General features: G+C 30.6%; 7 protein-coding genes across 13 annotated transcripts; 2 read left to right on the top strand and 5 right to left on the bottom strand.

The window, feature by feature from the left end:
* Window positions 1-4,071: 4,071 nt before the first annotated feature.
* On the bottom strand, window positions 4,072-14,927 carry whd (carnitine O-palmitoyltransferase whd). 2 transcript variants are annotated; one of them, XM_066734603.1, is made up of 16 exons: window positions 14,402-14,927; window positions 9,920-10,140; window positions 8,910-9,071; window positions 8,694-8,830; window positions 8,326-8,602; window positions 7,860-8,183; window positions 7,587-7,786; window positions 7,311-7,515; window positions 7,129-7,236; window positions 7,028-7,053; window positions 6,772-6,837; window positions 6,206-6,320; window positions 5,840-6,109; window positions 5,611-5,760; window positions 5,329-5,538; window positions 4,072-5,256 (listed from the first exon to the last, which is right to left on the bottom strand). In XM_066734603.1, exons 3-16 carry the CDS (start codon window positions 9,048-9,050, stop codon window positions 5,155-5,157), a joined length of 2,331 nt encoding a protein of 776 aa, XP_066590700.1. In that variant the 5' UTR covers window positions 9,051-9,071; window positions 9,920-10,140; window positions 14,402-14,927; the 3' UTR covers window positions 4,072-5,154. The 2 variants fall into 2 exon arrangements, with proteins under 2 accessions (XP_066590700.1, XP_066590701.1); XM_066734604.1 differs by lacking the exon at window positions 6,772-6,837 and adding an exon at window positions 6,552-6,614.
* A 4,007-nt stretch (window positions 14,928-18,934) lies between these two features.
* Window positions 18,935-21,883, top strand: LOC136777978 (uncharacterized). 4 transcript variants are annotated; one of them, XM_066734559.1, is made up of 9 exons: window positions 18,935-19,288; window positions 19,574-19,804; window positions 20,057-20,223; window positions 20,309-20,540; window positions 20,615-20,763; window positions 20,839-21,073; window positions 21,134-21,279; window positions 21,357-21,429; window positions 21,494-21,883. In XM_066734559.1, exons 2-9 carry the CDS (start codon window positions 19,590-19,592, stop codon window positions 21,786-21,788), a joined length of 1,512 nt encoding a protein of 503 aa, XP_066590656.1. In that variant the 5' UTR covers window positions 18,935-19,288; window positions 19,574-19,589; the 3' UTR covers window positions 21,789-21,883. The 4 variants fall into 4 exon arrangements, with proteins under 4 accessions (XP_066590656.1, XP_066590658.1, XP_066590657.1 ...); XM_066734561.1 differs by having other exon boundaries at window positions 18,935-19,292; window positions 21,503-21,883; XM_066734560.1 differs by having other exon boundaries at window positions 18,935-19,292; window positions 21,497-21,883.
* A 168-nt stretch (window positions 21,884-22,051) lies between these two features.
* LOC136778029 (putative nuclease HARBI1) lies at window positions 22,052-23,791 on the bottom strand. The gene is made up of 3 exons (XM_066734638.1): window positions 23,146-23,791; window positions 22,797-23,072; window positions 22,052-22,721 (listed from the first exon to the last, which is right to left on the bottom strand). The coding sequence occupies exons 1-3, from the start codon at window positions 23,233-23,235 to the stop codon at window positions 22,188-22,190; spliced, it is 900 nt and encodes a 299-aa protein (XP_066590735.1). The 5' UTR covers window positions 23,236-23,791; the 3' UTR covers window positions 22,052-22,187.
* A 454-nt stretch (window positions 23,792-24,245) lies between these two features.
* Window positions 24,246-27,593, top strand: LOC136777977 (endoplasmic reticulum lectin 1). Of its 2 annotated transcripts, XM_066734555.1 has the most exons (7): window positions 24,246-25,009; window positions 25,127-25,300; window positions 25,360-25,884; window positions 26,103-26,162; window positions 26,524-26,685; window positions 26,764-27,003; window positions 27,076-27,593. In XM_066734555.1, exons 1-7 carry the CDS (start codon window positions 24,884-24,886, stop codon window positions 27,322-27,324), a joined length of 1,536 nt encoding a protein of 511 aa, XP_066590652.1. In that variant the 5' UTR covers window positions 24,246-24,883; the 3' UTR covers window positions 27,325-27,593. The 2 variants fall into 2 exon arrangements, with proteins under 2 accessions (XP_066590652.1, XP_066590654.1); XM_066734557.1 differs by lacking the exon at window positions 26,103-26,162.
* A 140-nt stretch (window positions 27,594-27,733) lies between these two features.
* On the bottom strand, window positions 27,734-28,932 carry LOC136777979 (mitochondrial import receptor subunit TOM40 homolog 1-like). Its single transcript, XM_066734562.1, has one exon. The coding sequence runs from the start codon at window positions 28,746-28,748 to the stop codon at window positions 27,765-27,767; it is 984 nt and encodes a 327-aa protein (XP_066590659.1). The 5' UTR covers window positions 28,749-28,932; the 3' UTR covers window positions 27,734-27,764.
* Window positions 28,933-29,120: 188 nt separating this feature from the next.
* Window positions 29,121-31,305, bottom strand: IFT43 (intraflagellar transport 43). Of its 2 annotated transcripts, none has more exons than XM_066734619.1 (6): window positions 30,948-31,305; window positions 30,456-30,640; window positions 30,326-30,355; window positions 30,220-30,260; window positions 30,079-30,151; window positions 29,121-30,003 (listed from the first exon to the last, which is right to left on the bottom strand). In XM_066734619.1, exons 1-6 carry the CDS (start codon window positions 30,984-30,986, stop codon window positions 29,760-29,762), a joined length of 612 nt encoding a protein of 203 aa, XP_066590716.1. In that variant the 5' UTR covers window positions 30,987-31,305; the 3' UTR covers window positions 29,121-29,759. The 2 variants fall into 2 exon arrangements, with proteins under 2 accessions (XP_066590716.1, XP_066590715.1); XM_066734618.1 differs by having other exon boundaries at window positions 29,125-30,003; window positions 30,220-30,272; window positions 30,948-31,303.
* A 528-nt stretch (window positions 31,306-31,833) lies between these two features.
* Window positions 31,834-46,005, bottom strand: Chc (clathrin heavy chain). Its single transcript, XM_066734590.1, has 16 exons — window positions 45,658-46,005; window positions 45,489-45,589; window positions 43,253-43,460; window positions 41,866-42,824; window positions 41,327-41,761; window positions 40,646-41,099; window positions 40,174-40,493; window positions 39,467-39,732; window positions 39,149-39,383; window positions 37,160-37,542; window positions 36,479-36,776; window positions 35,923-36,363; window positions 34,598-35,160; window positions 33,837-34,059; window positions 33,685-33,760; window positions 31,834-33,587 (listed from the first exon to the last, which is right to left on the bottom strand). Exons 2-16 carry the CDS (start codon window positions 45,528-45,530, stop codon window positions 33,457-33,459), a joined length of 5,034 nt encoding a protein of 1,677 aa, XP_066590687.1. The 5' UTR covers window positions 45,531-45,589; window positions 45,658-46,005; the 3' UTR covers window positions 31,834-33,456.
* Window positions 46,006-51,443: the final 5,438 nt, after the last annotated feature.

Below are 51,443 nucleotides of genomic sequence, written 5' to 3'. Positions count from 1 at the left end.
ACTTTTGATTATTTCCACTTCAAGAACGCGGGACAGTGGTACAACGTTATTCTTCATCCGATTTGAGTTTTTTTAAGCTCGAGTGACTCGTTAGAATTGGCACCTTGTCATAAAGAAGCCCGTTTTTGCAATTTGCTTTGCATTTTACTTTTATTAAACAAATTGTTTATTAACTTGTACTGTCGGTAAAGCATGCGTGAGGGATCCCGTTAACGGGATCCCTCACGCCTTCTTTGTCGACAGTTAAAGTCAATAAACAATTAGTTTAATAAAATTCAAATGCGAAGCAAATTGAACAATCGGGCGTTTGTAGGACAATGTGCCAGTCCTAACGAGTCAAACGAACTTAAAAACACTCAAATTAGTTGAAAAATAACGCTGTACCATTGTGCCGCGTTCTTGAAGAGAGGTTACTTTTGGTTATATCCACTTCAAGAACGCGGGACAGTGGTACAGCGTTATTCTTCATTCGATTTGAATTTTTTTAATCTCGATTGACTCGTTAGAATTGGCACCTTGTCATAAAGAAGCCCGTTTTTGCAATTTGCTTCGCATTTGACTTTTATTAAACGAATTTTTTATTGACTTGTACTGTCGGTGAAGCTCGCGTGAGGGATCCCGTTAAGGAGCTCCTTAAATTAAATCTAGGGAATTTTAACTGTAGCAAAATGGAGTTTGTCCTTAGCTGTCAAATGGCGCGGTTAACCTTAATTTTTAATTGTAAACAAGAATAATATTTTCGGAAAACGATTGCGGAAAAGAAGAAAGGATTTTAGTAAATAACAGAGAAGAAAAAACATATCAGATGAGTATTAATTAATAACAAAACATGAAAATTATTGTAAATTTTTAAGGAAATATACTTTTTGATTATTTATTTATTTTTGTTACAGGTGAAATCCTGTTTCTGATGAGTTTCAATGAAGGAAAAAAGTACTTGTAGATCAATAAATGAAAAAGCATTAAATTATCAAGCATTTCTGTGTAGCCCAGTCATTTCAATAATTGAGACATAATGTTATAACAGTGAATGTGTAAGCGATTGATGTATATACAACCAAGTTTTATTGCAAATTAGTAAAGATGTACGATAATGTTTTGATTGCAACTTTTATAAATTAAAACTAGTTCAATTAACCTATTATTTATATTTCTTTCCTTAATCCAAACTCTATATACACATAGTACGTAATTACATATTCTCATATTAGTCATATATTCTTTAATTTACTAATAAAATTACCATAATTTTATATTTGTAGAGCATAACTGTTTGTTGCAATGATTTTTATCAAGAGACACGGTAGTGTCTCGACGGCAAGTACATATAAAAATAGATAATGACATGTCCATACCGCCGAGCACTACCGTTAACTTATACAGTAGGTTTGGCCGCCTCAATTTTCAAACCGATTTATTTCTGTGAATTATTTGATCAATGTAAGACAAATTGCAAAGGGTTTCTGCAAATGTCTTATTGATCCACCACATCTTTCCACATCTTGTATGACATCTATTTTCCTTGTTAATCCCTTTTTCAAGTTTTCAACATATACCAATATTTTTGTGCTATTTTTAAATACACTTGGATATGGCTATTCTATTAACTAACTGATTTTATAAATATTAAGATGATTGGTAAACCATTGTTCTGTTAAATTTGAAAAATGGACACTTGAATTATTGTGCTTATAATGTTAGGCACCTCTTCCATAGGATATCTTCTCTTTACATTTGAGAGGATGTTGTTCTCCAATACATTTAAATGTGCTGCTGAATGCTTCTTGTTTTTAGCTTCAAATAATTATCCAACTTCACATTTGGATATCCATCCTCAATATATGATACATATTTTGTTACTCCTATTTGTTTGTGAAATTCATTTGTTCTAAAATCTTAATTTATCTTTTTACTAGATATATATTATATCATTTTCAAAGAATTGATATGTCTTCCTATCAATCCTAACAACATCATAATAGATGTAATGAAATAAGTATTCTATATTCAAAATGGATATCTATGCGTGTAGTGGGAAAACTATTTGAAGCTGAAAACAAGGTGAACTCAGCAGTATACAAATACCTTTTAAAGAACTTTATTTTCACAAGTATTATGAGAACATATCTCGCAGAAAAGATGCCAAATTTTAATATCATCATTCAAATGTCCATTTTACAAATTAAACAAGATAATGGTTTAACAATCATTTCAACTATTACAAAAATAATTGCAGATCAGCAGTATTATTAGATCTGTGTGTATGTATAAATGATTAGAAAATTAATGTTATATGTTATAGACTAGAAGAAAATAGTGCAACGGAGCCAAATAAATGTCACACAAGATGTGGAAGGATGTGGTGGATCAATAAAACATTAGCAGAAACCCTATGCAACTTGTCTTACATTGATCGAATAATAAAAATCATTGCAACAAACAGTTATGCCCTACAAATATAAAATTGTAGTAATTTTGTTAGTAATTTAAAGAATATATGACTAATATGAGAATATGCAATTACGTACTATGTGTATATAGAATTTGGAATAAGGGAAGAAATATAAATAATAGGTTAATTGAACTAGTTTTAATTTATAAAAGTAGCAATCAAAACATTATCGTACATCATTACTAATTTGCAATAAAACTTGGTTGTATATACATCAATCGCTTACACATTCACAGTTATAACATTATGTCTCAATTATTGAAATGACTGGGCTACACAGAAATGCTTTATAATTTAATGCTTTTTCATTTATTGATCTATAAGTACTTTTTTCCATAATTGAAACTCATCAGGAACGGAATTTCACCTGTAACAAAAATAAAATAATCACAAAGTATATTTCCTTAAAAATTTACAATAATTTTTATGTTTTGATATTAATTAATACTCATCTGATATATTTTTCTTTCTCTGTTATTTACTAAAATCCTTTCTTCTTTTCCGCAAACGTTTTCCGAAAATATTATTCTTGTTTACGATTCGAAAATAAAGGTTAACCGCACCATTTGACAGCTGTCAGCTATGACACACACTGTATAAAAGTAATATACTATAGCAAATTATGCCTATATACCAATGCAGCCAACCATACGGCATAAAAAGTTGTAAGTAAAGGAATCTCATCCTCAAGGCAAGGAAGCCTCAGAAGGAAGCAAAATGCAATTAAAGTATACTAAAGTAATATTGAGCAGACTGTAGCATAAAACAATCAACCAATCACAATAAAAGAGTCATCGCTATTCCCATTGTGATTGGCTCATTCCTTGCCTAGTGAATAAGGCGTCCTTGAGCTCCTTTTAAGGACCGACTAGTGTAATTACACTACACTTGGCAACGCTGGTCGCTGACTGGCCCCCAGAGAGGCCAGAATAAATAAACAAACATGGCAGACCACACGTTTACAACACTGGCGGCGCTGGCGCCCGTAGTTAAAGAGAACGTCACCTTCTTAACCAACGTAAACTGTCGTAAACTCACATAAAGTGGTGTTGATGAAAATAAATTTTAGTGTACCATTAAATCACATTAAATTATTAATTGCTTGGATCATTCAACTATAATCTTGTTTCAAGCAAATGAGAAATTTTTTTTAATTATGTTAATAAATTAAAATAGTACTTGACTGCATAACGAATATAATAAACATGGATGATGAAACATTAAACAAGTATAATATATATGGATATATAGAATTATGTAGCTGTAATTAAAGTTATTTAAAAATTGTTAAGTTTGAAATTGTTTTCTGAACTAGGTTAGCAGTGGAAGCTTTGCTTGAAGAAGCTAAACTTGGTGCAAGAAGAGCTGAGATAGTTGGACCAAGCGGATGGCTAAAGCCAAAGGAAACTATTAATAAAAGATTTCTTCACTCAACATTGCGCAATACTGTTATATCAAATAAATATCGTTCAAAAAAAATGAAAGCTGAAAGTAAAAAGTTTGAAGAAGCGATAAGGAAGACATAGAATAGATTTTTAAAAATAGACAGTGTATATACCTATTTTATTTGTAATTAATAAGTAAATATACTTATTATTAAAGTATAAAGAATATATATTTATTAAAATACACAATTTCAGCTGAGTCAATTACTATATTTTACAGTAAATCAGTTACACTTCAAAAATTGGAAGATTGCATTTATGGTATAAAGGAAAAATTATTGCATCACCACAAAATACAATTAACATGATAAAAAATTTCTACCTATACCTTCAAATATACTTTTAACAAATATTAATAAGGAATACCATCGTATGAAGTTTTCAAGTATGAAATCACTCTATATGTATATGATATTAAAATAATTTGCATTGATAAGTTGCACATAAAATGTATGGCATATATGCTAAGATTAAAAATATATGATTACATTGCATGCGAAGTCATATTACAAATCATGATAGACTGTAACACTGATTGTAAAAGATGATAGTCTTGCTTATTGTATAAAAAATGATGGTCAATGCTCAGAAAAGGTTTTTTCTTCGCAAAGAGTTATTTGGAAAATTAAAAAGAAACAAATTAAATAATGAATGCTATCTTTAGACTATGCTTATTGTAAGAATTTACCATGATCTCATGTAAGATCAGTATTTGCATTGTTATTCGTTTTTCATTCAAACAAGTTTGAAAGTCTACATAACCTTCAATTTATTATATATACATATATCTAGAGAATTGTCTGCACACAGATTGAAACTGATCTGCATAATATGTTTAAACATTTAATTGATATTATAACAGTTTGTGCAGATTAATCCTGTATATATGCATACATAAAAATTGGATACATCTACCAATATATTACTTTTTACAGTGTTTAGTAATATTCAATCGATTTTTATGGAAAAAGTTGAGTATTTTTTAAATCAACTCTATCAAAAAAATGATAATTTAAAAACTTCAAGCATTATTAAATGAATTAATTTGATAAATACCCCGTTTCTATATCTGATATTTTCATGATTCATAATATTGTATCAAATAAGTTAGGTATTTTGATATAAAAATTCATTGAAAATTATCTATAAAAATATTTATAAAAGTTTAAATTCTATTTGGATACTAGGCAACTATGTACTAATACGAAACTAAATATTCTTGTGCATTGTTATATCTACTCAACTTGCAGCTGTATATTATTTTGATCCATTTTTCTGTTGTAGCTTTTTGTATTCTATGAATAGGTTTTTCATGTCCTCAAGAGCTTCTTCAATTTTTTTAGCAAATCTTGCAGAGTTCTATAAAAACATATTTTTTAGAATATTTTCACGTATTTCAATATTATTATTAGTAGTAGTATTTGTACTTACCGTGTGAGGATTACTAATTTTACTTGAAATGTGGAAAAATATAAGATCTTCTCCAGCAATAATGTATGATACACCATAACCATCATCAGCCACTGGACCAAAACCGCCACCAGCCGATATGCAATTGGGATATTTCTTTAAGTCAAGCTTTGAAGTCTGTCCATGTGGTGTTTGTGAAGTAGATAATTTCCAAGGTTCGCTCAAGACTTCCTAAAGATGATAGTATCATTTATATCAAATGTATACCTATATATTTAATATGATAACAATACAATATATTACCTTTAAGAACGGAGAATCCACTTCCAAATATTTTGAAACGACGTATAAACAGAACAGGTGCCTATCTATTCCTTTACCACACATTGCATCTTGATATCCTCTTTGATGCTGTTTAGCAGCAGCATGTAAGAGCTTATATCTTTCTTCAATCTAATATGGAGAATAAAATTAATATTTATATAAAGGAATATTTCAATAATTATATAAGTTATTATTTTTAAAAACTTACAGTTGAATTGGAATTTTCCATAGCTTTAACCCAAGCTGTAGATTCAATAGTACAGGGACGAACTGTTTCTGTTCTACCTTCTCTAAACAATCTAGTCATTGAAGCTTCATATGTCAAATTAAATTTGCCCGCATCACGCAAATAGGCTAACTGTAATGCCATTTGTATGTAAGCATCTGGTGACATTGAACAAGTTTTCATAAATCCTTTTCCATAAGAATCGTGTACATAAATACGTAATTCCACATCATTCAGTAACTTTACAGCTACCTGCAATAGATATAAATATATGTATATATAAAATAATTACATTGATAAATATAAATCTTAAAAATTAGTGAAATAAATCCTAAAGAAATAGCACACCTCATAAGATTTATCAATAGCATCCTTGATTTCTTGTCCAAGGTCCCACTGAAGTCGCGTGGGTGTTGGTGGAGTAAATTCTGGGGTTCCCATAGTACGTCCTTCTTCATTGTATCTATGTAAGAAATAAGATACTAAGAACTACATTTTTATATTAGCTAGTAAAAAGAAAATTTAAAAACATATCTACATGTTAAGCAAACAAATGCAGTTTGATAATAGTGTTATTATTAGATTTTAAGTATTAAGCAGTAGAAGCAGCTGTTATTGATGTTTTTTTAGTAAAAATTATATTACTGTTAAAATTAAAATATATGTACAAAAAGGTGTGATAACAATGAATTACCTATCATCTAAATCACCACTAATTACATGTTCCCAAAGAGTACCCATCACAGGAGCATCAGCCCTAACAAGTTTAAAAAAGAAGATAGAATTCTACAAAATAAAGATAAAATAGTTTTAACCATGCAAAAAATTAATTATAGACAGCTTCCAGGACCCATGGCTAAGCAAATTAAATAGAAGAACATTGATAAAGAAATGCTTTATTATATAAATCTTACGCATCGCTCAAGACATCGCTGAACAGCACGTGCTCCCATAGATGTGACATCACTGCAGCATCAGCCCTACTCATTGCTTATTGTTACTCATAATATTTCAGAATGTTAATAAATATAAAATATATAATTTAATTAGATATGCATAAAATGCTAAATTGTTAAATAATAATATATATTAAACGCATTAAAAGTAATAAATAATTGATATTTGGAATACATTTGCAGATAATTATTAAAGTATAAATTGAAGTCATACCATGAGTGTTCTGCATTGAATCCAATCTGTGAATTCAAAATAATTTTAATTCAAATTAGCTCTATATATATTCAGTAGAACTTATATTAGATTTTACTTACTCGACCGTTATTTCCTATGCACAAAGTAAAGGACTTATCAAACCATCGATCATATCCTTTACCATGTAATAAAATTCTGCCATATTTATCTAATTTTTGAGGATGCTCCTATAAAAATATAACAATTGCATACATTATTTTTTGTGTATATTTTTGTAAACAAAATCGATTAATGTACTAACAGGATCATATTCATATGGAAAATCATCTAGAACAACCACAAAGGCAGATTTTTCAATAAGGTCTAATGATGCTCTATTAACTCCTTTTATAAAATATTTTTGTCTCGTCTGTGCCCAAAGTGTTCTCTCGCCAGCAGTTAATGCAGCCAGTTTTTCTTCTCCTCTAGCAGGGATCGAGTCATCAGATAATATCTGCTCCATTTGTCTATAAAATAGTAACAGTAAATAAAAACAAATATATTATAAGCTCAATTTTAAAAATGATTTTATACATACACCTCTATCTCACATGGCTGTAGAATCCTATTTTTATGATAGATAAGAACTTTGTAGTATCTACCCTTATGATAAACAACAATATGCTTTGAATCCTGGTAATGAACTATTTTATCAGTTTCAATGCCAGGTACTCTGGTAGTATTAAATACTCTTTCATACTGCCATGAACACAGTGGTATAAGTCCTTGCACTAAAATCTGCAGAACAGTTTACTTATTAAATACCAACATTATAAAAATGTAAGAATACAATACAAAAATTTTTACTAACTGGCTCCAATTCTTGACGTTCGATAAGACGCCTGTACTGAAGACATGAATAAATTACACTCGCAGCGCGAGAAGCTTGAACTTTTGTTGGATGCATCATTATAGCATCGATTCCATAAAAATTGGAATTTACCATAATTGGAGACCTTCCACGTAGATAAACATATTCTTCCCACCAGTCAGATACATAATTAGTAGACCACCAAGATTTCAAAACTAGGTATCGTTGTAACTTTTTGCCAATTCCATTCTGGAATTCATTAGCTAGCCTCTCCATTCGAGTATAATTTTCATCATCGAGGAGAGAACGAACGCTCCGTAAATACTGTTCAAACATATATCAAATATATCATCAATTTTTATTCTTTTACTACAATAAAGCGTATAATTTTGGTTTAAAGCAATGGATATGTATTATAAAAGAAAATAATAATTAATAAAAAACAATTAAAAATATGTATTCTAACCCTGCTCATAGTATCCTCTACTTTTGGTAATGGAAGCCTCGGCAATGAGCCTTGAAAGCTGTAAAGCATAGGTGTGTTCCATCCTGAGAGAAGCTTTACGAGTTTAGCCCATATAAAAGTAGCTCTGGATGTTTTTTTTCCTCTACCTCTTTCTTCATACATCCATCCCTTGTAGATAAGAAGCAGCTTCAAAGTATATCTCAGCATGTATATCACTATCAACCACAAAACAAGACCCACAACCATAGAGCCTGCTAAATGTGCAGGTATGGAAGATCTATTGTCAAATTATTAAATTATACTTTCAAGTTAAATATTACTTTTTATTAATAATGCAATAAAATCGTAGTATCACACTGTTTCCTTACCCAGATAAATAAGGGGCTACCTTTCCTACTAGATCATATGGTACTTTGTAGCCAGCAAAGTGAATTCCAGTTACTATAGCTATAGTTATCCATAAGCTCGTCAGCGAAGCAGGATAGATACCGCTTTTCAGACTGTTCTAAAATTTCAAATAAAAAAATGTATAGTAATTATTAATTTTCTCTTATAATCCGATGACAATTGTTAAGAAAACTTACTTGAAATCGAAAGAACCTTTTCAGCCATGAACGTACTCCAGATTGCCAAACCAGGTGAAGGACTTCTCTGTCAAAATTGACATCCCAGCCTTCGTGAGTGATCGAGAAACTGAAGGCAACGGCAGCATGAGCTTCCGCCATCCTGATTTATTTATACTAAATCTGTAAAGAAATAGATATGAGTATAGAATTAAATACGATAATAATATTAAATTATAGGTTGGTACAACAAAGCAGTTAACAAAATTGACAATAACAAACAAAGCAGATATCATAAAATATATTGCTCACATAAGTTTGATTTACGGCAAAAAAACTTCTTTTATTTCAGAACTGTTGTTTGTGCAATAGAACGTAAACAGTCACACACGTGTGCGTGCGACAATTACAACTTAAAGTAAGGTCAACTGGCTGATCAGCATGTACCACTGTACTGCACTGGAGGATGCAAGCTATAAACCAACTTTTCGCAATTTACTTGTTAAACAACAATGACTATTTTAAACGAAAATTAAAATAATTGAATCTCTTTTGACACTACACACACAGGCGTGTATAATAAAAATCTGAAAATCACTATAAAAAAATTTGCATTATATATACTAATGGTTAAATTTTAAATCAGATTAGTATAGACTGGACAAAAATCATACACATTACGTGAAAATTGAAAGATACTAATTTCAATCCAAATATCCAATATAAGTCATTACACTAGTATTAATGGCAGCATTACATTGAAAATTTACATCACAGCAGTGAGTTATACGCGTATAACGGAACATCGATTAGAAAGCTGATGAATTCTCGATTCGTTTCTTTTTAACACTAGAGTTTATTGCACTTATTAAAAACTGTTTTATCGCTAAGGCGCGTCATAGTAAAATTTTTAATAAATATTTGCTATCCGAGAATCATTACAACTTCACAATAAGCTGCTGCGACAAGGATTTTAATTTAGACATAAACAAGTAATTAATATATATAATCCATAAGAAGAGATCCTTTACCTCTATAATTATTTTGAAGTAAAGAGTAATATTTTCAGGATGTTTACAAATTCGTAGTAAAGATTTCTGGAAATCAATCGTAAGTTTCGACACGTAAAACGATGATACGCACCGTCTACCGCTCACGGAAGGCGATAAGAACTGAATTGCAGCTGGTGACTGGTGGGTGATGGGAGGACGCGTTACTTTGCTACTGACCTTGGACTTTGAACGGGGCTCGTCTACACAGATGAGAGACCCGAGAATTTTAGTAAATAATTCCGTGATTACATCTATCCGTAGACCGTGTACGAGCCTTCGAAATATTTCACACGGATATCGCAAACTATTACATAAATGGAGATATATAAATTTCGGATTACATATAGTATTATCAAATAGAGCTTAAAGAAGATTCAATACATATTTTGAATATTTCTCCAAGGATTTTTCAAATTATATGTGTTTAATTATAAGTATATAAATAGTTTAAAATAAATAAAGTTATCCATATGTGATAAAAAGGATTTTATAAGAAGGCTAAAGTTGGGTACTCGTTATTATACAGGGTGTTTTACTTTATTCGTTCTTGAGAGTGGGACGTAAATATTCAGTTATCTTTGTAAATACAAGTGATATCAATTTGTTTTCATAGGACCTTTCAAAAAGTATTTTCTATTTGGATATAAAAGATATTACGCAATAAATCGATATCTTTTATAGTTTCGAAGATAAATAAATATTTACGTGTGCGCAGTCTACGAAGAATTAATTAAAACACCTTGTACAAATGGGCTTTTAAATATATTACAGATATTTATCTAGGATAAAAAAGGTATATTTCCTCAATATATGATAACAGCTAATGAATCGTTGAAATTAATCAAATGTGATATTTGTACATACGTACATTTCTGGACCAAAGTGATTAGCCTAGAAAATTAATTATACAAAAATATATACTTAACAATGACAAAATTTGGTAAAAATATTCGTGAGTAGATATCTTTAACCATTATATGCTTTGTTAATTTATTAGGGATAAATGATGTGCAAAAATGATTATTTTACACAAATATTAGAGGAAATAATTTTCAGTTCTAATGTATGCTCCATAATGGCTTTTCTTACCTACTTTAAAAAAATTCTAAAGCATTTGAGTCTTAACTGAATGTTTGGTTGATTATTAAATTTTTTCTTATTCATCAATAAATCAATAATCCTTTTGTTCAAAAGGATCGTCCTTATTTCAATTTATTAACAGCACGGTGCAGAAGTACAAAGTATAATATACAGGGCGTACCATTCTTTTAATAGCTCAGACAGTGAACTAAAAATCTGTTTATCTTCATAACTCTACGAGATACCAATTTTTCTATAGAGTTCTTTGAAGCTACTTTTGATTTCCACTCAGAAAGGTCTGATAGAAAAATTGATATCTATAATATTTATAGTTACGAAGATAACAATGATTTTATATCCATGATTTGGATTATTTTAAATAGGTACACCCTCTATAAATTTGCAAGAATTTTTAGTATACACAGGAGGATTAACATATAATAGTATTTAAATGAATATATATTTGCCATCGCGAAATTACATATTATACATCTTACTTTTAAGTACATTAATAAAACATATTGAGACCACGGTCAAATAGTTCAACCTGGAAGTGAATATTAAACGAGGAAAAGTGATAAAAACACATATTTATTCATTTAGATAAGGGTAAAGGTAATAAAAGGTAAACATAAATTTATAAAAATATAAAAAGTAATTTATGGATAAGATATTGTATAGTTAAAATTTTTAAGAGATATAATCACAATTTTTAATTGTTCCAATAATTCATCGTTGCTTTTATCAAAATCAAACATCAGCGGTTCATAAATTAATTTTGAAATGGATAAAAGCAGCTTGATTAAAGAATTAAGGATGTTCCAGCATAAAAACAAATGTTCCTAATTTTTTTTTATATAAACATTAAAAATAATATCTCCTAAGACTCCTGAATAAAATTTATTAAGGTCGTAATAAGCCAAGCGGGATGATTTTATGAGATATTCGAAGTTAAATTCTTTAAAATTTAGCATTGCTTCTTATGAAAAAACTCCTCTCTCAGAGCGACATTTCTTGTTATTGTGAAACGAGTTTTTCCAAACTATAGCTGCAATTTAAATATGTTATTAATAAAGATATAAGGAACATTTATCATTTTTTACGATATGGGCAAGCGGACCTTTTTTAAAAGTTTTAACGCTTCGAATGCACCAGGTGTAGCAATTTAGCAATGTCTCGTTAGGATTATATATAAGCATGCGCATGCGCTATTCCATATGATAAAATGCCAGAACATAAGAAATAATTATTCTTCTAAAATAAAATAATCATAAATTATTTCAACAATATGGACTATGGTGTTTGAAAATGCAGTGGCGGGGCAGTAGCTTTATTTTGTATAAATACGCCTATGCCGCTGGAACGTCCTTAATATTGATTAGGAGGTCATTTCTCGTTTTTCTAATGCATGTGTGTGTGTGTGTGTGTGTATTTAAAAAACAGATTTCGTGCTCATTTCCGTTTCATTTAAATATTTGCAACCATAATAATCCGAATCAATATTGAGCATTGGTAGCGATTTCTACCCAAGATTTTCTTGGAAAACGGAAATTTATATAGTAGTAATAAAGAAGCTCATGCAAAATGTATTATTAACGGAAAGCCACGTGATGATTTAGTTATACAACGAGAATAAATATTGGTCCTTCTTGCTACAATCGCGTCAAATCAGCACTTTTTCTGTATTTACCACTGCTAAATCTCTTTATTTAAATAGCAATAAATCCTTCGTCGAATTCCTTTAAAAAGTTAAGAATTTTTAATACCTCAATGATCTTGGACTCACAAAAATTAATTAAATAGCTCAATAGTGTAAGAAATTTTTATTTTTTATGAACGAAACAGTCTTAAAAATGATTTAATGCCGATGAGATAATCAAATTGATTTAAGGGTATAATTGACCGTACAGCATATACTACATTGAACTTTGCTTATTCTTGTTTTTACGTTATTTTTTGCAATCGTTTCTAGCTAAGCAAAGCCTATTATGCAAAAATTGCTATCATTTTACGCGATACACCAATATGTATGTATGTGTATGAGAGAGGGGGAGAGGGTTATAAGATAACAACTATACCTATACGAACATGTAAATTTGTCGACACACAACAAATTACAAATATTATTATTCAGACGAGTGCATTCAAACAACAAAATGCCTTACCGAAATGACGTTCCTTACGAAACACATGGAATTAAGCGCATTCCGTTTCTCCTATTTACGATTTCAGCCACCTCTACAAAAATACCGCTTCTCAACATATTTGGAGAATATTTCGATTATTACTCCACCGTAAATTATCACCTCAACGTTATGAAACGTGGCAATTTATAATAGCAAAACTTTTGTTGACTCTGATAAGGACAGTTACTTTAATTATTTATACAAAAAATATTAAAAATTATTATTGTTCTCAAATATTAATGTAATAAAGATAAATTATAATACAACAGTTATACGAATAAACAACGAGCTAAAAAACATAAGATGATGACAATAAAAGAAATTTTCGTATAATTTTCATTTGGCACGCAAAAACGCACAAGCACACTGCTTATTTTAAATATCGTATTGTACTAGTTCATCGGTGTATGAGCAGTACAGTTATAACAAAAAGTTCGAATAGAGAAAAATAATATTCTTGTATAGTTATTTTTGTCAGTTCATTCGCGCGTCAGAACACTCATTAAGAAAACAAGTAAAGCGTAATTAGGAAAAAAACAGATAGCTAAAGGAGAACAAATTGTAAATATGCTTATGGGGCTGTTTAAATGCTAAAAAATATATTCTTTGAACTTTATTATCGGTCTTTACCTATTATCGCCTTAGAAAAAAAAGTGACGTATATTCACGAAAAATAATATCGAAATTTTGTTGCAACATACACAGTTTAGCTTTAAAAGTAAAATCCGTTTAATAAAGTCACTTCTGAATACAATGTAAAGTATATATATAGTTTTTCGATATCATAATTTATTTGCAATAGTGACTCTATAACTAATTAACAAAGAAGATAAACAAGTTTACACAATTATGCGGCGCGTATAGTGCATCATTTATCTCCGACATTATTGTTGGTATACTTATTAAAACCATATAAGTTTGGACCCCAATTTAACAAAGACGTAATTACATGTAATTTTTTAGAGAAATAGTCGCATAAATGTAGGACAGCAGAACCTTATTTTCACACAACACAACTATAAAGCTACTAATACCAAACTACTTCCTGTGCGGACGTGTCTACACTCTTACCCCGCCTGTTGCGCATTTTTCATGGCGCAAGAGGGCCAAAGAACTCACGTTCATTCTATTAATAAAACCGATATTTTCTGCATCTCTTACACGTTATATAAATATATTCTTTCAAAATACTTACTATGCTGATACGCAATAAAATTGAAGAGATCCTAGCCTTCGCACGTGTTTTCCAAAAATAAGAATAATTGGCAACAAAAAACAACTGTAAACCCTATATCCATCGATCGAATATTATCCTTCGAACAGGAATATTTGGTACAGAGTTTTCCCAAAATATTGTTGTCTGTTGGAATTTGACACAAAGATTGTATGAAAATTTGTTCTTGTACAGTAAACCACCTTCGTCGATTGGATACTAAAAACTCAACAAAAACAACCGTACAAATGAGAGAACTTCATTTGAGACTGATGAGAATTGAGAGTTGGAAGTTGTTGAGAGGGAAGCACTGGGGAAGTGGTTAGAGCGTTCAAGTGTAAAAGTGTGCAAGGTGCTTGCTTGCTCACTCCTCAGCCAAATACACGGCTTCATAAGCTCTACTATTTGTAGTATACAGATACAGTATACTACATATATATAACACTTTATAGTGTAGTATGTATGTAACGAAATTGGAGTCGGAACGAGAGAAGCGCCAACCAAGAGACGACCCAAACAACGGAACTATAGTCAGAACAGTAACAGTTGGAACTTGGAATGGAACTTTCACTGGTAGTATCAGAGATGAAACGGGAGATTGCTCATGCGAGGTCCCGAGGCAATCCCTACCGGTAGGCGGCGCTGGTGTTGGCAAACGCGTGTCTCAGGTCCATCTAACCCCTAACGCCATCTATCGGAAGAGACCACGAAGCACGAGCGTTAAGCTTAGAATAGGGTAAAACCAGAGATGAAACGGGAGATTGCTCATGCGAGGTCCCGAGGCAATCCCTACCGGTAGGCGGCGCTGGTGTTGGCAAACGCGTGTCTCAGGTCCATGGTCCATCTAACCCCTAACGCCATCTATCGGAAGAGACCACGAAGCACGAGCGTTAAGCTTAGAATAGGGTAAAACATATATGCATTGTTGCCAGAAAGCGGAATAAAGAGAGAGCGGAGATATTTTCTCGGACCTCTCTGTCTTTCTCGCTGTTAGCTTCTAGCAGAAGAGTCGAGGCAAAATCTTTCCGTTTCGCTTTGCCGAAAATCTACCAATAATCGATGTCATTTATATTTGCAGGCCAATGCCTTTATACATGATTTTTTCAGCATATTTATTTATCAGCATTGACTTATTTAAATCAATAATAAATTAAGGAAATGCGTATTTGATATATAATAATTATTTTAACTATAATTTCATCGTTATATTTCGCTTATTTCCGTAAAATCTGCATTTCTTTAATTTATTATTGATTATTGTAAGTCAATGGCCATTAAAAAAAATTTAATCTTAAAAAAAAAAAGAAAAGTACCGTTCAGGAATCGAACCCGGACCCACAAATCGCCACGCGATTACCTTACCGCCTAGACCACGAGGCTTCTTCAGTGCATCGTAAACAGATAGTCTTTTTAAGGGCTTGAAATCTTCTTTTAAACCATATAAATAAACGAGCAACCGACAGCTTTATTCATTATTATCCTGTCATAATGGTACACAAATTAAGGAATAATTATATTTTGAATAGTTTTCAAAAGCTTTTCCAATAGCCAAGAACGAAGATAAATAATCAACGCTCGCAGTTTCCGTTCTTGGTTATTGGAAAAGCTTTTGAAAATCTACATTATATAATTATTCTTTAATTTGTGTACCATTATCATAGAATAATAATGAATAAAGATGTCGGTTCTTCGTTTATTTATATGTTTCAATAGAAGATTTCAAGCCCTTAAAAAGACTATCTGTTTACGGTGCACTGAAGAAGCCTCGTGGTCTAGGCGGTAAGGTAATCGCGTGGCGATTCGTGGGTCCGGGTTCGATTCCTGATCGCTACTTTTCTTTTTTTTTTAAGATTAAATTTTTTTTAATTGCCATTGACTTACAATAATCAATAATAAATTAAAGAAATGCAGATTTTACGGAAATAAGCGAAATATAACGATGAAATTATAGTTAAAATAATTATTATATATCAAATACGCATTTCCTTAATTTATTATTGATTTAAATAAGTCAATGCTGATAAATAAATATGCTGAAAAAATCATGTATAAAGGCATTGGCCTGCAAATATAAATGACATCGAATATTGGTAGATTTTCGACAAAGCGAAACGGAAAGATTTTGCCTCGACTCTTCTGCTAGAAGCTAACAGCGAGAAAGACAGAGAGGTCCGAGAAAATATCTCCGCTCTCTCTTTATTCCGCTTTCTGGCAACAATGCATATATGTTTTACCCTATTCTAAGCTTAACGCTCGTGCTTCGTGGTCTCTTCCGATAGATGGCGTTAGGGGTTAGATGGACCTGAGACACGCGTTTGCCAACACCAGCGCCGCCTACCGGTAGGGATTGCCTCGGGACCTCGCATGAGCAATCTCCCGTTTCATCTCTGGTAAAACATATATGCATTGTTGCCAGAAAGCGGAATAAAGAGAGAGCGGAGATATTTTCTCGGACCTCTCTGTCTTTCTCGCTGTTAGCTTCTAGCAGAAGAGTCGAGGCAAAATCTTTCCGTTTCGCTTTGCCGAAAATCTACCAATATTCGATGTCATTTATATTTGCAGGCCAATGCCTTTATACATGATTTTTTCAGCATATTTATTTATCAGCATTGACTTATTTAAATCAATAATAAATTAAGGAAATGCGTATTTGATATATAATAATTATTTTAACTATAATTTCATCGTTATATTTCGCTTATTTCCGTAAAATCTGCATTTCTTTAGTTTATTATTGATTATTGTAAGTCAATGGCAATTTAAAAAAATTTAATCTTAAAAAAAAAAGAAAAGTACCGATCAGGAATCGAACCCGGACCCACGAATCGCCACGCGATTACCTTACCGCTTAGACCACGAGGCTTCTTCAGTGCATCGTAAACAGATAGTCTTTTTAAGGGCTTGAAATCTTCTATTGAACCATATAAATAAACGAAGAACCGACATCTTTATTCATTATTATTCTATCATAATGGTACACAAATTAAAGAATAATTATATAATGTAGATTTTCAAAAGCTTTTCCAATAACCAAGAACGGAAACTGCGAGCGTTAATTGATTATTTATCTTCGTTCTTGGCTATTGGAAAAGCTTTTGAAAACTATTCAAAATATAATTATTCCTTAATTTGTGTACCATTATGACAGAATAATAATGAATAAAGCTGTCGGTTGCTCGTTTATTTATATGGTTTAAAAGAAGATTTCAAGCCCTTAAAAAGACTATCTGTTTACAATGCACTGAAGAAGCCTTGTGGTCTAGGCGGTAAGGTAATCGCGTGGCGATTTGTGGGTCCGGGTTCGATTCCTGAACGGTACTTTTCTTTTTTTTTTTAATGGCCATTGACTTACAATAATCAATAATAAACTAAAGAAATTCAGATTTTACGGAAAGAAGCGAAATATAACGATGAAATTATAGTTAAAATAATTATTATATATCAAATACGCATTTCCTTAATTTATTATTGATTTAAATAAGTCAATGCTGATTAATAAATATGCTGAAAAAATCATGTATAAAGGCATTGGCCTGCAAATGTAAATGACATCGAATATTGGTAGATTTTCGGCAAAGCGAAACGGAAAGATTTTGCATCGACTCTTCTGCTAGAAGCTAACAGTGAGAAAGACAGAGAGGTCCGAGAAAATATCTCCGCTCTCTCTTTATTCCGCTTTCTGGCAACAATGCATATATGTTTTACCCCTATTCTAAGCTTAACGCTCGTGCTTCGTGGTCTCTTCCGATAGATGGCGTTAGGGGTTAGATGGACCTGAGACACGCGTTTGCCAACACCAGCGCCGCCTACCGGTAGGGATTGCCTCGGGACCTCGCATGAGCAATCTCCCGTTTCATCTCTGGTAGTATGTATGTACTCAGGGTGAGATTCACCAAGTCCGTCTTGAAGGCTAGCCGGGCTAATATGGTATACTTTCGGACTAAAGTAGTACAGTTACCGTTACATGAACTGCATGTATGAGTTTAGCCCGGCTAGCCCCAAGCCGGACTTGGTGAATCTCACCCTCAGAGACGTGACTCGAGCTCGACTCGAACTCGACTCAGGCAAAAATATATAGTATATGTAACGTAAACTATAGTATAAAAACTCGACTCGAGTTCGAGTCACGTCTATGAGTAACGGATACGGCCCTTTGGAACTGTTGGAACTGGAAGTTCGAGTCGAATCTGGCTCGAGTCGGCTCCAATTTTTCGAGTCCGACTCGAGTCGAGCTCGAGTCATGTCTCTGAGTACCAGGGTAGGAGGCAGGAGTATTCGGGGCCGGGGAAACTTCGTTAGTTTGCAACTTGCGTATGAAAAGCACAACGAGGTCCCCTTCAACCGGGTGTGGTATTTTCGAACGTATCGCAGACAATCGCAGTACGGGAATAAATCAATGAGGATTCTCTTTAGGCTTCGTAAATAGCGTGAAAATAACTAAATTTTGATCTTTTGAATACCAAAGATCTTTGATGATTTCAACCCTGGTACTCAGAGACGTGACTCGGGCTCGACTCGAGTCCGACTCGTAAAATTGGAGCCGACTCGACCCAGATTCGGCTCGAACTTGTCTCGAAAAGAGTTTTATGGATATAATTTGAAATTAACTCAATAGAGGGCAGTAGTAGTGAGATATTGGTGGAGCTGCTTTACTAGACATACATATTGCTTTGGGCATAGTCTTATTACTTGTATTGAAATTTGAAAAATAAGATAGACTATTTGTCACATTTCATATGGATTTCGTCAGGAGTCGAAAATTGTTCAAATAATGTGTTAAAGAAATATACATTCTTCCCCTATACGAGATATAAAACATACTATTTCTACTATTTTCCTGCAACTGATGATTATTACAATAAATTTTATGTATGTGAGTATTAAAAAGTGTTACATTATTTAATCTTATTTAAAAACTGATATCAAAAGAAAAATAATTCCGTTTACAGAAGATACACGTGAATAATAAGTTGCATGTAAACAGTGAGATGAGGAACCATCTCACGTAGATCAGAGAAATTAGAGTTTTATTGACTGATTTATTGTAGGTTTATCTAAATTAATCAAAATATTTGAATCAAATTACTCTGTTAACAATCTTTATAAAATTTATTAATTTCCTAATTATAAATATGATTTTGTTATAAATTTTAGGATTTGAAATTTTAAAATGGGTAGAACAATATTTTCAGACCATGAAAAGGAAATACTATGCAGTTTAGTAGAGCAACATAAATCTATATTGGAAAATAAAGCCACTAATGGAATCAATATAAAAAAAAAAGAAGAAGCCTGGAATAAGATCTGTAAAATCTATAATGCTCATGGTCTAGATGAGAAAACTCCCATACAACTAAAGAAATGCTGGAAAAATCTAATTCAAAGGTAAAGAATATAAGTTCGTCCTTTGTTAGGTGAGGACTCTAAAATATATAAATTAACCAAGAAATTGTGTTTGATTTTCACAAAAATTCTTAGAAGTAAAATTAATCTCACAGCACGATATCAAAAAAACTATATTTCTGATCATAATGATATAAAAATGACAAATTATACTACTGGGTACTACTTCAGTTATCCAGGGATGTACTGTATATGACGTAATTTATTTTATTTACTAAGAAACTTTCTTAATAGAACGAGAAGGCATCATAGTGATCAAAAGGCTCATCGACTTTTGACTGGGGGTGGTTCCCCTTTGTTATCTGTGGAAGACCCACTACTAGAAAAAGTAGATGCAATCTGTTCGTACAATGATGTAGAAATAAATACTTTTGACAGCACTTCTGTTTATGAAAGAACACGTGAGCTTTGATTGACTTTTATGAAGTAACGGGTATTACTGTTTAGATTCTGGAATTTTGCAATAAGTTTTTTCCAAAATTTTAGATAAGATTCCATCTGGAAGTAAAATAAAAGGTATTTATTACGTTAATGACAGTGATGAGAGCAACAATGAGTTTTCCAATCATGCAATACCAAAGTATAATAAAAGACACAAAACGATGGATCCTTTATACGATCTAGATAAAAACCCAACCATCAGCATTTACAGTGACAAGTCCAACACTCATGAGTTAATAAAGCAGACTCCTGTCCAATTTCTGCAATCTTTTAAGAGGCTAGTAAAAATGTAAAGTTTCTAATTTCCAGCAAATGATGTACATACCAATAAAAAATTTATTAATTATACAGGACAAAGAAACCTGATGGTGCTGAGAATGTTCATAGTTCCTGTTTATTAGCAACTAAAAGCCCCCTTTCGAAAAATTATGCTAATATTTCTGGGAATGATATGGAGTTGAGAAATTCATTTAAAAAACTTCCTACTGATGACATAAATCGTGAGTTCGGGAATTGTACACATATATATGTAGAGATTTTAGAAAGTTTCAACAAACTGATTTTCATTATTTCAGACCATTTTTCACCTAGTAGTATAATAGGAAAAAATTATTATAATGATGAGAACAGTAATAGCTTCCCTGATTATCCAATATTAAAGTATACTAAGAGGGACACAAAAATGGATAATTTATATGATCTAGATAAAAACCAAAATATTAACTTTAACGGTGATATCTCCTACAATCGTGATTTGAAGGAGGAATCTCCTATTCCATTTCTGAAATCTGTGAATGATTCAGTGGAAAGGTTAAATTATCTATTTTCAAGAAATAACGTACATAACAATAAAACATTTATAATTTGTAGGACAAAAATATTTGATGGTGCTGAGAGTGTTTATTCTTCCTCTTTATTAGCAACCGAAAGGTCCCTTTGGGAAAGTAATGCAAACACATCTGCAAATCAAATTAAGTCTTCACTTAATAAAACTTCCGTTGATCACCTATCACTTCGTGAGTTATACAATTTTAAAGAGTGACGCTTAGTTTTTGGTTTTTTATGCTGACAACTGTTTAATTGATTTTTACAGACAAAATTCATCCTGAAAGGGTAACAAAATTTACTGAATCTACAGATGATTATAAAAATGATAGCAGTATAAGGTAAAGGAAATAAATATATCATAAATCTCTTTAATTTTAATGAAAACAGAAACATTCATTTTAGTAGATCCAGAAATTCAGATTGCTTATTAGTAGAGGAAGAGTGCAGCAATAAAGAAAATAATTACGACTTAGCAATTACAGTCATTAAAGAATATTTACCAAATTTTAAGGTCGAAAAAATAAAAAATAGTGAGCTAATATTAAGAACGTTTAAAGCAGCGGAATCTATTGTTTACCAAAGAGAAGTGCATAAAATGAAATTAAAGACAGCTGAAACTGAATCAAAACTTATGATTTTAAAATTGTTAAAACAAGAGGATGAACTTCAAAAGAAATGTGAAAAGTATGATGTTTAATGAAAAAAATACATAACAAAAACGTCATATTCCAAATATTATTAAAAATGAGAATATTATTGATTAAAAGCGATTATTATGTTATTTTAATTGTACTCACAAAATAGACTATATATTTAATAATGTTCTGAATTTATTAATAAGAATATATAATTTTTATTTTTATTTACAGTTTATACTTGTTCTTAAAATTGGATGTTATCTTATATAAAACAATGTTTATTTTTATAAATTCTCTGTAGAAGAATATACATTGAGGTTAATATCTTTGTTTTCTTAAGAGTTATAAAGTCTAATAAAATGAGTTGATATATGGAATCCGTTTATAATTATTAAATTTTATTGAACTATATAAATAAATTGGAGCAATAATTACATTTTTAACATTTACTTACAATTTTAAATAAAATGTTCAGCTATAAATTGACTACGAAAGACAATACCATTTTCTTCTGTTATTTCTCCTTCATCATCATCTTCGTATTCACTTTCACTTAGGAGATTTTCATCTTGTGATAAATCTTCAATAGTTTCATCATCATCAATTTCGTTTTCATTATACTTCACACTTATATTATATAAAACTGCAGTAGCCACAATAACTGCACATGAAGTTGTCAGTTTCGTTCTTAAACCACTTTTTAAACATGGAAATTTTCTTTTCATAACACCAAACAACCTCTCAACAACATTTCGTGTTTTTATGTGTGCCTGATTGTATTTTATTTCAGAATCACTGGTAGGATTTAGTACTGGTGTTAATAAGTACTTTTTAGCTGGGTAGGCACTATCCCCCAATAGTAATCCATTCAATTCATTATTTTGTTCGAAACGTGCACGAACAGAACTTCGGTGAAAAATTAGCGAATCATGTGCTGAACCAGGATGTCTTACAACAATATCCTGTATTTGTAGGTCTGGACCTCCAATTACCTACATGCAAATCAAAACCTAACATTTTTCAAAAACAATAAACTTACAATTATATAAAAATAAACCAAAATTTACTTGAACGTTTAGAGAAAACAATCCTTTGCGATTACGAAAGGTTTCACCATAATTTCCACCAGGATTATTTATTAATATGTGGGTGCAGTCTATGGCTCCAATAACATTAGGGAAGTCAGCTATTTGATGAAACTTCTGTTTAATGTGTGCACATTCTTCAGCTGTTTTTGGTAAAAATATAAAATTTGGGAGTTGTGCAGCAAAACACCTTGAAATCTCTTTAACAATCCTACTGACACTTTGCTGAGAAATACCTCTTAAATCTCCACTGATATTCTGTGAATTTTAGATATAATTTCGTGTTAATTTTTTAATTCTGATTATTAAAAAAATTATATGAAGCACATACTTGAAAACAATTGCTTCCATAAAATCGTAAAGCTATCAATAACTTTTCCAATGCAGAAACTGGAAGGCCTCTTCGATTCACATTTTCCATTAAATTATCAGTAATTATAGGAAGTAAAAAATCTTTTACAAATGTTTTACTGAATCTATACCGAAGCTTAAAACTTCTATCCGACAACTCTTCTAATGGATTATTGGTATCACGTAGATATATTTTTGTTGGTGCAACCCTTAGCTGTTCATCCTCATCAGAAGACGAAAAGCAGCTGCTATTACTTGTTATACCCTCACTTTCCGTTATACAAGCTTCTAACAACTATACGTCAGATCAAATCAGATAAAGAGTTGTATTAGTCAGTTAAAAATGGATCCTCTATTTCAAAGAAAAACGTTATTTTTGTTTAAATGTATGGAAACAAAATGACCACAAGCCATTGCTTCTATTTCAGAGGTATTTCACTATTTGTCTTTGACTGGAAACTTAGCAAATGTTATTTCAAAATTTGAAATAGAGAAACTATACCTCAAGCAAAATTATGCCAAAGTTATAATTTTTTTCCAAATCTTTTATATAGAAATAATGTTCCATAATTCTTTATTTTTAGCTAGGTAAATGAAATCCATCCATCTGCAAAATAAAAAGAGGTACCAGGAAGAATCATATCCTATTTTATTTAAATAATTTAAAAAAGTTATACTTATCTAAAATTCATTAATTTTCTTCTATTTATCCTACTATTTGACATATTTTAACATAACCTACATCTGTCAAAATATTTATGGTAAGAACAGCAAGACAGGTAAGATGGCTAAATTTTGCTACACTTGTCGATAAGTTAGGGTACTATAGAGCCAATCGATGCTTGACTCGAGCTCAGCTCGAGAAACTTCCCTCACCCAAACTCGAGTTAACTCTATTCGAGTCGAGTTCGAGTCTAGCTGGAGTCACGTCTATGAGTACGGCCGCAAGTTTAGTATGTAGATTACCGCAAGCGATGAAGCAAAGAGCATGACAATCATGAAAACATACCTTCATGGTTTTATCCATTTCCTCTCTTGTGTTTATTTATACTATGGTTTGCTTTTATCCTGTTTTACCGGTTTTACGGTGTTTTGTCTCTTAATTAATTTCGGACAAAATGTTGTCAAAGTTTTTTCTCTGCAACCAACTTCCATACAGCTGATTGTCTTTAGAAATCCTATACATATTTTATATGCAGTGATAATGTACCATATTTTGTATTTAAAAGAACTTTTGCATATTTTTACTTTTTGAAGGATTTGATCAAAACTATATCAGTGTGTGTGTGTATGTGTGTGTTGAGTCTTATTGCTGGACTTGCTCCAATTTTTGATTGTACATATTACATACGTGGTGCCGTGGTGTGTTAGTCGTGGCTTAGAGATAAATCTACTACCAGACCTGGTGTTGTATTTATGAAGAAAGAAACTGATATTATTTTTATCATAAAAAAAGGTTTATCTCAATTTTGGATAAGCTAATTTTTATACCTTTTCTGTGCACACGATTTTTATGATTAAATTAGAAGAGCAGAAATTTGATGAATTTTTTTAAGAACACTTAGAAGTCATAAATAAATTGTATGTGATACTTTTCTCAACATATGTAAGATTTAAAAGGCGTGTGCTGAAAATATTTATGCTTACAAGCTACTGAAATTACTCTATAAATTAAAATTATTTGTAAAAATATGATTAAATAGTTAAAACTTGTCAAAATGTGGAGGTCTTTGGTGATATTACACATTTTAGCAAGGGTGGTACATGGACATGACATAAGGAGTTTTGATGACACTGTGCTTTTTAAAATTAATTGGCCTGGTAAAAACAGTAATGAGCTACTAGTATGTATAATTTAACTATTATTACTTTGGATAAAATTGATAAATAACTGAATTTAAAGTGTAATGTAAAACAGAATTCAATGTTTGTACTTACTATAAACTGTTTCTTTTGTTTAGGAACAATCACCAAAAATTGAGCCTTATTTAATAACTACTGCTAACAATGAAAAGTATCAATGTTTTATTCCTGATATAACAGAACAAGAGCAATATCACAGTGAGCCTTATACAGGACCTAATCCAATTGAAATTTTAGCACCATTATTTTCAAAAAATCATTGTGCTTACAAGGTACATAACTCTTAGAAATTTTTATTATTTCATGCTAATCAGTTATTTTTCATATACAGCTAGAGTCTTATTGGACCTATGAGCTTTGCCATGGTCGTTATGTGAGACAATATCATGAAGATCGTGAGGGAAAAAAAGTGAAAGTACAAGAATATTACTTGGGTAATTTTGACAAAAGTACCATGGTTAAACTTGCGGCTGAATATGCAGAGCAAGAAAAAAACTCTAATAAGAAACAAGAAGTGCCCGTAAAAAAAATTGATGGTATAAATATGCCTTACGTTGAAATTGAAATGGCTGGTGGTACATTGTGTGATTTAAACAATAAGCCAAGAATGACAAAAATTCTTTATGTATGTTACCTTTATGGTAAACACGAGATCTATTCATTGAAAGAAATTTCTAGTTGTGAATATGAGGCAATTGTTTTTTCACCGCTGCTCTGTAGTCATCCTGACTATAAATTACCAGACACAGGAGAAAATACAATAAACTGTAGACCATTAGGTAATACCCCTAAAAAACCTAGAGCCCTTGTTGCAATGGAAAAAGAAAGCTTGAAGCTTCAGCACCAAAAAGTAACGGTAATATATGCAGCATATTTTAGGATATGCGCTAATTATGTGAATTATTTTATATATATAGATAAATTTATTACGGAAGTAATATAGCATGTGTTTTGTTCATATTTCCAAAGTATCATTGTATTGGTATTTTTTAAGTTAAGCACCCAAATTGTATATTTTGTTCTGTTTGCGCCACTGTATTTATTTTTTAAATTACTATATTGTTTGTTGCACAGGAGTACATCATGATGCAGAAAGTCAATGCGCTCTTTCATGATGTAGATAAGAAGGGCCAGGTCAGAATTTATAGTATCTTTAAAACATTGATCATGGTTTAGTGCTGCCACTTGATAAGTAACACAAGACCTATAGCATTCATTCATTCTGTCCCTTTCTCATCTACATACACCCAGCTCACACTTACCTATTTTTTTCTAAAAGAGATACTCTATTTTGAAATGTTAAATATCATCTTGTTTACTTTGGGTTTGTTTTAATGTATGTGTATAAGAGCACTGTTTATTATTTATGTTTGGTAAATTATAGCAATAATTAATTGATGTATTTGCATAAAGTTAGTTTCATCAATTAATGACATGTCAATTAAAATAATTAAGTTAATCAATAATCATCAATTAATTATAATAAATTTGTCAGGAGGGGGAATCACGTGTCACAGTTGAAATACATCCAGTTGATATTATGGACAAACACCACAATATTGAGGATCCATTGAATACATTAACTGACAAAAGTGTGAGTCCTGCAGAAGTTAGCCCTGTTCAAAACTTGCTCAGTGGTAAAAATTGCTTACATGGGGTAAACATCCAAATCATTTTATACATTATTCTAATCATATATTTAAAATACAACTGATAAATTTGTATAATTTTTTAGGGTAATGGCTGGTGGAAGTACGAATTCTGTTATGGACGATCCGTCAATCAATATCATCTTGAGCGGGATGGAACTAAAACGATAGTAAATTTAGGTAATTTTGATAAGAAAAAGCATTTAGATTGGATTACTGCTCACCCGCACAAAAAACCTAAGCCGCCAGAAGTAAGGAAGTATTTAACACACTTCTACAGTGACGGGAGTGAGTGCGACAAAACTGGGAAACTTCGCCAAACCGAAGTATGGAGCTGCGCTGTACTTGAAGCCTATGTTATTTTTTTTATTTACTTATCAAACTTTTTATTACTATAGGTTAAATTAAAGTGCGTTGAAAATCACGCAACAAGTCCATCAAGTGTTTCTCTATTTCTGCTCGAGCCAAAAACATGTGAATATATTCTAGGAGTTGAATCACCTTTAATCTGTGATATTCTAGAATACGCAGATGAAAATGGACTTATTAGTGAAAAACTTGAAGTGAATTTCGATAAATCAAAAGGAACTGGTTTTCACTTGGAGCAAGACGAACTAGACGAAAGAATAGCTAATGAAGATGAGTGATAAAATTATAAAGCAATTAAAAAACAATTTAGGAAAATAAAATTGAATGTAAATTGTATGATTCCAATGAGAATTTATCTTGCAAGAACAGTTGAAAGTTTTTCTATGTTATTTATCTCTGTATATTATATTCAGTACGTTGTAAATGACTGTTAGAAAGATTTAAATAAGAATTTTTTAAATATTTCTTTTCAGTAAAATCGAAATATTTTCTATTGAAGAGGAAAAATATTTATTACTAACTTTTTCCGTGCTTTAAAATGAAGTACAAATACACAGTTCAATGTAAAAAATACAATACATATAAACAGAGTCTGATTTATAATTAATTGAGCATAAAAATCATTATAGCTTGTCAGAGATTGTTTCTTTTTTCTATAAATATATTTCATAAAAAACTTCTTACAAGTGAATACAAGCTATGTATTGTAAGAAAAATTTTATCCAATATTAAGACCAATGCCCACTTTAAATTGTTGTTTAGCTCGATTTAAAAGTCCACTAATGACCAAAGACGAGTCTGGTAGAGGATACAATTTTTTTTCAAATTCACCTCCTATCGTAGTTTTTGAATTAATAATTCCACGAAACACGAGATCCGCTTGCGGAAGATCTAACTGGTAAACTATTGTACCAGTAGATTCGTGAGTTCGCATATCTGTGTTCAGTTCGACACCTAGCTGTAATTGACGGCTCTCCTTTCGATAGTAGCAAACATGTAGACCAGCTTGTCCTAGGGTCGCTGATAATGTGGATGGACCTGTGTTATATCTGAGCGCGCCGCACATGAGCGTTTGCTGGCCTCCCGGTATTTGTGAGCCTCGTATGCATGCGATTTCAGCACCGAGTGCTATTCTAGATGTGATCGATTGTAAATAATGTAATACCAAAGTTCCGTGCTGTTCAATGATATTTGGATCGGCAAGAGTGATACCAGCTGTAAAATCATCCGATCGATATTCCATTGTCGTGCTAAATGCTTTGCAGGCGTCTTTCGCAATTTGAGTCGACAATTTGACTCTTAGTCTGCATCCAAGTGTGTGCATCAAGTTAGCAGACAGATATCCGTTAGGTGTCATGTCACCCTTAATTACAGGATATTTTTCGTTTAATCCAACTGCCTTGTTGCCGATATAACTCGCTCCAAATTTATATCCAGAAGGTGTAACAGAGCTCAAAGTAATGTTGTGAGTTACATTAAAATGATTGCTCAGGACTTTTTTCATCATTAATTTTGCACCTTCAAAATTTACTGGGTAGATGTCCTTTACCTTCTTATGTAGATCTTCAAAGCTGCCCGGATTTCCGGGTTTTCTATCTCGACTTTCTGGACAAGGAATACAATTATCTAATTTATGACAATTAGAGGTTAAAAACGCTGTATTATTTTCCATGTCGACTGTTTCTTCTAATCTTATATTCATTATAATTGAAGTTTATATAATATTAACTGACAAAATAAAAGTAATTTTTCATACATTTATCAAATAATGTTGTAAATATAAAATGTAATATAAAATAAAAGCACGTGTTAAATGCTGAATTTGAAGGTGAGGTTTTATACGTGCACAGGTTATACAGTGAGAAACGCATTTCAATTGTTTCTTCATTATTAATAAATAATTTACACGCATAATGTTAATAATTGCTTATATTTTAAGGCGCCATATTTTTAAAACTGGAGTTTCATTGCAGAGGGAGCGAGCTGCTGCTTTCCTATAGTTATTAAAGCTGTCACAAGATGTCTGTTAGAGGAACCAAAGTTCTCGCAAGTGGTGCAGGTCGTACCGTTTTGTATATATACAGCAACAAGGAATATCTTTTTGGAAGTGTGTGCTAGTGATGGCACAGCTGAACATTGATCGCTATACAGTAGAGATTGGCAGATCTGCTCAGTGGGTGTTGTCACGTGGTCGCTTCAAGTAGCTTGTGTTCGGCTCCCGATTGCGCGTGCATCTTCGTGGATGCTCTTCGTGGCACCTCGGATTTGCACGCCTGCACGGTCGAGTCTTCACGTCGCTCCTCGAACTACCGCGATTTCCAAATTGGGGGGCAATCGAATAGGTCAGACGAGGTAATTTGTCACTTCCATATACAGGCACTGCAGACCGCAGTCTGCCATGTTTTTTTAATAAACTGCCTCAGCGCATCGACCATTCTTCTCTACCTTTCGTTTATTTATTTTTAAGCTAATTTACAGAAATCTTAATGATATAATCTAAGACTCGCGGAAATTCGGATACTTTTCAGCTGCTTACTACAGTCACTAATAGGTATATTATATTAAAAGTTTATGAAAACGGAACTCTAATTCTGTTTATTTTTCGATTGAAAGCTTGACCTTGATTATCATTATACGTATTGAGTAAAATTGCAAGAAAGAAAGAGAATAAAGACTACATTTTATTTCGAGATATGTATTTATTTTTTAAATATTACAATCGTATGCTTATAATGTTACTATCCACTCTTTTCTGCGTTTCACTATTTATATCAGAAGATACTTGAGTAAAAAGAATGTTCCAATTCCATACTTCATCGGGCTCTTTGATCAGACTTTCTGGATATAGTTTTTCAGTAAGTAAGGAAAGGCTGAGTCCCTCCAGTGATGCAAATGCTGCATTTTTGACTAAATCTGTATCCACTTCTTTATAAGCAGTGACCCTATTTGCGCTTAATCTAAAAATTATGAAAAGTCGTTCAATATTTGCAAATTTATTTTTAAAAAATAACTTGTATAATCGCAAATCTTACGCAGGTGCATTACTGATGTCGACGGATAAATTATCTTCTTGTATTTCATCCAAGTCGGGTATTACGGTAATATCTAGTACATAAGACACAGAATGATATAAAAATATTTTTTAAATAAATATTTTTGTCTTTAAAAAATACCATTGTCATACTCCTGTTTGTCTGTCGTACGGAAACGATCCCTAAGAAAAAGTCTTTAAGTGAATACCAATGACTTATTCTTATTTAAGAGATACTCTATACTCACTGTTCGATTGCACTCGATGCTGCCCTTATTCTGGAAAAGGAAATATCACATTATATCGACGATTATTACAAACAAAACAAATGTACTTAAATCATAGTTAAGATTTGTCAACAAATTTATATATTTTTACCTGCCGCTTTTAAGTTCGTCGCCCCATCCAGTTTTTCGTGCGCGTGGCGGTACTACAGGTGGATTTTGAATAACATTTAATTTTCCTGAAGAAACTGATACTGGACTATCCAATAGGTCATCGTCGGATTTAGATTCTTCTTGTATATTATTTTGAGCTGCTCTTCTACCAAGCCTTGGTATTAACTAAGGATTAAATACAACAGTACATCGAACACAAATGGAAGACGAATGTAAATAATAAATATTATTTACTATATATATATATATATATATCTTATAGGCCTTTTTAAACGATCACGGAAATAAGTGTCAAAGTTTTTCGAAAAATTAAAAGTTATTAGACCGGAATTGTTTAAAAATAATGACTTTTTACACATATACATTAACAAATATTGAGTATATGTACGAGAATCTTGACATATTCTGTGCGATTATCTAAACAAGCCTTATGAAGCATCATGTTTGATCGAAAGGATTTTGAAGAAATTACCTTTTTGGAAGTGATTTCAAGGTCATTAGCCCAATCCATAATTACAGAAAACTTAATTTATGTTTATATGTGGTAGTAATTGTTAACAGAAAGGGTTACTATAATCTTTGTTTGTTGCTAGTAACCATAGCGACTGGAACAGAGCGTGTTTATGCTATACTGGTTTCTAAAGGTGTTTGACTCCGCGTATCCTCTTCTTCCTTTATTTCTATTTCTCCTCTCCATTTCTATACGCTCACTCTCTCTCTCTCTCTCCCCCCCCTTCCTTATTCCTGTATGTATGTACCAGTACCCCCAACAATTTTGAAACATCAAATAAAGTTGCGGTCGTATGTATTCACAGTCGTTCCTCCAACTCGACTCGAGTTTCAATACTATAGTTTACGTAACATATACTGTAGTATTTTAGCCTGAGTCGAGTTCGAGTCGAGGTAGTTCGGAATTAAACTCTTTTCACTCCGACGGAGCTTTCCCTAGAATTCTCTATTCACTCCGTCTAGTAATTCTGTGTCCGGGAGCAAGTTAGAGAGTAAATAGGGAATATGGAAGAACTGTGAGAGCTGATTGCTATTCTATCCCCACTTCTAAAAGGAAAATAGGGGAGAATAATTTTTTTAACTATACACGATATTGGATTATTTTAAATTTTATTTCACTTACTTTATCAGGCCCCTAGATTTATATAAACAAACGTTTGAAATTTAATTCCAAAATAATGAAACCAACATTTGTCAATTTTGCTTCTTTCCCGCTTAAACTAGTCAGACGGAGCTCCCAATTAGTGCCAATATTTCTTATTTATCCTTACCCCTATTTTCCTTTTAGAAGTGGGGATAGAATATAGCAATCAGCTATCACAGCTCTTCCATATTCCCTATTCACTCTCTAACTTGCTCCCGGAGTAGTTTCATCTCTGCTACAGCGCCTATAGCGTTATTTGTGAACCGATTTTCGATTTTGCGGGCATTTTGGAATCAGCAAAGTAACGCCTTTGGGATAAAACAGCGAAATCTTTAAATTATTGCTTAATTAAATTTTAATATCTATAAATTAGTCTTCATATATTTTTTTTTTTATTTTTCAATATTTCTTTGTTTTATCCCAAAGCTGCTACTTTACCAGATACAAAACTACCGCAAATTTGAAAATCGGTCCATAAACAACGCTGTTGTTTGAAAACTAAGATTTGAATTGGAATTGCTCTGTAATGTCGATTTAGACTACTGTAGACCTTCCCGCTAATAACTAATAAGAATTACTCTTGTGGTTAAATACTTTCTAATATAAATTCCTAGCAATTCAAATCCTGCCAATCATATTTTCTTACCTTAAAGCTTTCCTATTAAAAACTTACGGGTGAATAAATGTCAGTTTGAACAATAGTCACTAAAGATTTTATTATAATCAGAGATAATATATTATACTGAACTGTACTAAGTATATAGTACATTATTTACTTTTACAATACATTTTGTATTAGTGGTTATAGTGCTAATTAAATTGTAATAAAAATCATATATATTCACCACATTATCTTTCTGTTTAAAACAAAGAAATATTTATAGTTTTACATGTTAATAACGTAAACATAGTATACAATCGCTGGTAGTAATAAAAAATTAATGATTATAAATTATGTACTATCTACATTTCTCAATTTTATGACTGTTAATTTTTCTATAAAGGACGATTTATGTAAATATAAAATCATTAAAATTAAACTATTGTATACATTACATATTATGTTGAGAGATTATGTGTAATGAAATGTATTATGCTAGCTTCAATATGTAAGTAATATATTATTTCATGAAATTTTAACTATTATATATATTTATATGTATTTATCCCGCTGTACATTCAATAAATTCATGAATTTACTAAACCAAAAAATGAACACTACATAAACAATAAGGAAATTTGGTCAAAAGCAATTTTTTGTAACTGTATAAGCAAAATTTATTGTTAGAATATATTTTATTCATTATTTTAAGCAAGAGCCATATGCAATAAAAATATAGTTAAGAAAAATTTGTAATCAACAGTTCTAACATATTTTCACCATTGGTTACTATCATTAAATAACAGTATTCAAAAAATTACACAAAGAAGAAATTATTTTAATTTATCAATTATTAAACTTTTCCAAGCAAAATGTATCTTAGTTATTTATAAATCAACTGTGTTAAGTTTATGGCTTATTTGTAAAGAAATTAATAGCTCTTGGTTCATCAAGCAAATATTTTAAATTTGAAAATAATCATCTGAAGATTTTTTTAATAGTAACTTTGATAAGCAAACTATCTATAAATTACTTGCATATTCATGAATTTCTTTATTCTACTACAACTTATTAGGGAGATTTTTGACAACAATATACTTTCCTCTACTTATAACATTGCTTATATTCTATAAGACCAATAAGTAATGAATAAATGTGCTTCATCTAACCATTATAGAAAATTAAACTTTATCATTATACCACTATTCAATCCCTAGATGATAAATTTTACATGCCATAACCTTGATAAGCAGCAGCTGGTGCATATACATTCTGTGTAGGCGTTGCATACACAGCTTGAGGTGCATAACCAGGAGCAATCATTCCAGGTCCTGCTGTTAACATTAATTGTGGCTCAGCTATGAAAAAACATATAACGTTTAAAACAACAGATTTGAAGCCTTAGCAAATTATTGAAATGGTTTAACAAGAAATAAAGTAGCAGCAAGTACATACGCATAATCATAGGTTTGTGTTCTTGATGATCAATTTCTTCTATTCGTCGGCTTTCAGCTTCTTCTAACTTGTCGACCTTAAAAAATTGAAAAAAAAATAATGTAAGGGAATGTGAATATAATGAATAAATATAAAAATGCTGAATGAAATACTTTAGTAATATATTCTCGTGCCACTTGAATTAAGTATGGCATAGCAAAGTGTAAAATGCGATGTCTCCAGGCAAGTTCCAATATAACATCAGGGTGTAGTAAATCATAACAATAGAAAAGACACGCTGCAAAACAATCTTTCGATCCTCTTTCCAAGAACCACTCTAACAATTCTTCGGCAACTTCAGCATTTCTAGATTCCGCGGCATATTCCATAGCGTCTCTATAAAGTTTATATTTATGTTTTAAAATATCAGATTTGTCAAATACCAAAAATAGTAAAATTATATTTTTTTAATAAATTGAAAAATTTAGCCATTGTAATTATCTTTTAAATTTTCTTAAATTATTTCTATAGTAGTCTGAGTTTTATATTATCAAATTTTTCTACTTTCCAAATTTAATTATAAAACAAATATTATAAATTTCTAACGCTTATATACATTTATCAAATAACTATTTATAAAAAGTACATATCTTTATAGATTAGAAAGATACTTCTGTTAATTTAAATTAATTCATTTGTTTAAGATCTAAATGTGATTAAACACACAGTGGGAGTTTGAATCGTGTGGTTCGGCTAGCTTCACTCTGTACTTCACATGGAAAAAGATATATTACACTGTAGCTGAAGCACACACTATTCAATTTTCCACTGTGTATAAAGAATATAAATGTAGTTCAAGTAAAATGTAACTGCAGTTTAATTTTTGACATGAAAAAGAGAGTAAGGACAGAATTTAATAATGTTGTTTAATTACCTGAATAATCTATCTTTCTTACATAATTCAACGGATTGCTTCCATCTATTATTCCCTTTATACAAATATGCAGCAATTCTTCGAAATTCAATCAATTCATGTTTTTCTAATTGTTGAGCCAATGCAATATTATCAAAGTTATCAAATGCATCAATGGACGTTCTAAGTCCTTGGTAATCTTCTTCATCAATTAATAATCCATTTAGAGCTTCGTTAATTGCTTTGTTATTTAATGACTGTACTGATCGCAAATAGGGCTTAACTAATTGTAAATGACCCGTTCTTGTAAAGTATGAAACTGCTCTAGTATGATCCATTCGTGGTGCCAGGATGAGCAATATATCGTTCAAAAGAAGAGGTTTATATTCAACATAAAATTGAATAGCTTTGTAATATAATTCAACATTTGCCACTTTAGTTATAACATCTTTAAAATGGCCTTCACGCCATGCTTCTGTAGGATGTTGCATCATAGCAAGAACCGCATTGTCATATTCTTCATACTTGTCATATAAGAATACAAGTTCTGCCCATAAATGCGCTTGCTCAGCTGCGCGAAGCACCTAAAAATTTAAATTAACTTCGGTTCTATTTATTAATTTAATTATTGTATTAGGAATAGAAAACCACACCAGACAATTAAATTTTAGATAGCTTTTTAAGACTGTTTAGCACTGGAAAAGTTATATGGCCGTTCTTAAACTGACAACCTATTATATTTCTAATGATTTTTATATTTCTTTAAGTTTTGATGAATAATTTTTAAATTGCTAGTTGTTTTCAATATCACACGTATTTGAAACTTTTATGGAAAGCATAAATGAAAAACTAATTTATTAATAACTTTTAAATTTGTTTAATTTTTTAAATTATGAAGAATATAAACTCTAAAAAACAGAATAAAATTATTCTTTAAAGTATGCTTTTTATTGTAAAAAAAAAGGAAAAAAGTGTAAATTATACTTTTTTTGAAAAGAGTTAAAATATGTAATTTTTCATTTTATTGTAATAAACTAGCTTAGATTCTTAAAAATCATGTTAAAAATGTAATAGAAATCTTATGTGCCCTTAAAAATTATGACTTGCAGAATTCTGGCAAACTTGATAGTTGAATGATGGCTAATCGTGGAATATAATAAATAAATCGATTTTTATCAATTAACACTTAAATAGATAAGTAACAAATATAGTTTAAATTACTAATATTAAATTCTCAGAGTTTAAAAAAATTCATATGATTTTCCAGTGTTACAAAATTTTACAAACTATATATAATTTGGCTATCTAATATAGTTTTCTCCTTTGACAAATAACTTGCTACTTACTTTTGGTATATTTACACGTGACCAAAATAAATCTAAATGATCTCTCATCCGTTGTGGTTTATATTTACTGTAGAGTATAGCTAACTCAGTGAACATTCCCATATGAGCTCGCTCTAAACCTAAAGCAGCTTCTAATAAATTAATTAAATCTTCAAAATGTCCACGATCTTGATAATAATTAATCAAATCTTCAAGCTCATCTGCATGTACAACAATGTGTAAGCCACACATTTGAGCTAACCTAAACTCTCCGCTGTCTACACAAGCAAAACAAACTTCTTTCCAAGTTCTAGTGGAGTTTGCTTTACGAGCACTGTCAACCGCTCCTTGAAATTCCTTCAAATGAACTAATGTTATCGCTAGACGAGCGAAGTTTGAAACGTTATTATACAATAATTTAGCAGCATCAAACATTTTATCGTCAAAGCATCTATCACCAATCTACAAATATTATTTGTTAAAGTATTACTAGAGTTTTTCATTTAATTTAAATACGATTACATTTATTTTAACTTATTCAGTTATCGTATTATCTAAAAATGTTTTATTTATTTACCTTTTGTATATCAGCATGATTCGGTCCAGATATAAATTCTTCAAGATCAGCAAGCCTATTAGTACGTGCATAAGCATATATTAATTCACTTTCAATAAAAGACTCACGCGCTTTTTTGCGTGCCATCTGTAAATAACGTACTAAATCATCCCAATGTGACGTACGATGGGCAGTCTCAACCACATCTATATATGCAGATGGATCATCTGCTTTAATAAAGCTATCTATTGCTTCTTTAACAAGGCCTTGTTGCAACTGTGCTCTTGCAAGTTGTGACCATACCGCTGGCTCATTACATCTATAGTAATTAAGCATTGAATTAATAACACAAAAGCTAAAAATATTAAAAGTTAGAAAATTATGTGAAAGTTTCTTTTTATTTTCATTATAAATTAATATCTCGACGGCATTTTTTATATATTTGCCGTTAAAATACTATCGTTTCTTTTCAAATAAAACAAATGATGTTTTATTATAGAAAAAGTGTAAATTGATGTAAATGAACTAATTTGAATGTCCTTCTTTAAAAATTCTTTAAACATTAACAAACATAAGTATAAACTAAGCTTTATAAAAAAAACTTTTTATTATTAATAGAATATTGAAAAAATTATATTATGTCTTAAGAGAACGTTCACGTAATTTCCCACTTCATGAATATATTAAAATTGCATAAGATACCTTTCAGCAAATTCATATGCTCTGTCTAAGTTGTTTACTTGTTCAATTAATACTTGAATTGCTGATGTGTTGACATCAAATTTCTTGAAAATTGCAAAAGCTTCTTCATATAATTCATTGTTAATTGCAATGTTAGCGATATCTGGTGCATCATAATTATCTAAGCGATTTATATATTCCATAACACGGGTACGATCAGCTTTAATAGCTGTTAAAATAAGTAGGTTCTGTAAATTTCTGTGATCACTGAATACGCTACTGTCCAAAACTATTTTTTCCAGAAGTTCAATTAGTTCGTTAGGTAAATCTGCAGTCATAAATGCTTTTACTGTTACAGATATATCTTCTGGGTCCTGGGTTTCAGATAGTGCTGTTTGTACAACCTATTTACAATAAAGTCATTAGAACCTAAAATCTTTAAATATACACTGCCGGTCAAAAGTTTAAGACCACTTGAGAAATTTGGTTCAAAATCAGTCACTTCTTTAAACGTACATAATTTCGTAATGAGGAAAGATACAATAAAATTCACAAAACCGTTGGAAAGCTGATAAAATTCTACATATAGTGGAATTAGCTCAATGCACGGAAAACGTGTAGTTATCGAATTACAATTAAATAAAAATGCTGCTAAATTAAAAATTTTTAATTTTTCGTTACGTCAATTCAACTTGTTGTAGCACTTGCAATAATTATGGTAATTCTGTGAAACTTTGGTGACATAAAGTTCAAAGTTTCAGCTTTAATTTGAGCCATCAAACGTCACGATATTCATTGTATTTCCTTATATTCATAACTTTTTTCTGAGTAATGTCGAGAAAAACTTTTAACCAAAAATCAACTGCCCAAGCATTTGAAACAATTCAGATTGAAGAATCTGTCGGTATTAAACGACCTATTCTACTTATTTCATATTGCACTTTTATTCAGTTAAAAGAAATATGATAATTGTAAATCTTGGAATTAATAAAATAGATTTGGTTAATCATTACTCTACTTTTGTTGATTTATTTTTAAAATTAATGGTGTTTTATGTTAATTGAATAAAAATGCAATATGAAATAAGTAGAATAGGTCGTTTAATACCGACAGATTCTTCAATCTGAATTGTTTCAAATGCTTGGGCAGTTGATTTTTAGTTAAAAGTTTTTCTCGACATTACTCAGGAAAAAGTTATAAAAATAAGGAAATACAATGAATATCGTGACGTTTGATGGCTCAAATTAAAGCTGAAACTTTGAACTTTATGTCACCAAAGTTTCATCGAATTACCATAATTATTGCAAGTGCTACAACAAGTTGAATTGACGTAACGAAAAATTAAAAATTTTTAATTTAGCTGCATTTTTATTTAATTGTAATTCGATAACTACACGTTTTCCGTGCATTGAGCTAATTCCACTATATGTAGAATTTTATCAGCTTTCCAACGGTTTTGTAAATTTTATTGTATCTTTCCTCATTACGAAATTATGAACGTTTAAAAAGTGACTGATTTTCAACCGAATTTCTCAAGTGGTCTTAAACTTTTGACCGGCAGTGTATTTCAAAATATATATGCTGAACAATATCTTATGATATGTAACATTTAATGCAACTTTAACAGAAAAATCACTAATTTCTCACTAAATTGAATTGTACATTCATAAAAAATAGTATGTTATTATTTATTCTGCTTGACAAATGAGTTTTTTATCAATTAAAATTATAAAAATTGAAGTTTTGAATAAAAACATTACGTTTGTTCTTCATGCTTGTACTTTCTGCATTTTTCAAAAAAACTATATTATATTATATCTCAAGGAATATTCACACTTGTAATGAAAAATGTAGAAAATTTAAACCATAAAAGCCAACCAATAATTAACAATTCTGTAGAGAATTATGTAAAGAATCATTTGTTATAAAATGATACTAAAAGATTTGGAATACCATATAGATTTTTTTTTAATTATGAAAAAACAAAATCAATAAATCCTTATTAATTACCTGATCAATCAATGGTCTCTTATATGGATTGCTTTCAAGTAAAACTTCTGCCCAAAGATCAGGATCTCGACGTTTAACCAAATACCTAGCTTCACTTTTAAAAAGACTGTTTTCATTACAAACACTTATTAGTTCTCGATCACATTGACCGCGCTCATATGCGATGCATGCCAAATGAGGATCTCGCTTCTCGCAATATTTTCCAACTACTCTGCTGTCATAGAATTGATTTTCTCTAAAATCAAATTGAAATGTACGATTATAAATAGTAGTTTATCTTGATATGTCGACTGATCTTACAAGTAAATTTGATCTTACTTTAAAAATCTTTCAGGATTATTGTTACTGTCGATGTAGATTTTAGCCAAAGCATTATGTGTAGCAGGCTCAACACAGCCATCATGAACACGTGACTCTAACCAAGGTAGCAGAAGTTTCAGACGATTACGTTTTTCCACTTCTTCAACAAGTTCGTCTGTAGAAAAATGTCCACGAACAACAAGAATCAAATTTTTTATTATATCTTCTGAGCAATCGACGTCAAGTAAACCTCCTACAACAACTGGTAAGCGAGAAGGATTCACCTAAAAGAAAATAGAGATTGCAGTTTCATTTTAAAATAATGCATACAAGATACTCTTTTCGTCTATAGCTTACAGCAAAACTATGTAACCCTGGTGAAATTTTACAAAGATTAAGTAAATGTTTTAATTATATCAATGATGTAAATAAAAAGATTTAAAAAACATTGATAACGTACTTTAATCACTAGACATCCAGAAAACTGAATACAAAATGCTTTGAAAAATGTTTAGCACTTCACATGTTTAGTGAGATATTTTATAATGTAGAAAATCAATTGAGATAAAATGAATCAATTTAGATGAAAACTAAAAAGACTATAATTTTTAATCTATATATTTAAAGTCTATTTCTCTTTTATGACGCAATTAATAGAAAAAGCCAACATTGTACATTGAAAACTTTTTGTAACTTAGCTTTTAAAATAAAACCAAAATACTTACTTTTTGAACATAGATCTCTATGTATTTTTGTAAATTATTTCGGTAGAGATAGAGCACAAGATCATGTACAAAGTCAAATCTATCACATACTATTATCAATGGTAGCTGATCAGACAATTTTGCTTCTTTCAAAAAGTTTTTAACACGTTCAGGATTATAACAATTGCTCTCACGACATATTCGTTCAACTTCTTTAATCTGGCAGGTTTTGCATGCTGCTTGTATGTACTTAAAGTGTACTTCTTGATCTTGGCTAAAGTTAACAATAGATCCCAAAAAATAAAATAAACCTTCATAAGATTTAAAACTCTCAAATAAATCTAAAATATATAAAAAAACAAAATTTAGTGTTACATATATATATAGATTGTTTGAAGTTTTATCACCTTTCTATATGTTTTTATAAGATAATTTTGAATCTTAAAATTCTGGATGGTAATAAAAACATTAAATGAAAAATATTCTAATTTACCTATAAGCGCCTTCGTAGTTAATTGCTCATGATATTTTGTAGCAATCTGAATACAAATTTGTATATTTTGCCGGATATTTGCGGTTAACATCGCTCTTAAACATTCAAGAGAATCTTCTACTGATAAAGTTCCGAAAAATCCCACAAGCCAATCAGAAGGAAGTAAATGTGTATGGACAACAGCTCTTTTAATATCATACAAATCTGTGTAATGTTCCAAAGCTCGCTGTAGCAAGCCAGCTTTTTCACATAGCTGAGCTACGTGAGCTCGATCATAGTGAGTAAACATTTGATTACCCAATATAGCATCAGCTACTTGAGGAGCAGACATCAAATTCATTTCCAATAAGCGAGTTTGTAAGGGACCTTCGCTAGGCCGATTATTTTTTAAAGCATCTAATAAAAATGCAGTACACTGCTGAACCATATTTTGTTCCATAAGAATATCCACAATCTGTAAAAATGAAACAATAATTATGTCTGTTATTGAACACAAAATGTATACATTATGTCTCACATCTGAGTGTGTAAGTATGAGCAAGGACTTTTAAAGCAAAATTAAATTTAATTAAACTGCTCCTATGAATTATTGATCAAATTTTGCAAAATTTTAAAAATGATTGATTATATACATTTCAAAGGCACCTATGTAGATAATAAATAATCCTATATAGAACATACTTGATTGATATCTGCTAAAGGTTCATCATCTTGTACCAGCATTTGTGCAAATTTTACTCCATGATCAGGGTTAATTCTCATCACGTTTCTTAATAAAAATATATAATCTGGAGTGTATGAAACCTTTTTAGCATAAAGAACAATTTTTTGAAACTGACCAGTTTCAGCAAAGCATTGTATAACTTTATTCGGGACATTAGCTCGTAAATAAACACTTAAAGCAAGAGTAGGATCTGCTTGTTTTACTAGGTCTCCTAGTTCTTCACTACATTCTAATTTGTCTTCTTTCAACCATTTTTCAAGAAGTTGTTTTCTTCCCTGTACTAATACAGGACGACACAATTCTAAAGATTCAAATTTATTTAATTGTCCCTGATCTAAAAGAATTCCGAAATATTGAAGAAGTGGTGATGTTTGTCCTTGAGTAGTTGGGACCTATGAAAAAAATTTTAAGTTGTAATCGTTTTTCTTATATTATAGAATTTAAAGATAATACAAGAAAATAATATTTTAAAAATATTATAAAAGATGTGCAATACCTGTTGAAATTTTTGAATAGTTGCTGGAGTTCTTAGAATACCTTTAGGAGCATTTGCTGCAACCTTTGCAGCTTCTGCATACTGACCATTTTGAAAAAGCATATTAAATTTCTTAACAAAAAGGTCTTCTGCCCCAGACAAATTATTTCTTACAGCCATTCTTAATGCTAACTCAGGATTTTGTAGTACTCCATTAATATATGGTATTATATTTTCTTCATCCACAGAGACAGATAAAACTTGACCTTTTCGGTTGACACCTATAATACCACCAGATGCTTCATGTGGAGCAGTGACAAAAATAGTCTCTCCAGATATACGATTCATAAATATGCAGGTTGCAGATTCAATATCATACATGTGTATATAGCCATACTTTGTTATGAGATATATAACATCATATTTGGAGCTGACTTGCATAGCTACAGGAAAATCATTTCCAGCTTCTGGTGGAAAAAATACATCAACTGCTTTTTTTGGGAAAGGATGGTTGCTTGCAGGAGGTTGTCCAACTTCAATAATATGAAGCTTTGCACCTTGAACTGTTCTTACAGCAAAACAGAATAAATTGCTTGATTCTACATTGCCTTCCATTTTAAACTGGGCAAAAGCAGCAGCATGTCCTTCAATTGGCTGTGAACAGTTCCGTTCAACTGAAAAGAGCTGCATTGCTCCAACAACTCTATTATTAAGTGCAGATATTCCAATTAGTAGAAGCCATGTTTGTTTTGGATCAGTTCTATAATTAATGATCTGACAGCCATTAAGAGACGAATGTCGCTCAAACATCTTATTTGGAGTTGAGTCACCTTCCATAGACCAATGATATACTGCACTATCTGTCACTAATGCTAATGTATTAAGAGAAATCCATTTCCAGAACACTACATCCTCTGTCATTGCATGTGCTTTCATTTTTGATTTCATTTCAATGTTGAATATTTGTAAAGTTTTTTGAGCTTCAATCATATTAAAAATAAATATTTGTTTAATAGGATTCATTATTTTTACTTCTTATTTCAAGATAGTTTCATTAACTTTATCTTTTATGGAAAACAAAGATCATAAAAAGTAATCAATATCATATAACCAATTTTCACCCAAAAATTACATATGAAATATTATTAAATTTTCGAATTTTCAATATTGGAAAAAATTTACTTCAAAAATATTGATATTTAAAAAAGAACATTTGTTTACTAAAGTATTTTTTTCCTTCTTCCAAACATAATACAATATAATTTAATTCAATTGTAAAAACACACTTCATATGTATAAGATCAATAATTTTCTTGAGCCTCAATTACTTTTTATAAGTTAATTTTCTCACAAAAATAGTAATAAATAAATATTATAGTATATTAACATAAATGAATTAAATTTTTACCTTTAAGGGCAATTACTTTACTAGCTGGATTCATTATTGCAGAATCAGCTGAAATAGGTCTTCTAATTGGATTAGCAGAATCATTCATATCAATGATAACCACTTGGGCAGTATCTCCAGCCTTCTCTCTTACACAAATAAATTTATCAGACTCCATAGTTAATGTATTGAAACTTACATTGCTTGCATTAATTCCAACAGCTGTAAGCTACAATAACAAATTTTTTGATATTAATAAACTATTTATAAATAATATGTGTTTAATACTTATATCTTAATAAGAAAAATAAAAATTTAATTTTTTAATAATATCAATTTTATTACTGATTAGTAGCCATAAGTATTCAATTATTTAAAAAGTTAGTTTTTAAGACCAATTTTAAATATATATTCCAAGAAACAAAAGTAACTAAATATCTGCAAATCTTGCTACAAAAATTCTTAAATTCATATGTATTTTATTTTTTTTATGATAATAGATATTAAGTTGAGAATGAAACTGATTTTTGATATTTCTTTCTCTAAATATCAAAAGGATTCAAAATAATTATTAAAAAAGATTTAAAAGATTTGAATATGCTGTAAACTAAAAAAAGAATCATAAATAAATTATACATTTGTGCAGTATTAATACATAATATGATCATTATATTGGAAAAGCACAATGACTTAATACTTCTATCAAGGAGGATCATTCCATACTCAGCAAAACATTGATATTTTAAACATAAATTCTTTGGTAATGGTATAGTTGAAATCTTCAAAAAACTTAAACAGTATATTTCATTTGTAAAGAATAACTTTAAAAATCTTTTAAGATGTTAACAGATTTTATAATTATAAGAAAAGAATATTTTTAAAAGTGCTTATAAGTTTTTAAAAATAAAAGTAGTTTTCCTTTAACAGCGCACAATATCCTCTTAAATTTTGTTTAATTATTTCATCAATTTTTCATAAACAGTTTAGACAAAGTTTACATCAAAAATTTTTTATTTCCTAGAACAGAGTAGCTAATATAAGTTTTTAATGATTTCAAACAATTTTTGAATATTAATAAACCTTGCTTAAATCATTACAATTTAAACCTGTTAATAGTTAAATCCTCTTTTTAATTAATAGCTACAAAACTATATGTTAGCAATGAAGTATTATTGCAAATTTTACAAATATTTTATTCCATTTTAATACGAGAAAAATTCAATAGTTACATTGATAGTTTAATACTATTCGCTATGTGCACACCTACACATTGGCAGTCAGGTAAGAATATGTAGTGATGCATATGCATAATATCAGCGCTGACTGTCGGTAAATTTTGTCACTTTTGCCGGACTTTTTTTGTTTATGTATATAGCTACACATTCTTACCTGACTGCCAACGTGTAGGTGTGCACATAGTGAATATGCCACACAAATTAATAATTTTTTCCTTGTTTATATTATTTAAATACTTTTACAGAAATATGTCTAAGTTAACCTTTAATAGAAAAATGATGAAATATCTGTCAAGTTATGTTTGTAATTAAGGCTAGTACAAAAGAAATTAAAATAATTTAGAAAAAAATAATAAAACATTTACAGGCTTTAGACAAAGAATATTTTAAACAAAAAAAATTACCTGAAACATAATAATTTCAATGTTTTAAAATCAGATGCAATAATTATTACAAATTTTGATTATTCTTTAAGTTTTTTAAAATTTGTTAACATATTTCACTTTCTTTTCAGAAAATATTTTGTTACTCAAAATTCTTATAATCAAATGTTATATTTAATCAATTAAAAAAATATAATGATTGATTCTTGCCTTTAACTAATAATTACTTAATTCAAATAGTGTAACACATACACAAAATAATTAATATACAGTTAAAAACATTTTTCTTAAATTTATAATATTAAAGTTTTATATACATTCGCATCTGACAAAATAGGTGTGTGTACCAAGTAAAATATTACGTAATTCTTTAACATACCTATATAGTATTAAGTAATTAAATTACTATAATTATGCATATAAATGTTTTCCATTACCAATAATCGTATAACTAAAGTGAACTGAAATATGACAGATGTCATTTAATCAACTTCACAAAATAGCTCTAATGAATTTGAATAAATGTAGTTAACATTTAAATATATATTCATAAAAGTAAACCAGCTTAACAATATTATTATTAGGTAATCTTACACGAAAGCATAATTTTTTTAACAAATAACAAAACTGCTTGCTTACTTGAAGATGTTCTTGAAACCTTATGGGTAGTAGCTGCGTCATTTTTCGATGTTGTAGGAAAAACTGAAGTTTCTAATCTTTAAATTGATTTCTCAAGGTTACTACAATAATGTAATTACAGTAGGTAAATATTCAAATAATTTTTCATTAATTTATACAAAAACCTTACGGCAATAGTAGATGAATATTTTATAACAGAAGAATGAACGCTGCAATCACTTCTCACTTCTTGTTACTGACATTCATCATGGCCGCTAGATAACGCCCCTTGCTACAAAATAGTTCCGCGATTTTAGGGTTTGTTTAAATGTAAATATTAAAGAAGAGATCGAATAAGTAAAGCTTAAGATAACATGAAAATATAATGGTTATTCAAGTATTTTGTTATACTGTTTTTCGCGATCAAGCATTCATTTTCAAAATTTCAAAGATAAAATATAGTAAACATATAGCGCATGAATTATAATTAATTGATCAGATTATCATGGTGGCCAGAAGAGACCGAACTCCAAAGCAGAGATTCAAGATGACGAGGAGGGGGAGTAAAACGCCTACGGCGGGAATTAAAGTTACTCTCCACTTGGTAGCCTGCCATCTGGTAGGAAAAAAAAATCCCAAGAAAACGATCACATGCAATCTCTTTTCCGAATTCCGAATTCCGAATTCCGATTAAAATTCTCATGGAGGTATGTAACATAGTAGTATGTAGGTACATACATATGGTTTCTCTGTAAGGGTGAGTCCGACCAAAACCTGTAAGGTAAAACTTTACCATGTAGGATTGCCAATTTTTCGAAAATACGTATGCTGATTGGCTAATTCACAGCAAATTGGCAATCCTACATTGTAAAATTTTACCTTCATTCCCAACAACAACAAAATAAACCTGAAAAAGGTCAATTTGAGTTGGCAGCTCTGCGAAGTAGCTACGCTGCAAGTTCTGCTTCCTGATTACGGCTGACTTGTACGATTAAGTAGTAAAAGCAATGTTTATGTAAACACAAATTTTGGCACTTTGGCAGGTCAGCTGGATGGTTATGTTCAAATCTGTTTCAGATAAGTAAAAATTAATCTTCATGTGTAAAATGCATAGGAACGCGATGTTTTGTGAATAATATCATTTGTTACAGATACTTTGGTTAAATTTGGATGGTGCGCAAAAACAATTTCAAGAGTACATGCAAAAAAAAATGTATTGGCAATCAGATTATGTACTTCTTAGCAAACACATAATGGCTGGGATGACAAATCATCAGATTTAAGGATTGCGATGGATATACCAGAGATGTATTTACCCTCATATATTAAGTTACCACCAGTTGAGTGTATCCTCCGCTCTGCTGATCTGTAAAGATGCAGAAACATCAATTTACATATCACATTATTTAGACTCAGGTAATCTTCAAAAATTTTGTGAAAAGAGACTCAGTAAGTGTTTTTATAAAATGTTTTCTGCAGCCTTGAAATTTTTTATGATTCAGGTAATATTGGATTATGCTATTATGCAGATAATTCATAACTGCAAAAAGGAATGGTAGAGACGTCATTGAATACAAGTCAACTCAATGATGATATTGGTACATTAAATTCTCTCCAAGTGACTTCAAACTAGCAGCAGTCTTAAGAGATACGGCTGTTATGGTTTGTGATGTTGATCCAGCAAACCAACTTTATCAAACTGCTGCAATTCAAAATGTCCTTTTGTTTTTGGCTCAATGTCATATTTGTTTCTTTAACATGGAAAACACAGAAACCGTTTAGCCCTTGCAGCTTGAAATTACAAAATGAAGTCATTTGATAGTTTGTGCACCTAAAAGTGTCCATGACCCATTATACGCAAAATATGGATGGCAGTTTCTCCTATTACTAGGAAGAAGTATGCGTAAAGTGTCTTGGATTTTAAAACGATTGAAAATCCCTTTAAGCTGCATATTCTCATCAAAAAACTGAATATACCTTTGAATTTGAACATCGTCTGTGAATATAACCACTCTATTCCAAAAAATTATTTTTGTTGACAAATCACTCAATTTTCATTGATTTTCAAGATTGTAAGAATATCAATGATTAATGTCATTCATAATTCACAAAGCTGTTGAGCTGGTTTTATTAAATGTAGCAATTCAAGGCAGTGACCTATGGGACTTGTAAAAGTAATGCGTGATAAGATTTTGAGATGTGACTTAATGACCCTTCTCAATTTACTACTGCTTTGGGGGCATCAATCAATATGTCGTCATTACAAACTAATTTTATGATAAATTAAAATACTTTTTTTTCCAGATTAATATAAAAAAAATCTCTGTAAGGCTGTACGTGCTATACGTAAAAGAAAATGAAGGGGTATCCATTTATAAATTTATTAACTTGTTTCCATGTATATGTCCTACAATATTTATGTAAACATTAATAAAACATATAAATTTTAAGAAATTGTTAAATCCATTTCTTTATATAACTTGATTAATCCTTTTCTCCAAGTATAAATATTAGACTCAAAGGATGTAGAAAAGCTAAGAGCTACTCCGATATTGATTTTAGAATAAAATATTTGTTGTTCAGAAATCTCAATTTATGATTATAGTCACAAGTACAAGAGGCTTCGGATATCCTGTACAAAAGTCTCTTTGTGTGTATCTAACTTAATTTCACATTATTATTATGTTACCGCATTCAAAACCTTATGGTACTCGTAATGCTAGTATAACAGCTATATTTTGGTAGTTATATTCCGTATTTGTCAGTACCAGGTATTATCATAGCAAATATCCTAAATGAACTCTTTTTAAATTAAATTATCGTAGTCATTTAGCATATATTAACTGTTTTATCATCCAATACAGCTGCCATTGTTTGACGATACACAAGATTCCATGTAAAACAATTTATATTTCTCCTGTGTCCTCTTAAAAATGCTGTGCTGGTAGTTCACTTTTTAATGAGCAACACATAAACATTATTACCTAAAAAACATGAAATATTTAATAAAGAAGGCATAAAAAATGTAAAAAAATTCATGGATCTATATTAATATTTAAAACATTCCTAAAACGTTAGCTGTACCTTTGCTACCAGTATTGTCGAAATATTGATCGATGCCCCCAAAGCAGCAGTAAATTGCGAAGGGTCCTTAAGTCACATCTCAAAATCTTATTACGTATTACTTTTGCAAGTCCCATAGGTCACTGCCTTGAATTGCTACATTTAATAAAAATAATTCAACAGCTTTTTGAATTAAAATTACATTAAACGTTAATATTCTTACAATTTGAAAAATTAATGGAAATTGAGTGATTTGTCAACAAAATAATTTTTAGAAATAGAGTGGTTATATTCACAGACGATGTTTAAATTCAAAGGTATACTCAGTTTTTTGATGAGAATATGCAGCTTAAAGGGATTCTCAATCGTTTTTACATCCCAGACACTTTACGCATACTTCTTCCTAGTAATAGGAGAAACTGCCATCCATATTTTGCGTATAATGGATCATAGACACTTTTTGGTGCACAAACTATCAAATGACTTCATTTTGTAATTTCAAGCTGCAAGGGCTAAACGGTTTCTGTGTTTTCCATGTTAAAGAAACAAATATGACATTAAGCCAAAAACAAAAGGACATTTTGAATTGCAGCAGTTTGATAAAGGTGGTTTGCTGGATCAACATCACAAACCATAACAGCCGTATCTCTTAAGACTGCTGCTAGTTTGAAGTCACTTGGAGAGAATTTAATGTACCAATATCATCATTGAGTTCACTTGTATTCAATGACGTGTCTACCATTCCTTTTTGCAGTTATGAATTATCTGCATAATAGCATAATCCAATATTACCTGAATCATAAAAAATTTCAAGGCTGCAGAAAACATTTTATAAAAACACTTACTGAGTCTCTTTTCACAAAATTTTTGAAGATTACCTGAGTCTAAATAATGTGATATGTACATTGATGTTTCTGCATCTTTACAGATCAGCAGAGCGGAGGATACACTCAACTGGTGGTAACTTAATAGATGAGGGTAAATACTTCTCTGGTATATCCATTGCAATCCTTAAAACTGATGATTTGTCATCTCAGCCATTATGTGTTTGCTAAGAAGTACCTAATCTGCTTGCCAATAAAATTTTCTTTGCATGTACTCTTGAAATTGACTTTTCGCACCAACCAAATTTAACTAAAGTATCTATAACAAATGATATTATTCACAAAGCATCGTGTTCCAATGCATTTTATACATAAAGATTAATTTTTACTTATCTGAAACAGATTTGAAGATTACCATTTCGCATGAGCTACCAAAATTTGTGTTTACATAAACATTGCTTTTACTACTTAATTGTACAAGTCAGCCGTAATCAGCAAGCAGAACTTGCAGCGTAGCTACTTCGCAGAGCTGCCAGCTCAAATTGACCTTTTTCAGGTTTATTTTTCTTTTGTTGGGAATGCTGCTTTCCACTTTACAACGGGCCAACGGGCCTACACAGGATTTGGTCGGACTGGTCGGACTCATCCACAGTGGGAAATTGAATCGTGTGTGCTTTTAACTATAGTGTAGTATATCATTTTCCATGTTAAATTACAGAGTGAAACTAGCCGAACCACACACGATTCAATTTCCCACTGTGTCCTAACAGCGGAACATAGGATTATATTATTTAACTATATCTATGAAGCACTTACTATACATTATTATAATTAATAAAAGCGTAGATAGTTACAATTTAATGGTTATTTTAGTTTAATTGCTTTTATAATTCATTATAAATGTCATTTTACTCAATTAATCTTGGTTACATACTACGTTTAATATTTAAATTAAATGGAAAACAGTAATTTGACTATAGTAAAATTTACTATAGTCAAATAACACAGGGCCGTTGTAATTTGGAAAAATTCAGGGCTGGAACCTTAGAATTTGAAGACAAAAAAGCAGTAATCATTCTATGTAGGTAGACGGTAATTCCATGCGAAAATGATAAATTGTTATAACTGAGTTTTGGTGTAAAAGGAAAGCACCTAGGCCGGGATTCATAAACAGAACTTGAGTTCAAGCTCACCTTGAAACCTATAAGATGTGTTACGTAGACTATAGATTTTACCCGTCTTAAGCTTGAACTTGAGCTTAAGTTTTGTTTATGAATCCCGGGGCTATTATTGCTCAATAATTTTGCGTCAGGCGAGGGGCAGTGGGAATTCTATTGGACACCGTCAAATTTTAGATCGGCTATCCCTTTGACGTGTCAAAAGAGCTGTCAAAATCTAAATTAACCTGTATTTTGAAGAAATACAGAAGAATAAATATTTTTTAAAAATAAATAAGAGGAAAGAAAGAAAGGATTTTAATAAATATATGAAGGAAAAATATCAAATGATTATTAGTTAATAGGAAATGTTGAAGTAATTGTAAATTATTAAGAAAACATACTTTGTGTTTTTTTATTTCTGTTACAGATTAAGGGTGAACCCTACCAAGTCGGGTTAACTTAACCCAGAGTTAAAGTGGTATAGTTAATGTAACGGGAACTATACCACTTTAACTCTGGGTTAAGTTAACCCGACTTGGTAGGGTTCACCCTAAATACTGTTTCTGATGAGCTTAGATTACAGAAAAGAAATATATATAGACCAATAAATAAAAAAGGACTAATTTATAAAGCATTTCTGTGTGGACCAGTCATTTCAATAATTGTGATGTAATATTTAAATAGTGAATTGTGTAAGCGTTTGGTGTATATACATAAGGAAATTTTATTATAAATTAATAATTATATATAATAATGTTTTGATTCCTATCACACAATAAATTAAAGCTATATAGTTCAATTAAAATATTCTTTTTCTTTACTCCTTATCCAAATTCTTTACATACATAGTAATTATTTATTCTTGTAGAATCTATCCTTTAAACTAATTAAATTGCAACTATTTGAAATGTGCAAGTCATAACTATTTG

Source organism: Prorops nasuta, unplaced genomic scaffold (genome assembly GCF_024137725.1).
Source record: "Prorops nasuta isolate Cenicafe-Biocafe unplaced genomic scaffold, Cenicafe_Pnas_1.2 PNAS00013, whole genome shotgun sequence".
Taxonomy (NCBI): Eukaryota; Metazoa; Arthropoda; class Insecta; order Hymenoptera; family Bethylidae; genus Prorops; species Prorops nasuta.
This window is presented reverse-complemented; position numbering and strand designations above follow the sequence as displayed.

Bases quoted from the DNA above. Each gene is read 5' to 3' on its own strand.
- LOC136777979 (XM_066734562.1), bottom strand. From the start codon at position 28,748: ATGAATATAAGATTAGAAGAAACAGTCGACATGGAAAATAATACAGCG.
- LOC136778029 (XM_066734638.1), bottom strand. From the start codon at position 23,235: ATGGAAAATGTGAATCGAAGAGGCCTTCCAGTTTCTGCATTGGAAAAG. The intron at 23,073-23,145 runs GTATGTGCTTCA...TAAAATTCACAG, and splicing joins ATGGAAGCAATTGTTTTCAA to AATATCAGTGGAGATTTAAG. The intron at 22,722-22,796 runs GTAAATTTTGGT...ATTTGCATGTAG, and splicing joins TGTTTTCTCTAAACGTTCAA to GTAATTGGAGGTCCAGACCT.
- whd (XM_066734603.1), bottom strand. From the start codon at position 9,050: ATGGCGGAAGCTCATGCTGCCGTTGCCTTCAGTTTCTCGATCACTCAC. The intron at 6,838-7,027 runs GTATGACTTCAA...AGCAATGAGTAG, and splicing joins TTCAATGCAGAACACTCATG to GGCTGATGCTGCAGTGATGT. The intron at 5,761-5,839 runs GTAAGTTTTTAA...TCTCCATATTAG, and splicing joins TGGAAAATTCCAATTCAACT to ATTGAAGAAAGATATAAGCT.
- LOC136777977 (XM_066734555.1), top strand. From the start codon at position 24,884: ATGTGGAGGTCTTTGGTGATATTACACATTTTAGCAAGGGTGGTACAT. The intron at 25,010-25,126 runs GTATGTATAATT...TCTTTTGTTTAG, and splicing joins AAAACAGTAATGAGCTACTA to GAACAATCACCAAAAATTGA. The intron at 26,686-26,763 runs GTAAACATCCAA...ATAATTTTTTAG, and splicing joins GTAAAAATTGCTTACATGGG to GGTAATGGCTGGTGGAAGTA.
- IFT43 (XM_066734618.1), bottom strand. From the start codon at position 30,986: ATGGATTGGGCTAATGACCTTGAAATCACTTCCAAAAAG. The intron at 30,641-30,947 runs GTAATTTCTTCA...TTTAATCCTTAG, and splicing joins TTGAAATCACTTCCAAAAAG to TTAATACCAAGGCTTGGTAG. The intron at 30,004-30,078 runs GTAAGATTTGCG...CATAATTTTTAG, and splicing joins GACATCAGTAATGCACCTGC to ATTAAGCGCAAATAGGGTCA.
- LOC136777978 (XM_066734559.1), top strand. From the start codon at position 19,590: ATGGGTAGAACAATATTTTCAGACCATGAAAAGGAAATACTATGCAGT. The intron at 19,805-20,056 runs GTAAAGAATATA...CTTTCTTAATAG, and splicing joins TGGAAAAATCTAATTCAAAG to AACGAGAAGGCATCATAGTG. The intron at 21,280-21,356 runs GTGAGTTATACA...TGATTTTTACAG, and splicing joins CGTTGATCACCTATCACTTC to ACAAAATTCATCCTGAAAGG.
- Chc (XM_066734590.1), bottom strand. From the start codon at position 45,530: ATGACGCAGCTACTACCCATAAGGTTTCAAGAACATCTTCAA. The intron at 41,100-41,326 runs GTATGTTCTATA...TCATTTTTACAG, and splicing joins CTTTAGCAGATATCAATCAA to ATTGTGGATATTCTTATGGA. The intron at 40,494-40,645 runs GTAAATTAGAAT...TATATATTTTAG, and splicing joins AACTACGAAGGCGCTTATAG to ATTTATTTGAGAGTTTTAAA.